Raw genomic sequence first — 71710 nt, forward strand, 5'->3', positions numbered from 1 at the left:
CTCTGCATCTTCAATGGAGTACCATGTGCTGCCTCCAGACTCGCTGTCACGGGGTGACTCGAAGGCCGCTGCCATAGAGATGAACGACGATAACAACCAAGGGTAATTTGCCTCTCTTCCTTCTCACAGATACTCATCATTGTTTTTTATTTGTTCTATGTTCTTTTGGGTGTAATCCCACGCTGGTTTGTAGTAATTTCATATCTTTCGGAGGTTTAGACGCCCTTAAGTAATGGTTGTTGATAGCTTTGTTTTGCTGAAAATTCATATGTAAGCAGTCTTTTGATTGAATTCTCGCTGGTTTATTTTAAGTAATCAGTGTACAAATGACAAATCTTTATGTTTATGTCTGGAGATTTTCTTTCCGAAGTAAAAGTAGGAACTGAACTTGTACTATTTCCCTTCAGTTTGAATATGCTAAACTATCTTTTTTCTGCCAAGCCTGTACAATTAGCAACAAAGCTGCCTTTTTTAGATATGGCAATCAGATTTTAGAACCAAGGAGTTCCAGATAGTTGATTAAAACAGTTGAAAAATGCTAAGTAGAAAGAACCCCTATAGATACGAAGATGTAAAGTCATATTTCTATGGACGGTTTCATTAGTATGGTCTATAAAAATTATGTTTTGCGGTGAAAAGCAAATCTTACTTGTGTTTTACTAGAGGATGGTGCATAATTAAGTACGGAGCACTTATGCATTGAGTTTCACTATACCATTGGTTTCGAGTTTATAATTGCGATTGATCTATTAACAGCGAAAGCAGAGAAGCAGAAGGATGAACTTATGTTGGACAGTTTAGAATGGGTGGATTTCTGAATCTGAAATTAAAGAAATGGATGACCACGCTGATAACAAGAGGTTGTGCAATCGGCTATAGTCGTGTCTTCATTCTTTGATTCACTAGAGGCACTGGATGTTGTAAACGAGTGGTTCAATGTGCTTCAACCCATCCATATCCCTTTTGCACTGATTCCACTGATAACTCTGGTGTCCATGGCGCAAGTCATGGGAGTCTTTAAAATTGACTGTAACATGCAAGTAAGTCACCATCCATTTCTTTTTCCATAATTTTGGCCGCGTATGGCAGTCATATATTGCGGTGGATATTCTCATCAAGTGGGTTCGTTGCAAGCACTAATCTAACTTCGTATATACTTCTAGATGACATTGTTCTTATCGAGTTATGGCATTTCTCCGTAGGCTGTAACATGGACAATTAGCTGCAGTACTGAATACAATCATGGGCTACCTCCTGTTGGATTTCTTCTCATCCGAGATATAAGGTCCATTTTATGGATCAATTTTCTGCGTGGAAGTACTTCCAAGGCCTAATATGTTGTATCATGTTACTTCAATGCATGGTAAATATTCCCTTTTGCCTTTTTCCTGTTTGTGCATTCAGAGAAAGCTTCATACATTTTATTCTGCATTGGTAAATTCCTCTTTGGTGAAAATAAAATGCTATTTTTTTCATGTATATAGTTAGGGTACCAGTCGTTTTAAGCAGGGTTTTTCTTGAAGATGCCTTGATTCTTCAAAGTGGGTTCTCATTTGGTGGTCTCGTGCTGAATAAAGTCATTGAAATGGTATGCTTTCAAATTTGTATTCGACCTTTATGATAGTTATCCATGTTCTGGTTTTACCTGCAAATTGCAATTCTTCCTTGATGTTTTGCTAGCTACAGCTGAAGTTGATAGTTAGTCTTAATACCTGTTCTGGTTTTAAAGTTATGTTATATAACAGAGGCAGAGCGCTACAGTGCCGAAACTTACTGACAAGAATAGTGCCATATTCAGGAACCTTCTTGCAACAAAAGAATGTTGTTGTGTAGAAGCCTGAAGTAGCGCATTTTTGTTATGTCTTCTGCGAGTCAAGTTTACTGGGAATTCGGGATTCCTCAGCCGACAACTTTTTGAACGAAAATAAGTATGCATCTATTCAACATGCGTTTGAAGCTTATGAATTTTCTTTCCTTGATTTGCACAAATGGATAATTTGCTATACTAAATTAATCATTCTTTGCTGTAATTCAAACAGAAAGACAACATTGGTCATTCACGGTCTTATCATGTGCATAAGACTTACTAGATTGGCATGCAGGTGACAGATTTCTTCATGCGTTACAGAGTTGTTGCTAGCTGACATTGGTTTTGCTACCCTCCTGCATAAATAGGTGAGTTGTGCTTCCCATGCAGGATTTAGCTTACTGTTGCTGCTTGCCTCTATATAAGGATGATTAACTTTTGCCTCTGTCCTTTGTCTCCAGGTTGGAAGACAAGATCCTTGTGATTTATTTTGGCTGCTTTGTCTTCCTAGCTCTCAGCTATGTTTCTTTCGTTTCTACTTGGCTCATTTTATCTGTTCTTCCATTAGACCAATCATTGAGTGGGCTATGAACTTAAAATCAGTCATTTTGGATTTCAAGCGTTCGCGCTGAATGTTTTACTGTTGAGCAGAGGGATTACTATAAACTTTGGAAATACAGTGGTATCAGCCTTATGCCGATTTCTCCATTATTACTATATCGGGCTTAAGTTGGTTTCTCCATCACAAATATATTTGGGAATGACTGATGGTTATATTTTTCCTCTCTGCTTTGAATACATCGAGATAATGGAACATCACAATGTGTTTCAAGTTTACAACCTTTATTCTCAGGTTGACCATGCTTTCTGTCAATGAAATTTCCAGAGATTGCTTCCTTTCATGGATGATGTCCTCGATAAAATTTATTATTGCAGTATGTTCCCTGATTCTTAGTATGTACACAAATAAGATTAGTCTACGAGTTTTTCATACACAAATTTATCTATTTGTAGCAGGGTAAAACAATTAAACCACCTCATGCATCTTGCATGTGTAGAAATGGATTATTTGAAGGAGCTTTTAAAAATGGTATATTGTTGTTAATGCATTTTTTACAGGAATATTATTCTAATTTAGTACCATTTATGGAGGGTACAGTAAAAAAGGAGTAGGACGGGAAGGAATCTCCTCAATTCAAATGAATTACCATTTGTTAGTAAACAACCCCATGCGCCCATTGTTCTCGAATCTCATACCTGATTGTTTGAACTGCAATTGAAAAGTTGATGTATTGTAATGTCAGATCAAATTGCCGCCATCAACATATATGTTCCAATGCATTTGGTGATTCAGTTTTTTAGTCTTCAACTGCAGACTCTTTTTAATATTGATGTTTTAGATTTGAATTTGTTTGTGATTTTCAGCCGCACACGTTGAAGAGTTACCTGTCCAGGTCCCGCTTGCTGGCATCTCCGGCTACCGACGGAGCTATGGAGGTCTCATCACCACCTATTAATATTTTCTCCAGAGGAACTTGCAGAACTCCGCTCTCTCTTTTTTAGTAGCTTGCAACATCAATAATCTGAATTTTCAGCCATACTGTTTTATCTCATGATGATGCTTGTTTCAGATTCAGGAAAACAGGTTGAGTTTTAGTTTTTTGAGAGAAAGATCAAAATGTTAGGGTGTATATCAGGTGAGGCAAGTTTATTAGGCAATATGTACATTGCACAGAGCTTTTGAGAGAGAGATCAAAACTTTAGTGCATATACCAGGTGAAGTCTATTATTGAGCAGGTATTAGGTGAATTATATCTGTACATATGTAAAAGACATCATCAGTTGTACTTATTGTGTATTAAGCTTTTTCTTCATGGCTGTAAGATTTTTTTATTTTGCCCATGGTGTTGTTTGGGACTTTGGGTGCCCAGAGCGCCCGTTCACTCGAGGCTTGCAAAATAATGTGTGTACTAGGTCAAATGCTAACTAAGTAAATGTGCTAACATATTTTTTGAAAAAGTAAATGTGCTGTCATAGCTTGTGGTGTCTATATATTTTTTGGGTTTGCAATTTATGAAGTTCCATGGGTTACACATTACTTGGTAATAGAACACCAAATGCCCAGGTTCACATGCAACTTTATTTCGGCAAAAGGCTGATTCATTTACTCCTCTCTTGGTTTATATGATTCTTTCTATTGTTTTTTGATCTGTACGGAAGCATAAGGCATAGATCTTATGCTTTTTACTATACTGTGGTTGCACATCGCCACTAACCTCCTCATCTGTTTGGATCTAATTATATATTTATATGTTTGTTTTACGGTACAACCTCTCGAACTACGCAATGGTTTTACCTATGTACATGTTAATGTTATTGCTCACATATTCTGTAGTTTCGTGTAACTTATCCTAATTTCAATCTAGAGACATCGTTTTGTTAAACTAAGAAATGTATTATCATGTTGTCAGTTAATTTTTATCGCTATTATGTAAAAAATGTACATCGATACAGAGTTTCACAGGGTCGTGCGCCATACTTGGTTTGGAGAAAAAGACTTTGTATTGAAATGGATTATCATATTGGCAGCTTTTTTTATCACACTTATACGTCTATTTCATCTATTTTTGTACCACATTTAATCTTTATAATCAGTCCATTTAGTACACAGTCATCATCTCTATGTATTTGGTCTTCTGTTTTGTCTTATTAGTTGTACAACGTATTCTACGGGGAGAGCAGAACTGAGTATACTACAATTGAAAAGTACATTTGAGGCGAGTATGCTATGCTTTCTAATGATATAATTTATTATATTCATTAAATTAACGATTTTAAGAGGGTATTATATACAAAATAAATTTTCACATGAGATCTACGGGGTCGTGCGCCAGGGCGCACATCTAAATCTAGCACCCATTGATCCAAGTCTGCTCTCAGCCTCTATTGCTATCGCACGACTCTCCTATTCCCCTTCCTCTTCTCTGTTCCGCAGAAAAGTCTCCTCTGATTCAGCTTACCTCCGCCACCTCCGGCGTTGCTGCACACCGGCGCGAGTTCGTCTCCCTCCTAGAGTTCCCCGCTGATTACCCGCCGCGGATGCGTTTTGCCATCGCACGAACCCCGTGGCAAACCCTAGACGTCCGCGTCGGTGATATGGCGCGGGCTACCCATGGGCAGCGGCTGGGCCCGCCTGCGCTGCACCACGACGACCTGCTCCTATGGACACCCGCGCTATCTCAGTATCACTCTCTCGGCTGGCCTCTAGCATCGCTGCTGGATTTATCCAATGATGTTGCACAGCAACATCTTCATTGACTCCAGCGTCGATGGGACAGCGGTGTTGTGGCCTCAATTGACAGTTATAGCGAAAACTCCGTCCACCTCCGCGGCTCTGTTTTTTACTGTTGAGGCGCCTATGGCGCCGCCATCGAGAGATTCGTTGGAAAAGGTTGGAACAGCTCCGGCCTCTTCCCACCCTTGCAGCAAGACTCCCATCCAGGTTCGTATCTGTCAGACTTCCTTCTGTTTTTACTGCGATAACTCCAGTTCTTGATTCCTGGGTGATGCTGGGCTGGGTGATGCTGGGCGATAACTCCCCCATGAGGATGTCCTCTGAAGTCTGTAATCAGCAAAGTGGGTTGGATGGGGTGGTTGAGTCCACCAAATTTTTATCGCCCAGTCGTTGTTCAACATTAGTGCGGGCTGGGTGATTTAAGTTTTTGCAGTACAACCTATAAGGAGCGGGATCAGATTTTTTTTTAAAAAAAATGTGTATAGCACCCAACAAGGTAGCAAGAACTAATATCATTCATTTTCATTGGGAAGTAGCAGTCGTTACACTAACGAAGCCAATTAAAGTACATCAGGAAAAAATCCTAGCTGTTCTAGAAGTTGCAAAGAATTTAGAGTATGCCTATTAAGCATGTCCAACCATGCCATGTAGCAACATGAACAATGCAACAAATGTGTCCTTCAAAGATGAAAAAGAAGTTAAACACCGAAAGGTTCTTTCCTACAAAATCGAGTAAAACAGAGCATTACTCACTTTGTGCACATAACGATTCCCCTGCGACTAACTATTCCTGGTTACTTTGGTTCCTTAACACTTCTTGCCAGCTGAAAGTGTAATTCAACAAATCAGCCCCAACGGTAAAAAAAAAGAAATACATGCAAGAGGACAACCGTGCAAATTAGGTACATCGTGATTTTGGTAAAACAAAACGTGCAGTTCATATGATCACTATTATACTATACTAATATAATATACATTCTGCAATCTTAAAGGCACCCTGATTCTGTCATATTTTTCGAGAATTGCAAACAAACACATGTTGTCCATGGTTCGGTAATGTCAGATCAAGATTCCGTGAGAGAACTTGAGCAGCTGGGACGTTAAACATCCTAATCTTGTTCTCCTGACTGATTACTGCTTAGTAGGAGTCGGAAGAATCTCCATCTATGAGTACATGGAGAACATCAATTTACATAACCTGCTGTGTGTTTTGTCGCTAAGCGTTCAGGCCAATGAAGATTGGAGCACCGACACATGCGAGGAAAATAATGTTGGTTAGGCCACTGAGACATCACATCAGAGGGCACTGTGACATTGAGGTTCTGGCAGAATTTGCATTTGGCCCTGCAAGGGCACTGGCATTCCGCCACCATGGTTGCATTCCGCAGATCGTCCACCGGGATCTGAAGGCAAGCAACATCTACTTCAACTTTTACATGGAGCCTAGATTGTCTGATTTTGGGTCATCAAAGATCGATGGGACTAGCACAAACGAGGATCTGCTGCACCATTCTCCTGGCTATGCTCCGGCAGAATTCTCAAATTCAAAGAACGCTAAGTCTGACGGCATCATGCTGTTTGAGCTGATCACCGCCAACGAGCCACTGGGTGATGAGTCCCCTTACCGGAAGGAGGCGAACCTGGTAAACTGGGTGGGGCCAATGGTTAAGGAAAACCAAGGTCGAGCATCATCGATGTGAAGCTGTGTGACATGGGGCTCACCGGAGGCCTCGGACGCGACCGGACAAGAGTCGTCGGACGAGAACTTAACACTTCACGACATTCGGGCTCGCGCAAGGGTGCGCCGCCCCCGGTTAACGGTGCGCAAGGGGCGCGGGGCGACGAGGGGCGCTCGCTCATGAGAGCCCTCATATATAATATTAGGGGGTTTGGGGAGCCAGGGAGGCGCGGACAACTCAAATCCTACCTTAGACAGCACCGGGTTGACATTGTGGCCCTCCAAGAAACGATTAAGGCGGATTTCTCCGCTTCCGAGCTTCGTAGCTTGGAGATGGGGGGCCAATTCGGGTGGAGCTGGGTCCCCGCACGGGGGCACTCGGGGGCATGCTCTTGGGCTTTCGGGACGATTGCTTCGAGGTCGGGCAATGGCAGAAGGGGAACTTCTTCATCAGTGCATCGATATACCAACGTAGTAACAAACTCAAATGGTGCTTCTTCTTGGTCTATGGGCCGGCTGATCACCGTCGCTCTGATGAGTTCTTGGGGGAACTCACCGGTGCCGTGGCGGCGGCCCCATACCCGGTGGTGGTTGGGGGCGACTTCAACTTGATACGCGCTGCTAGTGACAAGAGTAACGCAAATATCTCTTGGTCCGGGGTTAGACGGTTCAATGAGGCTATCGCTACTATGGCTCTCCGTGAGGTGGAACGGGCGAGGGCCCGCTACACCGGACGAATAAACGACTTCGACCAACTCGGTGTGTACTAGATCGGGTTCTAGTTTCGCCGGTTTGGGAGGCAGCGTTTCCGCTTTGCTCGCTCACTACGATCACAAGGGTGGGGTCCGACCACTCCCTCTCTTGTTTAGCGATGGCGAGGACGCACCTATTTGCCGGTCGAGGTTCTTCTTCCGGACTCGGTGGCTCGGGGTGCCGGGGTTTGGGGACCTTCTTAGGGAGAAAATTCGCGGTTTCATCTTTGACCATGGGCCGCACCGTTGCTCGGTTGAGGCATGGCAATATGTCTCGCGGAACTCCAGGCAATTCCTCAAAGGGTGGGGGGCCAACTTGGGTAAAGAGAAGAGGGACTTCCGTACCAACCTTCTGCGCCAGGTGGAAGAGCTAGATCGGGTGGCGGATGCCAACGGTTTAGATGAGGAGGGGTGGGGCCTCCGGTACTTCCTTGAGGACCAACTCGTTGCACTAGACGGGGTGGACGAGGAATACGGCGTCGGCGAGTAGGACTCGGTGGACCCCGAAGGGTGACTCGTGCACCGCTTACTTCCACGCGATTGCAAATGGCCGCAAACGTAAGTGTTCTATTCCACGGCTCATCACCGAGGCGGGCGAGGTGGAGGAGCCGCGAGCCCTCATGGATCACATCTACCAGTTCTACCAGGGCTTGATGGGGGCCAAAGGGGAAGAGCGGGTCTTTGCCCTTGGCCCTGATCTCTGGGATGCAGATCAGAAGATTTCGGACGAGGAAAATTGGGGCGTGGAGGTCGCGTTCACCGCTGAGGACCTCGACGAGGTCTCGGCTAGTATGAAACCGGACTCGCGCCGGGACCGGACGGGCTACCGGTTCGTTCTTTAAGCGATTACGGGGAATCCTGCGAGAACCCATCCTCCGGATCGTTGAATGATTTCGCCCTAGGGAGGGTGGACATCGTCCGGCTTAACTTTGGGATTATCTCTTTAATTCCCAAGGTTAAAGGGGCGGAGCGGATCACGCAGTTTAGACCTATCGCTCTGATCAATGTCATTTTCAAGTTCGTGGCTAAGGCGTACGCGATTAGATTAGCACCGCTAGCTCATAGGACGGTGGACCGGAGCCAATCTGCTTTCATCAAAGGGAGATGTCTGCATGAGGGCGCTCTGGCTCTCCACGAGATTGCACATGAACTCCGAGTGGGAAAGCAAGAGGGCTTGCTTCTTAAACTTGATTTCGAGAAGGCCTATGACGAGGTCGACTGGGACTTCCTGCAGGGAGATTCTCTTGCGGAAGGGTTTCTCGGCACGGCTAGTGCATCGCCTCATGCGGTTGGTCAAGGGGGCCAAACGGCGATAAATGTGAACGGGGAAGTTGGTCCGTACTTCCGGAATGCGAGGGCGTCCGACAAGGGGACCCGCTCTCCCCGATCTTATTCGACTTCATTGTAGATGGGCTAGCGGCCATCCTGGCTAAGGCTAACCGGGCGGGACACATCGAGGGAGTGGTCCCGCATCTCATCCCTGGGGGGGTGACACATCTACAATACGCTGATGATACTTTGGTTCCGATCAAACCAACAGGCGCGGGGATTGCGAACCTCAAAGTTATCCTGTTGTGTTTCGAGAATATGTCGGGGCTGAAGATCAATTTTGATAAGAGTGAAGTGGTGGTGACCGGGGTACCACTCGGAACTTCAACATCGGGTGGCCCACATGCTTAATCGCAAGCGGGGGAATTCCCCATCAAATATTTGGGCCTACCTATCGGTGATAAGGCGCTAAGGGTAGCGGACTGGAACTTCCGCCGGAGAAGATTGGGCACGGGGTGGACCCATGGCAGGGGTTATTCTTGGCCTCGGCGAGCGGGCTAGAGTTGACAAACTCGTGCTTGTCCAGCCTCCCGCAGTTTGCCATGAGCTTGTACATGCTTTTCGACAGCACCCATAAAGTCATGGACAGACCTAGGGCTCGCTTCTTTTGGGAAGGAGTGGGCAACAAACGCAAGTACCACATGGTGGATTGGGCTACGGTTTGTAAACCCAAAGCGTTTGGAGGATTGGGAATCCTCAACACCAAACTCATGAACATCGCTTTGATGCTCAAATGGATTTGGAAGTTGTACCAAGACGCGGATGGTCTATGGGCGGACATCATCCGTGCTAAGTATCTAGGGGGAAGGGATCTCTTCGACGAAACGGTCCCTACCGAGAGGCTCCCAATTTTGGAATTCCATTCGGAAGATTAAATGGTATTTCAAACTTGGAGCCAAGCACGTGGCGAGCAATAGGAGGCGCACCGGAGTTCGGGCTGGATCGGTGGATCGGGAGGGGCCCTTTTATGGCCGGGTTCCCCCACCTATTCGGTTCTGTCGCACGGATCCGTCCATCTCGGTGTTTGATGCCAAGCCACCGGATGGGCACCCTGGGGAGTGGGGTGTTGCATTTTGGCGGCAATTTGGGATGGTTGAATTGGTTGAATGGGACAACCTTCGTCGGGAGGTCATGGGTTGGCAACCGGGTCTTGAGGATGACAAGGTGTCCTGGTCCCTTGACGCTTCAGGGGCATACACCACCAGTTCGGTCTATCTTGCATCGACGCGAGGGAGCGACGGTCACTTGTTTCAAAGAAGCTTGGCGCACCGGGGTTCCCCCTAAGATTCGGGTGTTTCTTTGGCAACTCATCCGTGGTAGGTTACCTTCTGCCGAGCAAGTTGCCAAGCGCCACGGACCCTCGGACGGGAGGTGCGCTCTCGTGCCGAGGAGATTGAAGATTGCAATCACATCTTCTTCTCCTGCCCCATCGCCAAACTCATGTGGGCTGGGGTTAGGGAACTCCTCCACTGCGGCCGGAACCCCACGGGACCGGGGGAGTTCATTGCAATCGCCCAGGGGCTTTACGGCCCCCTTCGTAGGCTAGTTTGGTTCACGTTTGCTGCCATGTGTTGGACTCTTTGGAACACGCGCAACAAACTAGTCTTTGAAGGAAAGATGATAGGGAACCCAGCTGATGTTTTCTATCATATGCTCATTCATATGCAGTCCTGGAGGGTTCTGGTCAGACAGAGGGACCGGGCGATGCTGGACGCGGCGGTGGACGACGTCAGGAGGCTCTACGCGCGACTACGGGCTGAGTAGCGGAGGACCCAGGCGGCGACTTGACCAAGATCTTGCTTCAGCTTCTACCTAGTTTGGTTGAGCCCGCTGAGTTGTGCCGTTCGGCTCGTATCGTTTGGGTTGTATGTCTTCTGGACCTGGGAGGGTCGTACTTGTGACGCCTTGGGCGTGTGTGCGTGTGTGGTCTGTATAACTATAACTTGCATGTACCGTTGCCAGGAGGGCTTTATTTATAAAGTCGGGCCTTGAGGCCTTCTGTTTAAAAAACATGGGGCTGGAGATAAGTGAAGGATTGCCTACCTCTGCACCGCTGGGCTGCCATCCAAGAGGCCACTTAGCAGATCGTTGGCCTGCTGAAGGACACTGGACCTAAAGTAGTAGAGCAGAACTGAGATGATTTATTAGTACTAAATTTTGTGTGTAAGCAGTGAGCTCCTAGCTGTTTCGCCTTTTGGAGCTCACCATGCCATGTCCTGCTCTTCTTCCGAGACAGTGTATTTCTTCTTCTTGATTAATCGTTCCTCTTGTTAAGATGTTGCAATATAGCTTGCCACAATGTTACCATGAGTTATTATATATGAAAGCTATCATCAATGTGCATGTTTGGCTATAGAAAGACCATCCTGGATTTTTTGCTCACTGCCAGTGGACAGCAAAAACCTCAGACTCCATTCACCTGCAATCATTTCGTGTGAGAGCCTTAATTTTTGTGCAAAGGTTTACTTTAAGTATTTTTAGTTGATGCTTCTGTATCAAGCATGCAACGATGCATTGTATGACTAGAGGATTCAGCCCTTAGGAAGTTAGTGGCTACACTCTGGGTAAGTAGTTTCATTGGCACCCAATTTTGTCACTCTGTAATGTAATAGTATACTAAATGAATCTTACACTGAGTTTGTTGTTAAGGAATTCAGGGGAATATTATTACTAGAGCAAGCTAGGTTACCTCAGACACAGGGTAGGTGCAATCTTTATTTTTTCAATAATTGATTTTATGCTAGGCGAATGCGGAGAGAGATTTACCTGGTTTTCAAAATCATTGTAAACAGCTTATAACTTCTATAGTATGCATTCTTCACTTGTTCCGTCATAATTTGTGGCAGGTGTACCAGAATTCGTTTTGGTCATGTTGTTGGCCATATAGGTGGTCCTGTGCGATGTGCTCACCAACGAAGCTATGGATATGAACAAATCTTCAATTCTCGGCTTGATGCTGTAACAAACCAACGAGTAATACAATTATTTCTTCTTTTTCCTGCTATGATATCTGAATTAATGTGCACTGTCGATATAGAATTATGCAACCTCGATTCATCTTATTTTCAGTACTCCCTCAATCCCTTTAGTCTTTCTACTTTGCTAATATCTGATGCTAAACCATGGTTTATTGCATATGGAATTATGGATCAGGTATCCCTTATGCATGTCTTCTTAGAGTTTTTTCATTCTGTAGGTTCTAGGAAAATAAGTTGACCTGCTAATGACTTGAGATAAACAAGTGCAGCTGATACGAAAACAAGCCTAATTTGTTCTCCACAATTTTCAAGTTTCCTGATTGTTTGTATGCTACAAGTCTCATAGTTCCCCTGTTTTTTGTACCAATATTCAGGTGGTGTGCTTAATTTTGTGTGTCCACATAAAGTTGGAACCACTCCTAACTTTCCCATCTAATCATGTTTGATCGTAGATATAAGGAGGTTAGGTACAGTCAGATATTATGCTCATGCTCTTATGTCTTCTATATTTAAAGGTCCAGTTATTACAGATCTTTGCATATCAATCTTATATTTATAATTTTGCATAGTAAGCATAGAAACTACAGATCTGTGGATACAAATCTTGTGTTTGTAATTTTGCAAAATAGGTTAGAAGCTTCGTCATATGTTTTGGCTATTATATTTATTTTCTCTTCAAATATGGGAATCCAATTACTGATTTTGCATCTCCTGTCTTTATAACTTAGCAAACAACATCATACTAATATATAAAGAACAACCACAAGATCTACAAAAATGGGAAGGTCATAGGTAAGAGGATCCAAGAGACGATGACATCAGTAACCAAATTCAAGCAATGATGAATATGATAAGCTGATGTTTCTACATCCATATTGATGTCACTTTCACAATTGTTACCCCCTAATTTTGCTATTATGTCATGCATTGTGTCAGTTATTTGTTCAGCGGGTTCTGCCTATTTTCAGCTTATTACAGAAAACTGATGCAGTATTGCAGTCTATACATACTTCGAAGTAATGTCAAGCCAAAAAACATGCATAATGCATCTTCTTGGTGTGTGGCCTGCATAGTTTTGGCTATGAAGTTCTGTTACTTGGCTTACCCTCGGTCTAGTGTGTTTCCATACCTTGCCATTTTATTGCTTCAGCCATAAGGATTGACCTTTCTTACCACAATTTATTATTGGAGCCCCTAGAAGTATGATTTTGTATCCAATACATCATGGAGTATTCGTTCGAATATTTGTAGATAAATTATTGTTTTCTTTCATCTGTGCATGGATCAATCCCACAAAGAGAAATATATGTGTACTCATTATCATTTTTTCTGCCATTTGTTTTTCTCAGGATATTTGCAAGAGAAGTCGACCTACCCCGCTTGTGAATGATGCTATCATGAAAAGTAAAACTAAAATTTAGTGTTACTATAAACTTTTGAATTTGAACATGATCGATAAGTTTTTGTTGATTCCTTCCAACAAATGAACGTGGCACCTAATCATACATAAAATGTGGTTATTTATTTTAACTAGAGGCAAAGGTGTGAGGTCTCTGCAGCATTTGGTAACAAGTTCAGTATCAAGCTGGGGTACCACAAACGCAAACAAAAAAAAAATGCAGCTATAGCGCAGCAACGCGCGCAGGGTCCATCTAGTAGATCACTAAGACTCAAATGGTTTCCTAAGTAAGATTAAACAATACATATTTGGGATTAAGGGTAGGATGATGGTTGAAATTAAACGATACCGATATCCCTTCGGGGTTTACACTGCTTTAAGATTTAGGGATTTATGAAAGCACAAGTCCTTTCTCTAATGTGTTTTAGGAATCTATGAAAGAACAAGCCCTTTCTCTAATGTGTATTCGATTTTTAGAAACTTAAATGTAACTATCTTAATTTGATCAAGTTTTTAGAAGAAAAATCCATTAGCAATTCCAGACCACAATATCATTAGATTCGCCATGGAATATATGTCCTACTTTTTTATGTTCAATATTACTGATGTTGATAGTTTTTTCAAAAAAAAATTGGTCAAAGATAGTCAAGTTAACACTTTTCAAAAAACTAATAGATCTTATAAGAGGCACATAGGGAGTAGTACTAAATATGTAATAACGATAGAGTTGAGAATCTTGATATCAATATAAATATCTTTTTTTTCGAAATGAGGAAAATATCGCCCCAGCTTCTGCATCCAAGGGATGCACACGACTTTTTTTATTAGATTATTCGCAACACCTTACAAGAACAATACAAAAGATTAAACTCGAAGCAACATCGCTAAACCTGCAGAGGGATGAAAGGGATGACAATTCACCAACTCACATCAACCAAAAACCAAATGCCTTCTCAGGCCGCCCAATAGCAGATGAGAAGCACATCCAGTCAAGCAGACTCTCAGCATACACCAACGCACACGCCATAGAAGTTGCTACGCCGTATTCCTTGACTCCATCTTCAAGAGAGATCATCGCATTGACCATGCCAGGCCTGCCATCGATGCCGCCACGGCGCCAGACGACTCCACACCATCCTGCGCGAGTCCATCATACTGCATCCGTCCCGAGACACCACTGCACCATGCCGTGGCGACTCGACGACGCCGACACAGCAAAAGCACACCGCTCCACCTCACCACCACCATCCGTTGTCTGCTTCAAAAACGGTGCCCCCAACAAGGAGAACGGCGTTGCGCGCCGCCATCGTTCGATCCAGGAGACCCGGGTCTAGGGTTTCCCCTGGAGCAGCCCAGGCGAAGAACGCAGGCTGCAGAGACAATGCCTTCAACAAGGTAACGACGAAAGCACACCGCCATCATCCGCCATCACCGAAGTCCAGGCCGGCTTTCACCGGCAGCTGCGCCTCGCCATCGGGAGCTAGGCGACGGCTCGCGAGATCTGCCACGGCTAGCCACAGAACTAGTCGATCCCCTCTGGCGAGAGAGAAGACCACCACCGCGGTGCCACGGTCAATGGCACCAGACGCCCACCACCTGCCACCAGGTCGACGCCGTCACCGCCATCCAGGGCCGCCGCCCTTGGTGCCGTGGTCCCAGACCTTGAGGAGGAGTTGTACGAGATCCGTCTCCATCACCGCTGGCCCGGCGATGCCGAGGCTAGGACGAAAGGAGAGGACCGCGCCGCCTTGTTCCGGGTCCGCGCCACCACCCCCATCACCGCCCACCCGATGAGGCCGCGGTGAGGAAGAGGAGAGGCCGTGCCACCAGATCATGGTCACGCCGCCGCCATCACCGCCCGTCCGGCGAGAGGCCGCGCCGCCAACATCCTCCACGGGTCGGCGCCATCCCCCCGTGCGGAGGCTAGCCTCCATCCGCCACACCGGGGGATCACACAATGATCCCCACCGCCCCCATCACCGGCCGCGCCAGGCTTCGCCGGCGACGGCCTCCAGGGACGAGGAGGAGGGAGGGAGGGGGAGGGGAAGATGGCGACGACAGATAGGTTTTCCGCCCCGAATCGCCCTGGAGGGGACGACCCGAGCGGTGTGGAGGTGTGGGGAACGTTTCTCAATATAAATATCTATTGTTTCATTTTTTTTATTTGATGGAAAAATGACTCTATACTCCTAAGGTATACGCACTCTCATGTCTAAATATACCACATAGATGAATAAATTATACCCCCTCCATTCCTAGATATAAGGTGTTTATTTTTTTAAGAAAAGTCTCGAAAATATAAGGTATATTGTGATGGATAACCTATGTGGATTTTTTAAAGGAATTTTATTGTGTTTCTTTATCTTTTGAAAACTCCTCTATTTTATCATGTTTGTCGAGACATGCAATTTGATCGAAGTCAAATTTTATTTTGCAATCATTGACCAGGTTTATCATAAAAAGAAGGAACATACCTACAACCAAATAAGCGCTCCTTGGGTCATAATGAATTACATGCCACCGTCTTCATCCATCTTCTACGTCGTCTCCATCCCTCTTCATCTTCTACATCGTCTTCATCCCTCTTCGACACCGTCTTCATCCGTCTTCTTTATTTGTACTCGATCTTCTTCATCTTGCAATCTTGAGATCAACATATGGCTCAAGCATTGCCTATGGACACGATCTAAGAGAGAACCTCAATACAACCATTAGTCCATAAGAATTTTCATCTACCAAAACCGCACATGGGGACTCCATGTCCTTTCAACGATGCTAGAGCATCTAGGGGAACGTGAGCGGCGGGCAGCAGACGGTGGCCATGGCGGAACTCCAGGCGAAGCTCGCCGAGGCGCGGGAGGAGATGGCGGCGGCAAGTGCCACCCTTGCGGCGGCTCCTCCATTGCCGGCGGCCCCACCCGTAGACGCCGTCATCCACAACATCGCTGACGATGATGAGGACGACCACATCCAGTACGGCGGCGAGCAGCAGGCTCTGGCAGAGGAGGTGGAAGCTCGTAGCCATGCGCTCGCCATGAGTCGGGCATACCTGTGCTCCAACCTGGATTCGGTCGCATGGAGGGGACTAAAGCACGCGCAGGTCGACCGGGAGAACCGCGAGCTGGAGGACGCCATCGCCACCAGGGACGAAGGGGCGGCAGCAACGGCTAGGGACAGGGCCCGCTATCACACCGACATGGTGGCAGCAGAGGCGGCAGCGGCGAAGAGATTCAATGGGACTCCTCTCTGGCCGAGGCCCTCGAACGCCGCAGGCGGCAGGACGAGGAGTCCGATCGGCGGCGTGCGCGATACAAGGAGTGCGTCAGGTGGACGCGCTTCGACGACGCCGCCGTCCCCTCAGGCGGCCAGTTGTAGCATGCGCGACTGCGAGTAACCCCGGCCGTGGTAGGCCGCGCGACCGTGAGTAGGTACGGCCGTTGTAGTTTTAGGTTAACTCGACTAACCATCTCTTTAAAGATGATCCTTTTAGCTAATCAATAGTAATGAGGAACTATTTTACTTACCTAGTCACTTCCTTGCGAATCCGGATACAACCAACGCGGTCACTTGATATAGCCGCATAGCATCCGTGAAGACTAAAATGTGCCTCATATTTAGACCACGTTTGCATCTCTACGAACACCCCGGTTACTAGAAAGTCACCCCGCTGGACCCGTCCCCTCCTTGGAGATGCCCTCAGCCCGGAGCCTGACCGCCCCATCATGCCGTTGGCCGAGCGTTTGCCGTAGACGGTCGGCCGTGCGCGTACCCGGACTGTACTGTCGCCACGAGCTCCACAAAATGCCATGGCTCTAACATTTTCTTCTGATGACGTCCAAGAAGAAAGAGCTCCGTTTCCGAACATGAGCTCCCTTTCCACGACATGGGATCGCCGCCACACCGCTGATGAGGGGCAGGTCGCCGTTCCGTACCGCTGCGCCGCTGTGACACAATCGAAATGTCATGTAAAAAAAGATATCTAATCTCACAAATATGGGTTCTGTTCAATCTTCTTTCCTTTTATGTGGCACGAATATATATATTAGTATAATTTTTTGCATTGTTGATTGGTAGTTTCCAAATGCACGGTTCCTCTTATGCTCAATTTCCAAATATATAAGCTTACTTCCTACTCGAAGGAAATGGAAGATCCAAAAATTTTTTTTTGAGGGAAACAGCATGACTCTGTTGTGAGTTTGGAGGTGGCGTTTTGGCTCATAGGAGCAAATGCTCCCATTATATAAAATAATTAAAAATTAATTTTAAAAATATTAAAAAAATTTGACATAATTTTTTTGGTGTACATCGTGACATTCTATGTTCGTACACAAGTTTTCGTGGAAAAACAATATTTTGTGTGGTGTGTACAAAAAAGACAAAAAAATGTGCTATATGTAGTCGTGTTACAACATCAAAATTTGTCTTTTTTACAGGAGCCACAGGAATTTTTTTCTTTTTTAAAAAAATTGTGTACCAACATAAAATGTTTAGATGTACATGTAAAAATTTAGTTTAAATTTTTTTGACACTTTAAAATGTGGATTCACATAATGAGAGCAAATGCTCCTATGAGCCAAAGTGCATTTCCCGCTTTATTAATCATATGATAGTTACGTCGTCAATTAACAAAGTAGTAATAAAAACCAGCGGTTCATCAACCCAAACAGTAGGTAATGATCCAAATTAGTTCGGAGCATCTTACAAAAGTTCAGATGGTTTATAGTATAGGAATCGTCTCTTGTTTTTATAGATGAGCTAAAATTTGATAGGACAATGAAAATCATAATCATAAGGAGCAATACATTTATTAATTAAATCTCTCGATCCAGGTTTACATGAATGAACACACGAAACTAATCAACCGTCATAGATTAACATTGCTCTCGATGGGTGATGGATGGACGGACGGGTGGAGGTGCAGCAAGCTTAGCTAGAGCAGCCGGCCATGGTGGATGCGTCAAACGTGGCAGCAGCAGGACAAGTAGTCGTAGTGCTCTCCTGGCTTGCAGTACGCCTGGAAGTTCTTGAAGTTATTCTTGGAGCAGAAATTCGGGCAGGTCGTCTCGTTGCACGGTACGATCTCATGGCAGTAGTCGTCTGCAAATCCATAGCAACATGCTATCATTACCGTACGCGAAAATTAAAGAATTAAGAAACGAAACATGACGCAAAATAATAGTATGTCAAGTATTCAAGACAATGGCGTCAAGCTAAGGAGATTATATTATAGAATTAATGGATATATACCTTGTGCATTGCATGAGGACAAAACCATCATAGCCACGGCCATAACAGCAAAAACCGCTAGGAGCAGTGCCCTCGTATCCTTGCTGAGAAGAAGGGCCATGATAGAGGATCTAGATGATGAAACTTAATACTCCTTTATTATGTTTCTGTGTTGCTAAAAACTCTTCTTCTGGTGTTCTTGATTCTTGAAAAGTACATGCGTGGTTGTTGTTATATAGGGGAAAGGGTACATACGAACCTGGTAAACAATCCATGTCCGCATTAATTTTCAGCCTCGTAGCCACAATTGAAATGAGCCAAATCTTGCCATTAAGACTATGTAAAATCCTATTTTCAATTGTTGTTTGGAATTCTTTAAAACCAATATCTTATCTTTGGATTTAAATTATTATCTGTGATATATATATATATTTATAATTGAGATTCTGACGTGTTGACTTTCTTAGCCTGGATTTCCTCATTTCCATGCCATCGCCTGTGCATCTAACTGTATTGCCGTTCAAAGGAAACAAATTTTCCCTTGGTTGGTGCAATCAGCCAAATATCTCCCTTTATATTTTAAATAAGCCAAATCTTGTTCCAGATTTTACTTGTGAGGGGGGAATCTTGTTCCAGATAGCTGCAGCTGCTAATTTAATTTCAAAATAAAATATTGGGACAGCCCTTAGTTGTTTGGGCCTTTGTGGTAGGCTCTCCAGCTCTGAGAGGATGCATAATTAAGCCCATATGGCCTTATAAGACCTTTATCCCTAAAGCTCTTGAATTCACTGAAGCCACTCGGACCCATGCTCAATTCACTTTTTTTTAGTGTTAATTGGTCATTTTCTATTTACTCAGATCATTGGTCGTTTAACGGGATGCACTGAACTGTAGGGGTTTGTTCTAGAGAACATGGAGATGTATTCGAAAATATGCGTGTCCCTCGGTGACAGTAGGCGGACAGGGGGTTCAGGGTCTTCGTCAACTACTCCCTTAGATTAGCTTTTTTGGGTTGATTTATATGGCGTGGTGTTAGTCCTTTTTTAATTTGTACATATAACCATTTTTTCTATCAATGCATTGAAAGACAAGGGGCTTTTGCCTTTTCGCGAAAAATGCTGTTCGAAAATATTAGCATGCACTGAACTGTAGCGGTTTGTTCTCCGTTAGGTGTCGGCTGACAGCGGAGATGCTTGCTGAGTAGGGGAATGGCTTGGGTTGTGTCGCCTTTTGTAAGCCTGCAGAATCTCGTATGTATCAGAGAATGTTTTGTCAGTTTCAGGCAAATGAAATTGGGGGCCGATGCCTATTTGATCCAAGAAGATGCATTTGGTACTCCGTCGTGCGAGTACGAATGAACCGCTTCAGATAACTGGAACCTGATATATATATATTACTTATAGATGCGGCTGAAAAGTTTAGCATAACTGGTTTCGTGGTGTAGTTGGTTATCACGTCAGTCTAACACACTGAAGGTCTCCGGTTCAAACCCTGGCGAAGCCATTTAATTTTTTCCGCTGATTTATTTTTGAACCGTTTTAAAATAAATATATCAGCGAGCTATTCGTATACATCGTATTCGATTATCCACTCGCTAGTGACGTACAGCTCGTTCTCAGGATTAGCTTTTGCATCTTACAACGGGGGAAATGGAAAATGAGCGTGAGCCAGATTTAACCATTTGATAATTCAGATTCATATGTTTCTACGATCGCATCGTGTGGTCCAACGAGCGACGAAATTGTGCCGTCAGCAAACCAGTGTAATTTGATTCATTTATGCTAGAAATCTTTTAAGAGCTCTAGGCTCTTAAGATGTTCCGGGCAAGATTAAAGTCCACGGCTCGAGGCTGATGAAGAACGGGCTGGCACTGGGAGCTGAGGTACACCAACATAAAATTAGAGGAGCAGTAACATGGGTTTGGCACCGCTCGCACTCCTACGACGCCCATGGACAGTACGTGCGACTCTTCCAGCCTCTGCAGACCCTGCAAGCTGCGGACGCTTGATGGATTTTTTTAGCTATAAATTTTTTTAATAATGGTTGCTGAAATATGCCTAATATCATTTAGTAGTATACACCAGGTTCTTATTTGGAGTCGAGCTACTGATTTTTTTTCCCATCTAGCTAAATCTTTTTGTCATCCTGAAATAAACATTGAACTCAAAGGTAATGCAGCGTTTGCAACAAGATTACTTGTTGTAAGTAATAGTAGTACTCAACATTGTTGCCTCCAAGTTACGCTTACAGGGCATATTTTGTAAAACAAAGTGAATATAAGTATATAAGAGAGGGAAACCATGATAAGAACAAAAGCGATACACTTCGTTGCCTTCAACTCAGTGAAGTTGATTCGAAATACCGCTAACTGAACAAATCAATCAGCAAAGTTCTCTCTCGCGACACCCAAACAACAATTCGATGAGAATTCTACCACAGCAAGTAGAATATTCTTCGCAGATCTTACACTACATAAAGGTTACCCTAAGACCAGCAGGACTAGCATCTCGCAAGTAAATGCATCACAATTCACATTGCCACGAAAAGAAAGATACAGAGCTGAGAAGGTATCTAAGCTTCAGCAACACACAAGAACATTCATGGATAGAATACAGGACTGGATTGATGATGATTCTATGGAGCACAGCTATCCAACAACAACCCTTAAATGTAGTATCTGCGCTGCATGTGCACTCCTGCACTTGGAGAGACCAGCGGCCGATAATTGTCAGCACCACCGAGGTTCCACTGGATGTCAGGTGCAGCATGACGATATCTTACCGGCTCCACGAAGTGGTACTCTGAGTGTCTGCCTCTTCCCCTTTGACTGTCACCATCTGTGTCACGGCCGCTCCCCTGGTACCAGCCATGGCCCCTACCGCCCTGTTGCTGGCCAAGGCGATGTGGTGCTGGGATGGGCTGCTGATATTCCCACTCTTTTTCATTCCATATCATCAGGTTTTCATCTACGAAACTAAAGCTTACATTGTCTTCTCCACCCTGCAGATCCACTCCACCATCTCCTTCAGCTATTTGGTGAGAATCATGCAACCATTCGGAAACGCCATTGTCTTGTGCATCGCTCGGAGGATGGAAGGTGTATTTAGGCATCCAGCGAAGCCTAGACGGAGCTGGTGATTCATGGAAGAAGTGTCCCCTTCTTGCCCTCTCCTCGTAGCCAGAGCGCCTCACCGCATTTCTTTGGCCCTCAACATGGTAGCGCCTTGGATTGTCAGTTGCACGATGCTTTACCCAAGTATTGTCAGGCCAGGGGACCATTTGGGTTTGTTTTGAATGGTCCACAGTACCATCATCGGTCTTGGACTCAAATTGCTCCGCTCCTTGCTGCCACTGATCAGAAGACTGCTGTACAACATTTGCCACATCGAAGTAGTCAGCCGGTTCAGCAACATTTTGCACCCTTGAAACCAGTCCATCACTCTTTTGTTTCCAAGGACCACCAGGCCTCCCTTGATAATCCAAGGTAGTTTTCCTATCCAGCCAGTCGTTGAGCTCAGTTACAACTTTGACTTCAGTAGAACTAGCAGGTGCTTCTTTATCATGATACTTAGTCTCCAAATTGGAGTTTGCCCTATTACCATAAGATGTTTGGTTCTCTCCTGGTAATATTGGCACCCCATTCTGCTGTTGCAGCTCTTCATGTAAAGGCTCCTGGGCATACCATCCTACTTCACACTTTTTCGTTGGCGCCACATTCTCCAAAACCATACTGTGACTTTCAGATGGTTCTGTGGCAGCAGCAACAGCCATACCATTTGGACATCCTTCTGCGTGCACTTCTTTCCTGCCTGTCTGTTTAATCGTCTTGCACATGGCACTATCATTCGAAACTGAATCCTCAGCAAGCTGTAGACCATGCTGATTCTTTTCTGATTTCTTGACCTGCTGCAGCCTTGAGAGGCTAGTGGCTGTATCATGTACAGCAGCTGCTGCCCACTCTGGGTTTACCGATGCAAGTGAGACATCCTCAATCATTATACTACCCACAATAAGACCTGTAACAGAGGTAACCTTGGCAGGAATTGTAGAACCATTGATCGCAGTTTTATGAACACTCGAGACTTTTGTAGAACTCTTCTGATTACCAAACACAAGCGTAGCTGCAGGCCTAATTGCTTCAGAATCCCTCCTGATGTTCTTGTTCCTGGTCAAGAGGTCCTCATGAGGTTTAGCTTCAGCACCCTTTGTGTCTGCAAGAGTCTTGCTATCGGTCATATTTCTCTCACGTGAATCAAAATGCCTTCGCCTATTCTCCATCCATAAATGCTCTGGAGTACTGTTATCATGTGAAAGTGGGGTACTTTCGTTGGCAATGTATTCTATCATGTTAACCTCTGTTTTCTTGGCTGAAGACATGACATTATAAATCCACGGACCTTTAATAACACCTGAAGTATTTGACGCTGGGCTGGAACCAATAGAAACTTCCGTTACCTTGACTCCATTTACTGGTTGAGGCACACTAAGACCATCAGCAGAGACAATACAATGTGTACCTGCTGTTGAACTAGTAGTCCCATCACCTTGTGTTTTCTGTTTGCAGTACATATTATCTGCATCTGGGGGTGCATCATTGGACTTGCGACTCTGTATTGACTGATACCTCCTCAATTCTTCCAGTTTTGTAATAGCATTTGCTTTTTGTTGACTAATCCAGTTCTCTGCATCATGTAGTTGTTTGGCAGCCTGAGAAGACAAATCTCTCATTCTGGAATGCTGAATGCACCAAGAGAAACACTAGTTAAGTAACAAACATGGAAAACAACACTCTTAGTAACATTTTCGTAGTATTTGCTTGCCCAATTTTCTGTGTTTGTCTGTGTGTGCGTGTGTGGCACTCTATTAACGGATTGCAGGTAACAGAAGCTGAGTAACATTATAAGAAAAAGGATGTGTCTAAAGAAATTATGTGGAACTTAACAACTATAAATGGAACAAACACACTGTACATTAGCAAGGTGTAACAAAGATAAATGAATTTACCAGGTAAAAAGCAATACTGGAAGGAGTAACAAAAAAAACCTCTAATAGCAAGTTTTACAGAAGGAATCGGTTCTCGATTAAAAGTGAATAACCAGGAATTTTACGAAACAAATGCAACTTAATGGGATAAAGAAACACATCAACCGTTGTCAGGTAGATGCAGTAGAAGGGACATACACACTGAATAATTCATCTCGTACAAATCTCCCCGGATGCTCACTTGTCTACCCCTAACCCTAGTATGACCATCTCAATCAAAATTTACAGAAGTACAGAAGAAAAACATGTTTAGCCACGTTTTATCTTTCTATACATCTCATTACTCACGAGGTACAAAGGAGATAACAGCCACATACCTGAAATTCACAATCGAGCCAATTTGACACCTTATCAGCAGCTGTCACATGTGCCTGCTGTGAGGCGTTCCCAGAAAAAAGTTGGTCCTGTTGAGCATCTGCCGTAACAACTCCGTGTGAAGAGTCAACCATCGAGTACTCCTCCCATCCATGTCCATTAGAAGGTATGTCCTGAGCAGAACAGTCAAGCCCATATCCTGAGATATCACCTCTTCCATATGGATGGCAATTAGCAGATTTACCAGCTTTTCCTGGTTCACTATATTCAGTAACTTGTTCTTCTGACAAACCAACAACAACTACACCCTTAGCAGGCACATTTGATGGTTTAGTTGGCACAGAACTGCTCCTTTCAGAAACAGAATTAAGCTTGTCAAATGCAGTACCAACCTCACTGGTGACAGCACTGAAGGGAACATATTCTGCTGCGTGATCTGCCTCGACATTAATGCTTTTTGGGTGTTCAACCTTGGATTCCTTGGGTAGAGATGAACGTGTATTGGCCAAGTTAAGAGCACGAAGATTTCTAGCTTTGATGTTTAGACACTTTATTTTCTCTAAGAGGGCCAGATCCTTCTTGATGATAGGTTGCTTCTCAATCTCAAGTACATCTGCACAACCATTCTTGACCTTCAGAAGAACGTGGCAAGGTTGATTTATGGCACAACAATCAGCAGGCATGTGAGGATGAGATGGATCCCAGTTATCTGAAAAGTGCCCACCATGTCCACTATGCTGCCTTGCTGCCGCCTTCTTGTTGAGTGTGGACTGACCAAAATGAGCAAGCGATTCAGCAGGGAAGCCAATAGGGTCTGCATTCTTGTATGGACCATACTGTGCCTCTCCTCTGTGCAATATTCCATCTTCATCAGGAGGTTGATCAGGAGGAGGATGCCAGTAATCCACCCACGGAGGAGGCATACATATATTAGGACCTTTTGGACCATGCAGTTGAGCCTGCTCAGCACCCCTTGTCAACTTTGCAGCAGGAATAGGATCACCACCTTTGAACATGTAGTTCATTCCTGAGCTACTTTCATGCTCATAACTCCAAGACGAAATTACCTCACCAGTTCCTGTCAAACACGAATATCTTCGTTATTAAGCCGTATAAGAAAGAAACACATCGCATCATATGGAAAGGAAATTACAGTTATTGAACACAGATTGATATGAACCTATGTCAGACTTGTGAGTTATGAAGTGTGAAAGAGTGGCACAGCTCATAGCATTCATGAATCAAGTGTATACCAGTTATCAGGTTCTTTCCTTGCTCATCTTGTGTCACCACCATACCAGAACCAACAGTTGGCCACCTTCCTGAATTTTGTCCTGTAACTCATAAGACAATGAGTAAGCAGAAAAAAATTTGGAGACTGATTAACTGTATGGAACTGTTAAAGCTTTTAGCAAGAAAACATCAGTTTAACAGAACATATAGAGATGTCCAAACAAGTAAAAAACCAGCAGTGTATCTATTTTGTTCCAAATAACTTGTTGCCAAACAACAGTATGTTCTTAGAGGTGATACAGTGTACCCTCCAAAAAAATAAAAGATACAATACAGCGTAAGTAACTGAACTGCAAACAGACTTTTCTGCAAACCAAATGAAATGTCGCTGTTTTTTACCTTGTTGACTGTTTGACGCGGAATTTTTGGAGCCAAGTTCCGGGAAGTCATCCAGACTTAGGCTGAAACCTTTCCCCCGTGATGTAGGTGCCTACATTGGCAAAATGAAGTATTAGATACATCTCAGTTAGTTGCCAACTTGAGTTAGAGATGAGGTGCATACCCGTCTGCCAACGTTTCTGAATGGTGCTTTCAGAACATTGGTGTAAGAATCTGGAAAACCAGAAAGTTGCAAGCTCCCTGATCTTGCCTCTGTGCTTAGAGGACGACTTGCAGCAGTTGGCAAATGGTGTGATGGTAAGTCAAGGAAGTCACTTCCGATTGTTGATGATGACATCGAGCTTCCTCGTGAAGAAGGACGGTCATCCATGTGGCCAGGTTGGGCAGAAGCTCCATCATTCTTGTGATCCGGTAGCCAAGGTGAACCCCATGCATTTGATGATGGGAGCGCCGATTTGTTGCCCCATGCAGCAGTGCCCCTAACATCCATGAAGAACTTCCATCAGGCAGCAATAAGAATGAACAATGAAGCATCCTCTCAGCTTGCGTAAACAAAGTGGCTGGACAATATGTACCGAAGAAATCGACATGGCCTGCGTTCAATTCAGGCTACAGTTTCGCTGCCGAAGCAAAGCTACTGACTTAATCTAAACAAAAACATTTACAAACTTTAATATGTGATGCTTTTGGCATAATTTCCTTTCTGTATCTAATAAACCAGATAAGTCAAAGTCAAAGACATGCGCCCATAATTCTCCCCCCATTCTAAAAAGTTTTCGAAGGGATAATATCTTACTTTGGAACAATCTCCTCACTTCGGCTGAGGCCATGACTGTCCAACCTGGGTAAACAAAGACTCGCCATCACGGGACACGAAAGAAGATACCGATAAATATTAGACAGACGCAAGTGCCCCCAATCAGGAGTTTCGTCGAGCAGATGCCAAGTGCTAGGGTTAGAAATGCTACCTCTGGCCCGGAAAGTTGACGGGTTTAGGAGCCCCCGCGTCGGGCTTCCTCGTCGGAGGAACCCCCGCCCATCTGCACACAGTAACGCGATCATGAAACCCGTCAGGAATTAATCACCACCTAAACCTCCAAAGATTTTCTTGGACCGGAAGAAGGAGATGAGGGGGAAGTAGAAAGCGGATAGGACGACGTACGGAGCGACGGACCCCCTGCCGTCCGCGGCGGCGGCGACGAGCACCATCGTTTCCTCCGAAGGCGAGCCGGGGTGGCGGCGGGCAAGCACGCGCAGCCGAGGTGGAGGCCGCGCCGAGAGGGAACGGCGGCTTGGCGGCGGACGACTAGACTAGAGAGAGAAGGCAGGAAATGGAAGCGGAGTGGGGTGGGGTTTGGAGGAGGCGGGTGAGGGTGACAGGTGTGACCCACTGGTCCAGTGCCGAAGAAGGAAAGGGGTCTCTTTTAAACATTTGGGCACCTCCGACATCTTCAACGGGGCGATCCATCCCACGCCCGCGTGTTTGGATGGATTTAGCCGAATAAAAATCCGGCCCACGATCTATCCCAACAACAGATGGCTGCGGCGTTCGACATGACCCAAATCCAGTCCAAATCTGGAACGAGTTTGCGTGGCCGCGGATGCCTATTGCTGGCCGCTCGCGCCCGTCCCTTGTCCACCCCTGGCCCACGTGTCATAGGGAGATAGATTTTTTCTTCATTAAAGTTAGCCATTACATTTTTTCTTAAATCTACTACTACTAATCTAGCTACGTAAGGGGCCGGCGACTCGCCGCTGGGCCGTGGATTTCACTCAACGCGACGGCATGTACGCGTGAGGATTCCACTCCAGCTTACCAGCTGGGTGGCTCGGCGGCGTCCCTCTTGCAGCGTTCCTTCGCGGCCGTCCTCCTCCTTTTCGTCCTCACAAGTAAGACGTGCTCGCGCTCCGCCTAATATGTATAAATTTAGCCTAAATTTAGCCTAATTTGATTGTGTTTTTCTACATTTCGTTCGCAATTCGAAACATTGCGTCAGGTTGCCTTAGGCTCGTCATTGGGAAATTGAACCTTCCTAGACCAAAAGTTTCATAGGGTTGGATTTCTGCCCAGGGAGAGCCACCGAGTGGAAATGCTCTTACATCCTGTATTTATGGAGAGTTGCAGATACACGCAACTCCTCTTTGTTACTATTATTAGCTATTTACCTGCATGCCAATTTTTCAAGAAAAATTGTAAGGACTCCCATCAAATTTTCTAGCGGTGTCTCTGGTGAGCTTTACACGTGGCAGAAACCAGCAGACAGGAGAGAGAGAGGGAGGGAGACACTAAAATTAGAAGAAGAAAATTTCATCAGTGGAAAGGCGCAGGACGGTGGAAGACGTTGCCGCCTCCGCTTCTCTCCATTGACGACGAGACCGAGCACCTCCCAGGTCGACGAGATCGGGTGCCCGTCGGTGCGAACCCTCTGCTGCATTGGCATGGCGGCGGAGCCGGAGGACGGCGGCGAGGTGGCCCCGCCTGAGGCGGCGGCGGCGACCGACCCGTCTCCCCCGGCTAAGGAGGATCCGGCGGATCAGCCGAGCGTGGGCGAGGGAAAGGCCAAGGAGGCCGAGCCGCCGACGTCGTCGGGCGAGGGGCTCTCCCTCAACTATGAGGTCCGATATCTCTCAACTTCTTTTTTCTGAATATGTGCCTGGCAGCCGGGTGTGGTTGTCCTGGATAATGCTTTCATGGTGTGAATTTGGTTGAAAAGAAATGGCCATGCTCGAATTCAGTGTGGTGCATTTTTCTGAAACATTTGATTGCTTGAGAGGCCTTGTGTGAGAAATTATTGGGGATGTCATGCCAAGTTCCCAAGTATGATTTCATTCCAATCGTGGTACAATTTCATTGCTCCATTTGTCCATTTCTGAATTGTGGTTTTTTGTTGTTCTTGAAATATGATAATGCAATGGTAGCAAAGAACTGCTTTTGATTGGGTGAGTCAATTGTTAATAATCTCAATCTCAATATAAGTATCAAGACTTAATGAATATCCCGTAATTATATGGAGAATGGTACTTTTCTTGTCAAAATTGCGTAGAAGAACTGTTCCTATTTCTATTAGCAAGAAAAAAAAAAACAATGTGTTTCTGTGTACCACGTCCTGGCAAATGTCTCACTTACTACATGGAAGGAAAGTAGGAAAGACACCAGTTTCAATGATTATGATGAGTTGATTTATCGTTTCAAATATGTGATGTATACTGACAGTTGTTACTTTTTTTAAATGAAGTTGAAACTTAGCTTATCTCATGGAGAATTCCGGCTGCCACTTTTTTTCTGGTTTGTTACACCGCAATGCCAAGTTCATTCATATCTCTACTGATAATAGGAAGCGAGAGCTCTATTGGGAAGGCTGGAATTTCAAAAGGGCAATGTAGAAGCTGCACTTTGTGTGTTTGATGGAATAGACCTTCAAGGTGCCATTCAGCGCTTCCAACCATCCCCCGCGAAGAAAGGCCCAACAAAAGATTCTGACCCGCCAAATGCTGCTACTCTTGTTCTTGAAGCCATTTACTTGAAATCATTGTCCCTTCAGAAGCTAGGAAAATCAACAGGTAACAAATTGCTATATATCACGATTTTGTTCGACCAAGAAAAAAAATCGTTTGCAAAATGTTTTCATTTAAGCTCATGTTTGACTATGTAATGACTCGTGGAAATACTTGCCGAGCATGCAGAGGCCGCTCAACAGTGCAAAAGCGTCATTGATTCTGTTGAAAGCATGTTCCAGAATGGCACCCCTGATATCGAGCAAAAGCTACAGGAAACCATCAACAAATCTGTGGAACTTCTTCCAGAGGCATGGAAAAAAGCTGGAAATCTTCAGGAAGCATTAGCTTCATACCGACGCGCTCTTCTCAGCCCGTGGAACCTCGACGAGGAATGCGTCACAAGGATCCAGAAGAGATTTTCTGTTTTCCTGCTCTATGGCTGTGTGGAGGGGAGCCCGCCCAGCTGTGCTTCACAACCTGAAGGCATTTTTGTTCCAAAGAACAATATTGAGGAGGCTATTCTACTCCTCACGATACTGCTGAAGAAGTGGTATCAGGGAAAGACCCACTGGGACCCCTCAGTGATGGAACATTTGACTTACGCATTGTCGATTTGCAGCAAACCATCTCTTGTCGCAAATCATCTTGAGGAGGTTCTACCTGGGATATATCCTCGTACAGAGAGATGGAACACACTAGCATTTTGCTACTACGGTGTTGGTCAGAAAGAAGTCGCTCTGAATTTTCTGAGGAAGTCCTTGAATAAGCATGAGAATCCGAAAGATACAATGGCATTGCTGTTAGCTGCTAAGATATGCAGTGAGGAACGCCATCTTGCTTCTGAGGGTGTCGAATATGCAAGAAGAGCAATTGCAAATACTGAATCATTAGATGTTCATCTGAAGAGCACCGGACTTCATTTCCTAGGGAGTTGCCAGGGTAAGAAGGCTAAGACTGTTTCTTCCGACCACCAAAGATCTCTGTTGCAGACAGAAACCATGAAGTCGCTAACGGAGTCCATGACTCTTGACCGCCAGAATCCGAACCTAATATTCGATATGGGAGTTGAATATGCTGAGCAGCGGAACATGAATGCAGCACTGAGATGTGCAAAGGAGTTTATTGACACAACTGGTGGATCGGTCTCGAAAGGTTGGAGGTTGCTAGCGCTGGTCCTCTCCGCGCAGCAGAGATACTCTGAAGCAGAAGTGGCGACCAATGCCGCATTAGACGAGACCGCAAAGTGGGATCAAGGTGCATTGCTCAGGATAAAGGCTAAGTTGAAGGTCGCTCAATCATCACCCATGGAGGCAGTGGAAGCATACCGGGTCCTTCTTGCTCTTGTTCAGGCTCAAAAGAATTCCCTAAAAAAGTGGAGGTTTGTTTCCTTGATCAACTGCAGAAAACCATTCATATACTATTTTTCTGCTGTTAATTTCTTCATTAGTTCTCCTACTGTGCTTCAGGGAGAGGCTGATGGAGTTACAGAGTTTGAAATCTGGCAAGGTCTTGCAAATCTGTACTCCAGCCTCTCACACAGAGACGCCGAAATATGTTTGCAGAAAGCCAGAGCCCTGAAATCATACTCTGCTGCGACACTCCAAGCCGAAGGTGAGACAAACTCGTAAACCACATCCATGCCACAAAAAGAGAAGGTTCATGTCACCAAATTCTTACAAATTTTCTCTTCGTTGTATGATTTAATGCAATGCAGGTTACATGCACGAGGCGCGCAGTCAGAGCAGCGACGCGCTGGCTTCTTACGTGAACGCCTCGTCAACCGAGCTGGAGCATGTGCCGGCCAAGGTGGCCATCGGCGCGCTGTGCTCCAAGCAGGGGCCCAAGTACCTCCCGGCGGCGAGGTCCTTCCTCTCCGACGCTCTGAGGGTCGAGCCGACAAACCGGATGGCGTGGCTCCACCTTGGGAAGGTGCACAAGCTCGATGGGAGAATCGCTGATGCTGCCGACTGCTTCCAGGCAGCGGTGATGCTTGAAGAGTCGGATCCTGTAGAAAGTTTCAGGACACTCCCATGAGATGTTCGCAACATCATAAACTCATTGACTGGATATCTAGGGGTGAAGCACTGCCTCAGTACGGGCTGCACGACCGCTACCAAATTGGGGTAAACTTTGAATAGTAGATGACCCAGAAATACTTTTACTCTCCGCATTGCTCTCAACTCTTATTCTTCATTATTTGCCTAGCACCTAGCTGAGATTATTTATCAGCTGTGGGGGCAGATTCCTTTGAAGTAAATCGATGTGTATAGGAACAATTTCTTAGTATGCTGTTTTCGCAACAGGAAGGGAGGATCCTTTTATGTATATTTTACCTTGGTCTGATGCTTGTTATAATCCATACTCCATATGAAATTAGCCGTCATATACTTCATTGTGCTGTTTGGAGGGCTCGCAAAAATAAAATTGAATGGCTTCGGGATGATAATGGGGTATTTAAAACGGCCCCAACGGATATGCAACTAATGGCAGTGTCATATTTCAAATCATTATACACTCGTGATCCTTCTGTGGACTGTGAAAGATTGATTGAGTTAACTCATACTCAATTATGCAAGGAGTTCTCCAATGAGGAAATAAGTGATGCTTTGTTTGAGATTGGTTCAATTAAAGCTCCCGGTCCGGACGGTTTTCCTGCTCGGTTCTACCAGAGGAACTGTGAGCTTATGCGTGGCGATGTGATTCATGCGGTTAAACGCTTCTTCGACCCGGGGTTTATGCCAGAAGGTATTAACGACACTTCAGTTGTTTTAATTCCAAAAATTGACAACCGTATGGAGTTGAAGGATTTCCGTCCTATTGGTTTATACAATGTTTTGTACAAGATAGTTTCTTAATGTCTTGTCTACAGACTTCGTCCTATTCTCGGGGGAAAATCAGAGTGCCTTTATCCCTCCGATGATTACTGATAACGCACTACTTGCGTTTGAGTGCATGCACTATATGGACCATGGTTCTTCCCCTGACTCCTCCTTTTGTTCATAAAAGTTGGATCTATCTAAAGCTTATGACAGGGTCGACTGTGTTAGAGTACGTCATGGGCCTGGGCCCGTTAATTTTATGGTTTGCTTAGGGGTCAAGTAAGCCTTGCTTGGGAGTCAAGTAAACCTCTATATATATGGAGAGGAGACGTATCAATCTAATCAAGCAAGAATTAAGAAGGAAATCCCTTCCTTCTTGCCCGGCCGTGGGCAAAAGGCCCCCGGCCGGCCTTCTCGCGCCCTCGCAGCCCCCTCTCTCCCTCCCAAACCCTAGCAGCCACATAAACACTTGGACATCTTACCACCGGCCGTGGGCAAGGCCCCCGGCCGGCCCTCTCGCGCCATCCCTCTAGCAGCACCATAACACTTGGTATCAGCTTCCGGGGTTCGATCATGTCCAGCCCTCCACCGAGTTCTTCCCACCCGCCGCCGCCGCACTCCGCCGTCCCCGCCGTTCTCTCCTCGGCGGAGATCACTGCAGCCCTCCGCGATCTCACCACTGCTGTCCAGGAGATCTGCCTCTTCCAGGCCGGTCCCTATGGGCTGCCGCCGGCGGTGGTGCTGCTGCCGTGGCAGCCGACGCACCAGGCGGCCTCCGCCGCGATCGTCGGGCCGCTGCAGCCAACGCTGCTGCTGTCATCGCCGCCACCCGACGCCGGGCTACTGCAGTCCCCGCTGCCGCTGTCCACCATCTCTGGGCCGGGCCCTACCTCGGCGTCGGGGGTCCCTCTTCTCCAGCAGTCGGCCACCTTCTTCCCCACCGGGACGCTGCAGCAGCAACAGGAGCAGCTGCCGCCGCCACCAATGCCGCCGATGCAGCTGTTGTCCTCACCGATGCTGTCCCTGCCGTTCGGTGGGCAGCTGCAACAGCAGCTGCGTCGCCACCAACACCGCAGCAGCGGCTGCTGCCGCCACCGACGCCGTCCCTGCCTTTCGGTGGTGTGGGAGCGACCTTGGCCCCGGGCTCTACATCGACACCGCCCGGGATGCCCTTCCACCAGGTCTGTTTCCCTCCGTCGCCGTCACCGCTTCCGACTTGGATCGCTATCCACCACGTGTCGGCGGCGGTGAGATTGCAGGCTGCTGCGCGCGGCCTCCTAGTGCATCAGCATGTGCGGGAGATGCGTGATCTGTAGCTGTAGCTCCTCCAAGTTGCGCTTCGTTGCGCAACGGATCTCGATCCCGTCCGCTGCGTCGGGGATATTGGGCGTGCGATTTCCCCCACGGGCGGCGGACATGCTGTTTTTCCCGCGGGCAGCGACCTCAAAGTCTGCGCCATCGACAGTCATCCGGCAGGGAGAAGGCATGGTGTCACCGACAGGAGCGCACCGGGTAGCACCACTGCATTCCGCCGTCGGCCGCCGCGCATGCTCCTTTTGTCCCGCTGGTTTCCATGGGATCTAGGTGGTTGTACAGGTGCACGTCCGACGGGTGGATGGTGTCCACTTTATGTTCAGGGGTCAACAATAAAGCGTCCCAATCTATTTCAGGTTGAGAGTAATAAAACAAGTCGAGATGTAAAAGGCTCGTTTTTAGGTGTTAGGGTTGTGTTGCGTCGAGTCATGGTTTGTTTAGGTTGCAGCTCGAGGACGAGCTGCATGTCCAGGTGGGGTGTAGTGTTAGAATACGTCATGGGCATGGGCCCGCTAATCTTATGGTTTGCTTAGGGGTCAAGTAAGCCTTGCTTGGGAGTCAAGTAAACCTCTCTATATATGGAGAGGAGATGTATCAATCTAATCAAGCAAGAATTAAGAAGGAAATCCCTTCCCTCTTGCCCGGCCGTGGGCAAAAGGCCCCCGGCCGGCCTTCTCGCGCCCTCGCAGCCCTCTCTCTCCCTCCCAAACCCTAGCAGCCACATAACAGATTGTCATTTCTTGGAGAGTACAATGTATAAAATGAGGTTATGTGTGCTACCACGGTGAGATATCCAATCAAGTTTAACGGAACTCTTCTGGAAGCATTCTCTCCAAATCGCGGTCTTTGGCAAGGGGATCGCCTTTCCCCTTCTGTTTTCTTGTTTGTGGCAGATGGTTTATCTACACTCCTCAGACATGAAGTGGATGCACTAGTTGTGAAAAGTACCTTGGATACTTATGCAGCGAGTACGGGTTAACTCATAAATCCCGAAAAGTGCTCAATCTTGTTTAGTAACTCTTACCTGCCAGGTGTTCAAGTGGGGATCAGAAACATCCTTCATGTTGAGAAACAAGTTTTGGAAGCTAAATATCTTGGTCTACCCACTCCTGATGGCGGTATGAACAAGGGTAAATTTATTAATTTACAATCACGGCTAAGTAAGTTAATCATAGAATGGGAAGAGGGTCTTATGTCCCAAAGTGCAAGAGAAGTTCTTATCAAAGCAATCAAGTGATTAATATGTCATGGGTGTATTCAAACTCCCCTTTGATCTTTGTGATGATCTTACTAAACCCATCCGGGATTATTGGTGGGGTGTAGAGGATGGGAAGCGCAAGATGCATTAGCTGAGTTGGGCCAAGCTACATGTTACAAAACAACAAGGTGGTTGGGGGTTTAGAGACATGAGGGTTTTTAATCAAGCATTACTAGCACTTGGCGGCTGCTAGCATTTCCAGATAGCCTCGTCGTCCGTGTTTAGAAAGCAAGATACTACCCAGATGGTGAGCTCATTGACACTGTTTTTAATGGGACCCCCTCGTCTCCCCATCGTAATCGTCGCCTACGACGTGTTTCTGAACTGATAGATGAGGCTGGGCGGTGGAAAAATAATATGGTTCGATCAAATTTTCTGTCGATAGATGTTGATGCCATATTGCGGATGAAACCGTCGCAACGTTTAGACGAAGATGTACTGCCTTAGCAACCTGAAAAATCCGGGATGTTTACTATATGCAGTGCGTACAAGCTTGGGCTGATCAACAAAATTTTGCTGCCTCTAGCGGATGTCCGTATGGTGATGATTCATGGTGGATTTTTTTTAGCAGTCTTTGGTACCCCCAAAGTTAAAATCTTTGCGTGGAAGGCGGCTTCTAATTGCCTAACTACTGAGCAGAACAAACTGAGACGCAATATGCGTGTTACCGGCCAGTGTAACATCTGTCATGCGGCCATGCACTAGTAGAAAATGGGGCATCCATCTAAGCCTTTGGTACCGGTTCTCTTACGAACCGGTACCAAAGGGGTCATTTGCACCGGTTTGGGACCTCTGGCGAGCGAGGAGCTTTGGCACTGGTTCGTGAGGAGCTTTCGTACCGGTTCGTGTTACGAACCGGTACGAAAGGTCCAGCCCTGGCCCCACAGGAGCCTGTACCTCTGGCCGAAGACCTTTCGTACCGGTTCGTAACACGATCCGGTACCAAAGGGTGCCACCTATATCTCACATCGCTAGCCCTTCCCTGGATCTTCATCTCATTTTTCTCTTTTTCTCCTCTCACACTATTTTGCATCTCTCACACTCCAATAAATCTCTATTTTTTCTCCACCATTTTAACAAGATTAAGGGCATACATCTATCCAAGGGTTAGCAATATCATCCTCTCTTCCGGCGTTCCTAATTTAGCACATTTCTTTGGTAGTTTTAACTCGTACTATTTTTCTAGTGCTAGTAAGGTGTTCGATGAAATGACTAAGTTAGGGATTTTACTTTTTTTATAATCAATTTGAGCTGAAATTATGGTATATTTTGTAGGTTTTAATTAGTATCATCCCCATCCTCACCGCCGTCGATTGCCAGCGTCGTCCCCTAGCCGGCACCGTACAACCTCGGTGAGCCTCTTCTTTTTTATAAAAAAAACTTAGTTTTATGTGATGAACTTGAATATTAATTAAGTTGGTCACTCATATATCCATGATGTTGTGTAATTAATGATATGTAATATACTTATAAAATGCAGATGAGTCGACAATGGATGTACGGTGACCGGTGCCATCCCGACTTTATTAATGGCATGCATTATTTTCTCAACATGGCTGAGGCAAACAGGCAGTCGAATGGTTTCATCTATTGTCCATGTAGTTCCTGTAAGAATATGATGAATTACTCTACCTCAAAGACCATTCACGTCCACCTGCTGGAGAACGGTTTCATGCCCAGCTATAATTGTTGGACCAAGCATGGAGAAAGAGGGGTTATATTGGAAGACAACGAAGAAGAAGAGGATAGTGACAACTATCCTATGTTCACTGAAGACGGTGATAGTAGAATGGGGGAAGACGAAGGCTGAAGAAGAGCCCATTTTTGATGAGCCGATTTTTGATGACCCCGATGACGATTTGGGTCGGGCCATTCTTGATGCGAAGATAAGCTCCGGAAGTGAAAAGGAGAGGTTGAAGTTGGAGAAAATGTTAGAGGATCACAAGACACTGTTGTACCCAAATTGCGAAGATGGCCAGAAAAAGCTGGATACCATGCTGGAATTGCTGCAATGGAAGGCATAGAATGGTACTTCTGACAAGGGGTTTGAAAAGTTGCTGAAAATAATAAAGAAGATGCTTCCAGGGGAGAACGTATTGCCCTCTAGTACGTATGAAGCAAAGAAGGTTGTCTGCCCTCTAGGATTAGAGGTGCAGAGGATACATGCATGCATCAATGACTGCATCCTCTACCGCGGGGAGTACGAGAATTTGAATGCATGCCCGGTATGTAGTGCATTGAGGTATAAGATCAGGCGAGATGACCCTGGCGATGTTGAGGGCGAGTCCAACCCCAGGAAGAGTGTTCCTGCGAAGGTGATGTGGTATGCTCCTATAATACCACGGTTGAAACGTTTGTTCCAAAACAAAGAGCATGCCAAGTTGTTGCGATGGCACAAAGAGGACCGTAAGAAATATGTGATGCTGAGACACCCCGCTGACGGGTCGTAGTGGAGAAAAATCGACAGAGAGTTCAAGTCATTTTCAGATGACGCAAGGAACTTAAGATTTGGTCTAAGTACAGATGACTTTAATCCTTTCGGTGAGCAGAGCTCCAGTCATAGCACCTGGCCAGTGACTCTATGTATCTATAACCTTCCTCCTTGGTTGTGCATGAAGTGGAAGTTTATTATGATGCCAGTGCTCATCTAGGGCCCAAGGCAACCCGGCAACGACATTGATGTGTACCTGAGGCCATTGGTTGAAGAACTTTTACAGTTGTGGCGTGACGAAGGTGTACCTATGTGGGATGATCACGAACAAAAGGAATTTAACCTACGGGCGTTGTTGTTTGTAACCATCAATGATTGGCCTGCTCTTAGTAACATTTCAGGGCAGTCAAACAAGGGATACAATGCATGCACACACTGTTTAGGTGAGACTGACAGTATATATTTGAGAAACAAGAATGTGTACCTGGGGCATCGTCAATTTCTCCCAAAACAACATCACGTAAGAAAGAGAGGAAAGCATTTCAGAGGTGAGGCAGATAACCGAACGAAGCCTACCCGCCCTACTGGGGAAGTTATATATGATATGGTCAAGGATTTAAAAGTGATCTTTGGAAAGGGTCCCGGCGGACAATCTGTTCCGCTTGATGTTGACGGACACGTACCCATGTGGAAGAAGAAGTCGATATTTTGGGAGCTACCCTACTGGAAATTCTTAGAGGTTCACTGCGCAATCGACGTGATGCACGTGACGAAAAATCTTTGCGTGAACCTGCTAAATTTCTTGGGCGTGTATGGGAAGACAAAAGATACACCGGATGCACGGCAGGACCAGCAAAGTATCCACGAAGGAAACAACCTGAATCCAGAGAAGTATCAAGGTCCTGCCAGCTACGCTCTTACGAAAGAGGAGAAGGAGATCTTTTTGAAGTCCTGAGTAGCATCAAGGTCCCGTCTGGCTTCTCGTCGAATATAAAGGGAATAATAAACATGTCGGAGAAAAAGTTTCAAAACCTAAAGTCTCATGACCGCCACGTGATTATGACACAATTACTTCCGGTTGCATTGAGGGGCTTCGCCGGAAAATATTCGAGTACCCATTGTGAAGCTATGTGCGTTCCTCAATGCAATTTCTCAGAAGGTGATCAATCCACTTACTCTACAAAATTTACAGAAGGATGTGGTCCAATGTCTAGTCAGCTTCGAGTTGGTGTTCCCACCATACTTCTTCAATATTATGACACATCTCCTAGTTCACCTGGTCGAAGAGATTGGCGTTCTCGGTCCTGTATTTCTACACAACATGTTCCCCTTTGAGAGATTCATGGGAGTCTTAAAGAAGTACGTTCATAACCGTGCTAGGCCAGAAGGAAGCATCTCCAAGGGCTATGGAACGAGAGGAGGTCATTGAGTTTTGTGTTGACTTTATTCCCGACCTTAAGCCGATCGGTGTTCCTGAATCGCGCTATGAGGGGAGACTGCGTGGAAAAGGCATGCTAGGAAAGAAAGCAACAACGTGTATGGACGGACATTCTTTCACTCAAGCACACTACACAGTTCTACATAATTCTATCTTAGTGGCTTCGTACAAAGAGGAACACAAGGATATCTTACGCTCTAAATACCCGGAGCAACGTGAAGATTGGATTGATGGAGAACACATGAAGACTTTCGGCGGTTGGTTGCAAACACGTCTCATGAATGTCAACGATGACGAGCAGCTGTACTTGTTGGCCAAGCAACCATCTTCTACTATATCGACTTTTCAAGGGTACGAGATTAATGGAAACACATTTTACACTTTCGCCCAAGACAAAAAGAGCACCAACCAAAACGAGTGGTGTCCGCTTTGATGCGAGAAGATGGCAATGGGAACAAGGTCACATATTATGGGTACATAGTGGAGATATGGGAACTTGACTATGGACCTAATTTCAAGGTCCCTTTGTTCCGGTGCAAATGGTTCAACCTGAAAGACGGGGTACAGGTAGACCCGCGATACGGAATGACTACAGTGGATTTCAAGAATCTAGGGTACGACACCGAACCATTCGTCCTAGCCAGTGAAGTGGCTCAGGTTTTTTATGTGAAGGACATGTCTAGCAAACCGAAAAAAGAAAAGAAAGGCAAGATGACACATCATACAATGAGCCAAAGCGGCACATAGTTCTTTCAGGAAAAAGAAACGTCGTGGGAGTAGAGGACAAGACAGACATGTCAGAAGATTATAATAAGTTTGATGATATTCCACCCTTCAAGGTAAAAAATGACCCAAGCATCATCTTAAACAATGAAGATTGTCCATGGTTGCGTCGCGGTCGGAAGAAAGGGAAACGGACGAAGAAAACTCCAGAAGACTAGCTAGATAGGGATCATAACTTGTGTATCTCAATATGGAAATCACTTTTGTGTAATGATGTTACTGTATGTAAGATATTAACAATGGAGATGGTTGGCTTGTTTTACTAGTTAAGTAGCTTTCACGGGCTTGCATGGAAATTTTTCCGAGGCGGAACTTCCGAATATGCCATATATAGGGCATGTGCACCAAGGGCATATTCGAGAAGTTCCGCCACGGGAGATTTCCCAACCCTTTTCCTAACATTGTTAGAGGAGATGGAGTCTTTCACGGGCTTGCAGGGAAATTTTTCCGAGACGAAACTTCCGAAGATGCCATAGGGCATGTGCACCAAGGGCATCTTCGACAAGTTCCGCCACGGGAGATTTCCCAACCCTTTCCTCCATCCATGGTGATGAAACTCTCCATCCATGTTGGCTTGTTGAGCTGCTTGCCATGGCGTATCGATGCTCCTTTTATAGGCACGGCGCCGCTTCTACATTGTCTTCTTCCTCCGACAGGGCGTCGTGCGCTACATGCTTTATCTCATCGAGCAGGGCGTCCTTATCCTGCCGACAGCTTTAGTACCGGTTGCACCCACCAGCCGGTACTAAAGGTTACCCACGCGTCCTTATCCCACCGACAGTTTTGTTACATGACAGAAAAACCACCTTTAGTACCGGTTGCACCCACCAGCCGGTACTAAAGGTTACCCACGGGTCCTTATCCCACCGACAGTTTTGTTACATGACAGAAAAACCACCTTTAGTACCGGTTGCACCCACCAGCCGGTACTAAAGGTTTCCCGCCTATTTTCTTCCCGCGCTTTCCACCGGTTCCCGCCTCCGTCATCCCGCCATTTTTTCACTATATATATATATGTAGGCTTGGCCTCCATTTACATATCACATCTAGACTCATATCTGCAAACCTCATCATTCACTCCCATGGCTTCCATCGTATCTCTAACCCCCGGGAGGCGGAGGCGCTTTGCGCCTCGAACTACCCCTGCCCGCCGGGCTACCGCGTCCCGACCGGCTGGTTGCTAAGCGTCGGAGGCGTACCGGTCCCTCCAGTCCCTCTAGGTGTGGCGCGCGAGATGGCCATCATGAACCACTACTACTTCGAGCTCACGCGAGCAGCGGAGGAATCCCCAGTGGCATCCCGACTACAGCCCGACTTGGGAAAGCTTCTTCATCAATCGGCGTGAGAGAGCGCTTGCCAGGCACGAGGAGGGCGGCTCGCCTCCTTCGAACTTCAACGAGGCCGACCGTCGGCTGTGGTGGCGCGGCCGGACTCTCCAGGGCATCATGGCCTACCGTGGCCCCCGCCTGCGCTACCCTCAGTCCCAGCCCACGCGTGCTCTCCCGCCGAGGTTCGACTACCACGACCCCGATGCCAGCGACGATGATGACGGCAACTACAACGACTACAGTGGCGACTACTATAGGGCTAGGCACGAGTATGACTGAATGACTCCAACAATCAAATCTGCCCATGTATCTTAATTTTCAGTTGAGCTATGTACTTTTAATTCGAGTTGTTTTATTCCCGTCCTTTCTTTCTCGCCTTTTTTCTCCCACGCGCGGCGTCATGGCGGGAAAGTTTCCCGTGCGGCGTCGTGGCGGGAAAGTTTCCCGCGCGACGTCGGGGCGGGAAACTTTCCCGTGCGGACGGCGTCGTGGCAGGAGTAAAGAAAAGAAATAGAAAAGAAAAGAAATAGAAAAGAAAAAGAAAAGCAATAGAAAAAATAAATAGAAAAGAAATAGAAAAGAAAAGAAAAAGAAAAGCAATAGAAAAAATAAATAGAAAATAAAAGAAAAAGAAACAGGAAAAGAAAAGAAAAGAAACAGAAAAGAAAAAGAAAAAGAAAAGCAATAGAAAAAAGAAATAGAAAAGAAAAGAAATAGAAAAGAAAAGAAATAGAAAAGCAATAGAAAAAATAAATAGAAAAGAAATAGAAAATAAAAGAAAAAGAAACAGGAAAAGAAAAGAAAAGAAAAGAAACAGAAAAGAAAAAGAAAAGAAAAAGAAACAGCAAAAGAAACAGCAAAAGAAAAGAAAACAGAAAAAACAAAAAGAAAAACAAAAAAAACCCTTTGGCACCGGTTGGTACCACCAACTGGTGCGAAAGGTCTTTCGTACCGGTTGGTGGTACCAACCGGTGCCAAAGGGGGTTCGCCTCCATTTTCACTTGGCCGCGCGGGCAAATTCCCCCAAATTCCCCCAAATCCTTCACACACAGACGCACAGACCCCGCGCGTGCCCACCGTCGCCGTCGTCCACGCCGTCGCGCACCACGCCGTCGCCGTTGCCGTCGTCCACGCGCAGCACCTGCAGGCCGGCCTTTCCTCCCTCCGCGCGCCGGCAGGTACGTGCTCCACGTCGCACCATGGCGCTGTCGGCGTCCCTCTCCCCTTGTCCTGCCCCTCGCCCGCGCGCTCCACGCGGCCGCCTAGGTCCCCTGCATCACAGAAAAGGCCGTCGTCTCGCTGGTGCGCTCCCTCCGCCTCGGCGCCGGCCAGGTCACGCCCGCAGGGTGTTTGACCCAATGCCGAGGCGCGCGTGCACGGCGTGGAGGCCGTCCCGGCTGCCCCCGAGCCCCTCGGTGGTGGTGACCGCGCGGTGGTGGAGGCCGTGCGCCAGGGAGGTCGAGGAAGGAGAGCCTGGTGAGCCTCCGGAGCACGCCGCCGACGCGGCCGGAGAGCCTGTTGGCCGCGAGGCTGAGGTAGACGACCGTCTCCGGGAGCGCCGGCACGCCGCCGGACAGGCGGTTGTTCCTGAGGTCGAGGTGGACGAGCGGCACGCTGACGTACGGTCCTCGGGATCTCGCTGGAGAGGGAGTTGTGGGAGAGGACGAGCGTGCGCAGGCTCCTGATTTGGTGACGGCCGGCGAGAAGCTAGCAGAGCAGAGGGGAGTTGTGTTGTTGTAGCGCGGAGATGGCGACCGGGATCTGGCCGGAGAGGCGGTTGGAGGGGAGCGAGAGCGTGGCGAGCTCAGAGAAGTGGGCGGGGGCGCCATGCATGAGCCTGTGAGGGGGTGTGAGCTGTGAAGTGGGGCGGTGATGCTGTGCCGGAGTGGAGCGGAGCTGGCCCAGCTGGTGTTTGTGTTTGTGTGTTGTCAGTGGTGCCTCACGGTTCCTGGCGCCGGTGTTTGTGTGTGGTGTGGTGTGGAACGTACGTCGGGGGAGAGGAGGCTTCCGGGTGGGTCGAGAAAAAGAGAGAAGAGCGAGAGGAGGAGCACCGAGTGTTAGGGTTAGGGTCCGTAGCGGTGCCGAGTCCATGGCGGTGTCGCCGCGACATAGAGAGAAGAGCGAGAGGAGGAGCGCTGAGTGTTAGGGTTTTTGTTTTCTTCATTTGAATTGTTATCCATCTAGCAATCTGTTATATGATCATGACATGATGAATGAAATATAATTGCTTTCTTCATTTTGTAGTGACATTGAGGTATGGCGGACGGCACCTTCGTCCGAGATGAGGATCAAGAAGAAGCGGTGCAGAAACTGATATTTGAGAGTGCCCGTGGGCCTGATGGAGATGACTATGAGTTCCCCAACTTTCTGAACGATTTCGGCGAGGGACTTGAGTCCGAAGAAATTAGAAGAGACAACGAAGTGTCCATAACAAACTCCGCCGAGGTGTATATTTATGTATGAAGTCTATGTTCATCACTAGATGCATTCATTTATTTGTATTGCACTTATTAACGAATCATTTTTCTTTTAGCCTTCTGGATCATCGAGCAAGTCTGTTAAAACAAAATGAGGCCCGACGCGAATTCTAAAGGGCGAGGGTAGGTTAGCCCTCACGGCATTTAAGGATAATGGTGAACCGGTGCATCCCAAAGAGCACTGCACCAAGTTAACAAATCAAGCTGGAGTTCTTGTTAGGGACCGTGTACCGATCAGCATTCGAGAGTGGCATAAGCCGAAGAAAGCGGAGAATGAAGCTAGTTATGTCAACGACGCGTTGAAAAAGTTTCTTTGGGAAACTCTACTGACACGCTTCAGCCTACCGGAAGACATGATGGAAGGCCAGAAGAAAAAAGTCAAGGAATGGACTCTCAAGAAGATGGCCATACAATTCCAGACTTGGAAGAAAAATTTATGGGACAAATATAAGAATGAAGATCCAGTATTCGATGATAATCTAGTGAAGATAAAGGATCACTGGCAAGAATTTAAGAGGTATAAGCAATCGTCTTTTTGTGTCCCGATCGGTCAAAAATAAGAAAAATGCTTCAAAGAAGACACTTTGGCATCATTTGGGGTCAGGTGGCTACAAGACTGCCATTCCGAAGTGGACAGCGTATGAAAATGAACTGATGGCTGCAGGAATCACTCCACACACATGGGACTGGCCCGAACGGTCCAAGTTCTGGTTGTTCGCGCATGGGGTAGGGTTGGACCCAAAGATAGGGCTGATCGTTGCGCAGGGAAAATGGAAGGAAAAAATTGAGGTAATCGTACCGAAGCTTGTAGCTGCAATTGAACAGGTTCGAAAGGGAGAGTACATTCCCGATAGAGAGAATGACGAGCTGACACTCGTTCTGGGGAATCCTGAACACGTTGGACGGGTACGAGCTCGCCCAGGTCTCACCATGAAGGAAGCGTTCCCGGAGTCCGCTGACACTTATAGAAGCCGTTCGCGGAAGAAGAAGAAGGATGCCGACACGTTAACGGAATTGTTAAATAGGGTGTCGGCGCTTGAGAAAAATCAGAGGCCACCTGATCAGCCGCTGTTCCTACAGGATCCTCAAGCCGATGCCGCCCCATCTCAGCGAAGAAGCGGTGTGGGTTCCACGCATCTTGACGGATGTGGAGGAAGCTACCCCGTGGATTATGTCACGGAGAAGACAAATTGCGAGCTCTATATGTTATTCAGGAACGCGTCCGTTAAGGTGGCGGTCGGTTATGTTTACCCAAGTGAAGATGGAGCAACGCACCACCATATGCCCATTCCACCTGGCTGTGTTCGTGTCGGGGTGGATGAAGTTGTTCCGGCTTTTGAAACAGTGGAGCTTGATTTTCCTAGAGGTGACGATGAGAAGACACTTGCCGATGTCAAGCACGGTTTTGCCCTATGGTCCAAGAAATACATCGTCCTTCTGCAAAGGCCACCGACTCCTCGTAGCAGTCGACATGAGCATCAAAGGCCTTCGACTCCTCCTCCTAGCAGTCCACATGAGCAGCAAAGTCCACACCTACCTGAGAGGGACCCCAGTGTGAGTCCACCACCTCGAGATCCTCCGCGTAAGACAACGCTCGTTAAGCGGAACGGTACGCCGCCTAGGAAGAAAGCTAGAAAGGAGAAACCACTGCCGCCTATTGAGAAGTTACCTTGGGAAAAAACTCCCGAGGAAAACCAGGAAGCCGTTGAGTCCCAGCTGAGTGCCTTTTTTGCTAAGAAAGAGCCAGAGATACCTTTTGAGAAGACACTAGATCCGGTGAAAGTTTATCGTACAGTCGAGAATCTATATAACCCTGAACCATCGCCGCCCTCTGACTATAGGCGTTCTATTGAAAGGTCGTATGACGATATGATGGAGGTGAAAAAACCCACTACCAGCTCGGGTATCAAGGAGATAAAAGGGATACAACAAGTCTACCAGCTCGGACAATAACCCGTTCAATCGCCCCCCTCTCAAGGTGTTTGACGAGAAGGCCGTTCAAAGTTCTCGACAAATCTCAACCGATTACGCCATGGCTAAGGTAGTATATAAATATGTTCAAGGGAAAGATTTGGTCAAGAATCTCAGCAAGCTACCAACAAGTATGCGTAACTTGCATACGTGGTACGGTGTTGCCACAAAGGGAGGGATCGAGACTATCATGGTGCGAGTTAAGGAAGAGCACTACTTCCAAGAATACTCTGTGAACGTTGACTTCGCCGAACTCTTCCAGTTATACAAACTCCGGGCCCTCGACAAATCTATCATCAGTTGCTATTGTCTGTAAATGATTTATTTATATAATTTGAGAAGTCTTTAGCTCAGCTCCTTCATTATCTGCAAATTATAATCTTTCGTGCGCTATGTTATGCAGATCGAAGATGCTCGAATGCAAAAGGGATGAAATCACGGACATTGGGTTCATTGACCCGAACACAATGCATGTCAAGACCATAGAAGAACCCCTCTATAACAGGGATACACCGGAGACTTTGCTAAGGTTTTTGAAGCGACAACGTGACAAAAAGACAATACTTTGGCCTTACAACTTCCGAGTGAGTGTTACTCTCTTATAACACATTCTATTTTGCTCACCATATGTTAAAATATTAACTGATGACTTATATATATGACACTACATATTTAAACGTGCGCAGGTTTCACTTTATTCTTATCGTCATTAAAAGGTACGAAGGAGAAGTTGAAGTCTTTGACTCACTAACCAAAGAGCCTATACTATACAAGTCTTGTTTTCTTATGCTCAAAAGGTAATTCAAATTCTTATCGGTTTTTTTGTTAATTTCCTGATATCAACTGATTGATAACTCTTTTGTGCATTTTCTTTTGTCAGGCACCGTATGGGAAACTTTCATCAAGGAAGATCAGTCCTTTCAATGGGCACCGAAGCTGATATGGCGTGCGAACAAAGTAAGTAGTACTACCTAGGTCCACACACCTTTATCATACTTCATTATTGTTTGACTGAATTATATTCTTGTACAGAAATGCGCGAAACAAACAGAGGGGAGTGATCTATGTGGATACTACGTTTGCGAGTACATCCACAGAATTGTCAGCGAGAGAGCGAATAATGAAAGAAATAAAGAGGTACAAAAACAATATTCACAAATTTATTTTCTTACCATAAGTTGTGCTGAGTTTCAGTAATAATTGTTTGATTTGTGATTTGATATATACATATATATACACACACACATAGCTCATGTATTCATTTGTATCTTATTCTTTTACAGTTGAGAAGAAAGCGGGAGAAGATGCTTCAAAGCAATTGGCGAGGAATTGGCGGGATTTTTCCTTCGGGAAGTCATACCACCATCCGGAGAGTACCACTATGCATAAAGATCTTCTCCAGCTCCTCGATTCCTTTGTGTGTATATATAGTTTGACTCGGAGTGTACCACTATGGTACATGTAATAGTTCTATCTTCATGCATGTACTACTTAATTCTGGTGCATCGACTTGATATGCATCGGAGAGTACTACTTATGCAATTACATGTGTGTTATATTATATGCACCAACTTGATATGCATCACCTTGATCTTCATGTACTACGTAAACCCAAACGCGTTTACGATGCATCGACGCGATATGAAACGCTCCGATACCCCTAAACTTCAGCAAAAACCCTAAACCCTAAATTCTCTGCCGCGGCAGAGATTCATGCATATTTCCTGCCGCGGTAGCCAACCTTTGGTACCAGTTTGTAATACAAACCGGTAGCAAAGCTCCCTCGCCGTGCGCTCTCCTGGCCGCCCACGTGGAGGTCCCATTAACACCGGTTCGTAAGGAACCGGTACGAAAGGGTGGGGGCCTTTTGTACCGGATGTTTTATACCGGTTACGAAACCGGTGCAAATGGCCCTCTAGAACCGGTATAGATGCCCGTTTTTCTACTAGTGATGGGAGACGTCTCCCATGCTCTCTATGCCTGTCCGCATGCACATAATTTATGAATGGCCATGAGGCAGTCCTGGTCGCTCCCTGGAGAGGACATACTCAAAGTCTCATAGTACCATTGGTTCAAGTGTGTGCTTCAACAAGTTTCTGCAGACTTGATCGATTCTACCCTTCTTGTGGCGTGGAGAGCACGCAACGAAGTTACGCATGACAAAGCTCTGCCATCTATTGAGGGATCAAAACGTTTTCTGGAAGGTTATCGACACCTAGTCCAGGAGGTACAACATCATACGGGGGAAGATCTAGTCAAAGGGAAACAACTAATGATCGCCAACAAATGTGTTCATCCACAACAGGAGTTGGTGAAGTCCCTAGATAAACCGTGGTGCAGACCACCAGTTGGGTGGGAAAAACCATGATGGTTCTTTCCGCGATGAAGACCAATCTGCCGGGCTAGGCATGATTTTACGTGATTCTAACGGCCATACGGTCTTCTCCTCATGTCGTTTCCTCGATGACTGTGAGATTCCAAGCTCGTGCGTGCACCGAGGGACTTGATCGTGCTTTATCCCACACTCGGATCCCACTAATAATTGAGGCAGATTGTGTTCAGTTGGTTGCCATGGCAACATCGTCTGGTCTGGATCGATCTCCTCTTCTACATCTAGTTTCGGTTATTAGGAGTTTATCCAAAGATTTTAGAGTGTGTTCCTTTGTAAAAGTGGAACCAAGTCAGGTTAGGGTTAGTCACCATCTAGCTAATCTTGCTAGGTTGGAACATTCTGAGTCTTGGTTCTTTTCAGGACCTGAAGCTATTCTTTCAGATGCTTTGAGTCCGACCGTTGTGTAACTCGTCTTGAGTAATGAAGTTCATGTGTTACCCGCAAAAAAGAATATATATACGTCATTGTCCATTTTAGGGTAGTTTGATGTCATAGTGCTGCCACTGATGGGGTTTCCCCTCGATCAATCAATGTTGGTCGTTGCAAACCTAGGTCATCGATGTGTTTTAGCTTGTAGCTCCAATTAGTCGACTATGCTTAGTACTGAGAAGCCATGGACTGCCGCACCCGGCGGCTTCAATATCTTACAAAGTTGATTGAAAGTTGCCTAAAATTTAAACCTAAATTAAACCTAATCTACTCGTCGGAGGGGCCTGCTTCGTCGTTGTTGGCACTGCTGCTTGGCCCGCACACGCCTCTCGGCCTTGTCTTCAGACGACATGACCCTCCTCTCCTGTTCCGGGTGGTCAGCGAGGTAGGTCCTCTCCGTCGTGCGTTGCAACGATGGGCCATGGAAGTCTGAGGTGCGTTGTTGTAGCAATACGAGAGGTTGGACGGTGGTGAGAGACCCCCATTTGGCATTCAAGATAAGCGATGTTGTTTCGGCTCTTTTGCTCCTTATTTTATATTTGAGGCATAGGAAACACCACACGCTTATGTCATACACACATCCTACCACCTGTTTGATCCATCACACTTTCCTGGTAAGTTTAGTTTTTGAAGAAATCATCATTTGGAAATTGTCCGGCGATTCGGGCGCAGAAACCGGCGGCGACGGCCGTGCCGTTGGAAAAATTCGGGTTTGTGCCGAAAGTCCTTACAGAACAGGGTCCCGGCGAAATCGGAAAAATTTCCAACGGGCCAGATTTTTCCACTGAGGCGTCCGACAGGTCGGTCTGAGTTTGGCTCAGGCTGCCGACATCTTGCTCTTCCTCCCAGGGTCACCGGAACGTTCAGGCTAGCTGGTGTGTGCACCAAAACGTTCCGGCTGGGAAACCAGCTCTGACGATTTGCCTCCCGGTTCTGCTCGCATGATTTTTTCCAAACGCTATATTTCACTTTGGACTATATAAATACTCATTCTTCCATGAGAGGTTAGGTCAACCATTCATATCATATCTTTGTGATCTCTCTCGCACCATTGTTGAAACACCAAAAAGTTTGGATCTCTCTTTTTATCCAACCAAAGCCAAATCCCTTTGGTAGAAAGCAAGAGGAGATCCCAATCTAACTGAATTTATTTTCTGCAGATATTCCGAGGATAACGACATGGAAACTCTTCAAGAGAAGTTGAACGTTCTGGAGGATAAAGATCCTGAATCTAAGGAACAAGCTTTGGAGTCGATATGGTCAAAGGTGAATCAAGTCTATCAAAGCTTCGACAACTGTAAATCCAAAAGAACTTGCCTGATCTGCATTCTAGGGCCCGACATCTTTGCCCTCTAATCATGTAAGTATTTCTTGTTTGTGACATCCACTCCCGAATTGGTTAGTACATACCACCTCACACAATATACATGCCTTGTCATCAATGTTCATCAAGTCCTAGCTACTTCAAAATATACAACCAACATGTGAAGGAAGCACTACACGTAGAAGTGCATGGTGAGGTATGTCCTCAACCAGAGCAGCCTATGGTCCCCAACCATCTGAACAAAGCCATTCCTCTGTGCCCTGTTGTTGAAGAGGTAGCTCAGAGCCACCATCTTCGCCTATGTGCTGAACCCAGTGGCATCCATGACGGCGGAGTAGAGTCACGGGTTAATGTTGGGAGGGGTGGCATTGGTGATTGCCTGCGCCACCGCCTTGATGGCCTCGGTCATGATGGTCATGCTGCCGACGTCCTCCTCTCCCAACACTGACATCTCCTTCTTCCTCCCAGGGTTAGCATATGGCTTACCAAGAAAAGCAGAACCACCAGCGGCAACACTGGCATCGGCTGTAGGAGAAGGAGGCTGCGTTTAGTCGTCATCAACAGGGATGGTGCCCGAGTCCTGGGTGCCGGTGCAGTCAGGGCAATGCTGGCCAAGAGGCTCGCTGGAGCCCCTGGACAACCTGCCAGTGGCTAGGCCGAAGGAAAATGTCTGCTGCACCTAGGAGTAGTTGTTAATAGGCTTGTTCATGTACTCGGCGTCCTTGGGGTGTTCCTAAGACAAGTAAGTGTTGGTTAGTCCTCGCAGGGTATACAAGGTTAGGTAGATCAGTGAGAAAATTACGAAAAGGTGACAAATGTTAGTCCCGAGACATGGCCTTTGTAGTGCTCGTCCTCGAGGATAATGGCCTGGTTGTCCTAATCCCAACTTGCACCGCTAAGGTCTCCAAGCTTGGAGACCTTCATCCACCTTGCTCTCCACTTGTAGAGGTGGTTGTACACCTGCCGTGGGGACACCTACGACCCAAAGTACTCATGAATCTTCTTGGCTACATTATTTAAATGCACCTCTTTGAACTTTTTTTTAGTCCTCACTCTAGTCTTGATGATCTCGCACATTTTTTAAGCACAAAGGTGGACAGGAAGGGAGGCCACTTCAGAGTGCCCTTTTGGCCCTTCAAGCCCCTTGTGCCGTGAGCTTTGGCGGCCGTGGACGCCTTCTGCTTGTACAAGGCACGAGCTTGGCTTTTCCCCTTTTTGTCATCGCCGAGCTTGGCTCGCTAGAAACGTTGAAATCGAGCGTGCCTCGCGAACCAACATTTAGGCTGCTTTAAAAGTCGTGCTGTGTAGAGAAACGGTGCGAGTAGGCTAAGCAAATGGCCCGAATTCTTCTCCACGCATCGAGAAACCTCTTCGCTAGCAACCAAACATGCCTTTAGTCTCTTTAAGAGGCAAGTCTAGCTCTTGTGGAAAAGAAGAAACCGCAAGAGCCAGGTTTTCCTCCATAGAGACTGTTTGTCGGACTACGATTAGGTGTTGTGTGCAGGAGACAAAAAAACATTAGAATCATGAAGAACACCTTTATCGGAGGAGGGATTAAGAATCACATATTTTTGCCGTCTATAGGCTTAGAATTAAAACTTAAAACTCGCCACTCGACTCGGCTAGATTCGAACTCGTCATAAACGAGCCAAGCCATGTTTTAATTTTTTGTTCGTTAGCGAGTTAGAGCTAAATAGGCTGAGTTACTTAGTACTCGTTTATCTCATTTAACCATGTAAAAATAGAGGCAACACTAATTTATTATTTATGTGAATAGTTGTTCCTAAATATTATTGTTTATCGACTATAAATTACTCCTCCGTTCCTTAGAGTACGTTGCTCCCTTCTTCAAGGCGTCCGCTTTTGAAGATTGTGGATTTCGAGTGTTGTGTTTGGAGGTGGTTTTCCTTCCAGCTGCGAGGAAACCATCATTGCGGTGGTGCCTTTTTTTCTTTTCTTCTTTATTTTATTTTTGGATGTATATCCGTAATATTTTTAGAAATTTTGTTGGTGCAGAGATTAAATGTGATTGATATCTTCACGACATTATTATATTCCATTTATTAAAAAAAACTCAGCGCTATGACACGGTTGACTAGTTAATGAAGCTTGGTCGGTGGATTAGTTGTTGTTGCCCTCTTCTGTTCAAGCCATTCATGTTCGATCGAGATGCCGTCCTTTTGGCACCTATAATCGGGATGTTCGACTGGAGTTTCCCCGCGTCAGACGTGCCTGCGGCGAAAAAAATCTGTACGCGATCTATCTTTTGTTCTCGACCCATCAATGAGGAGGAGGAGATCTGCTCCACCGCTGGAATCCGCAGATACGGTCCTCCAGATCCTTGTCAAGCTGCCGACCAGGGACGTCGCCCGCTGCCGTTGCGTCTCCAGGCTATGGCGCAATGTCGTCGCCGACCCCTCTTTCAGCAGCCTACACGCCAAGGCCGAGGCCGAGGTCAGCCATGTCTCGACCTCGTCGGAGGCGTTGATCGTCACGATAACCCGCGAGTGTGGGAGGACCGCCGAGGCCAGCTTCTTCAGCGTCTCCTCGTCGAGGCCCATGCCCTACCGCGTCACAATCCCCAGCGACTACAACCTCTCGAACGTCTGCAACGGCTTCCTCTGCTTCGCGGCCAGACATGCCAACACACAGGTCTTCGTCTGCAATCCTGTCACCGGCGAGACGGCAACGCTTCCCAAGGCGCCTCCGCCCGTGGGGCTGGGGATTCCGGGCAATTGCAACCATCAGTTCGCCTTAGAGCATGTCTAACAGATCCCTTAAATTTCTGCCCCGTATAACACGAGTAGAGGGCCCTGTATTCGATTTCGATCGGCCGAAAACTTGTCCGAGCTAGCAGACCCCGTATTCCTAAACTGTAAAAGGGTATATTCCGAGAATATGCCAAATCAATTTTTTTCCCCTTCTTCCTCCTCTTCTTCTTCCTCCTCCAGCCACTGCCCCTGCCCCTGCCCGCAGCCACCAACCGTCGGCCGGCCGCCCCCGCTCGCCACAGCCCCCGTCGTGCGACGCCGCCCCGGCCCCTGCCCCGCCTTGGCCGGCCGCCACCCGTGCGTGCTGCCCCGCCGGCGAGGTCGACGCAGGCAACAGCTGAGCAAAGTTCGTGTACGCACAGTTCGCGTACGCAGGCAACCATGCGAGTCCACCAGCTGAGCAAAGTTCACGTACGCAGGCAACCATGCGAGTCCACTAGCTCCACCATTTCCTCTCTCGTTTGGCGCGTACGCACAGAGGTCAGGGAAAGCTTCGCGTCGGCTGCTCGCTGCGGGCGTGGCTGCTCTCCGGCCGCCCGACGCGCGAGCACGAGCGAAGGCCTAGCTCGCCCAGACGAACGCGGACGCGGAGGGGGCCAAGTCGGCGGCGTCGCGCGCGCTGGTGGAGCGGGAGCTTGATCCGGCTAGTCTGGTACAAGTTGTGATTTTCTGAAAGTTCAGCGCGCCACGACTGGGGGGTTGGACCTGTATTCAGCCTCCCGCCCCGTAGAAGTAAGGGGCGAAAAGCCACCCCTTAGCCGAAACTGTAAAAAATCGACGCGGGGGCCTATTTTACGGGGTCTGCTAGACGGCCGGGTAGAGCCCAACCCCGTATATCGGCGGTTATTATAAGGGTTTGGCCCTTTTAAGGGGTCTGTTAGACCTGCTCTTAGGGTTCAGCCCCTCCACCAAGGAGCACAAGCTGTTCAGATTCTCCTTCACGTCCTACAGTGGCATCGGCATGAACAACGTCAACCAGAGCGTATACACCTTAGACGGAACGACGGGCGGTGTGTGGCGCCAGCGCTCGTACCGTACCGAGTGTCCCCTGTTGCGCACCTTGCCACCTGTGCTCGTCGGTGGCAAGCTGTACATGGTGACCACCGGCGCCCGTGCTGGCCTGGACACGGAACCGGAACAGCTCCGAAACCCTGACGGGTTGTTGGAGGTCGATGTGGCGACCGAGGCGCACCGCACGTTCCGTCTCCCACTCCCGTCCGGGGACGGCGAGTACTGCTCGTCATGGGATCCTCTTGTAACCACCTTCGGGATGGGAGGGCAGCTGTGCCTCGCCGTTGAAATCCTCAGTCTCAGCGCCGAGGGCACAGAGATCCGGAAACTCCAATTCTGGGTCCTGTCTTCGCCGCCTCCACAGCAGCAGCTCGACGATCACGACAGCAAGCTCTGTTGGGACCTGCGCTACAGCTTCTACGTCGGCGACAGCTACCGCTTCGACCAGCCGAGGAGCGCCTGGTTCGACGACCGCGAGATGACACTGTGCTACAAGGATACCCATGCCGTGTTCAAGCACCGAACTAGAGGACGCGGGCCGGAGCCGTCTACTGTGGCTGACTCTCTGCAATTTGACAGCCGACACCAGCTCCCACCTACGCCGTCCAATTGCCGATGGCATATTTACGGGGGTTATCGCCCCAGCCTCCTCTCGCCTCTCACCTTGGCTAAGCCACCGTCGTCTTGGGACGGCGAGGAAGAAAGACAAGAATTCGAGCAGGCCTTGTTACTTACGCTACGATGACACTAACGAAAACATCAACTCCTCGTTCAGGGCAGGATGGAAATTCTCTACAAGGTTCATGCTTGTATTACTTACTTTTACTAGATTTAGGCGCATGACCCCGTAGATCTCGTGCGAATATTTATTTTATATAACAACGATAAAATTAACCGCTAATATAATACTCTCCCAAAATCGTTAATTTAACCAATATAATATAAAATTTAGACTATAAAAATTATATCATTAGAAAGCATAACATCTAAACTTTGTAATGATATATTTTTTATAGTGCATATCCCGTGTAACATTGGTTAATACATTTCTTAGATTTTATAAAAATATTGTAGGTAGAAGGGTTGCCAATTTGTGTCAGGTTGCCTGCTGACTGCAGTCAAGTAGATGCCACACTTGCAAACATCTCATGTCCTCCAGTACACAGTGCCAAGCGTAAGCCCTACCAGACTTTGATGTTGTGGTGTTGATGGAAGAAACATTCACGACCGGGAGAGATGACACCAACACGTAAAGTATCAGGAGATGCAAGCAATCTGCATTCCAGTGTTGAGATCTACTCCCTCTGATCAGATTAAATCGATGAAGTAGTAACGATCGCATCAACTACTCTGGAGCGGGCGCGACCTCTCGTCTTCTGTGACATTGATTCCCAAGCAACAAATAAAGTATAAACAACTACCCACTCATTTTACTGGATACACATAAGAATTATCAGCTAATAAAGACGCCAAGTATAACAGCCTGTGTATCGAAGTCATTAAGTCAAAACAAACGACAAAATAGAGAAACACACCACACATTTGTGCCTAAAGAAGGAAAAATACATTACATATAGGTACAAATACATGGTTCTAAGATAGGAGTATGCCATGTGAGTTCATAGCAGAGCTAGCTGCTCCATTATTTACATATATACAGTGTAAGACGAAACATCAAACTTTAGTGACATGATTATCACACAGATCACTACACATAACGAAACATCAGAAGTCGTAGACCTCAGTCTCAACGGATCAATTCATCTTCATCTAACCCATAGTACCCAAGGAACTGCTTAGCTTCGTTGAATTCATATCTACTCTCGCATGGATATGTCTCGTAAAGATACATCCCCAACTCTTTCTGGATGAAAAAATGACAAGTGAGGCGCTACCATAGAGATTGTTTCCTGACTTATTTCGGAGAGTAGAATAAGCACAATCCTATCAACAGAAATGAAGACTTCCAAAGAAAATATTGATGTAGGGATGGTGCAAAAGACTGAAGAAAGAAGGACTACATGGGACAACAGGCAGGTTGAGATTTGAGAACAACACAACCATGACACTAAGGGCTGTAGGAGACGATAACAGCTGGTAAAAAACAGCAACTCACTGAAAGTTCATTTTTCAGTCCAGCAGAGTAAACATCAAGAAACAGATTCATGGTAGATAGGCTTAAGTTCTAAGTACCACGTAGACCAGCCAAATGATAAAGTAAACTCAAATGTCTAGAGAAATAAGCAGTGAACATATCCACTTTCTAGTCAACGGTTCTGAAAAGAAATAAGAAAATATATAGGCATACGTAATATATACTTTCTCTTATTCTCTGTAACCATTTTGACGGAAATAACCCTAGTAGATATTTCCTTTTCTAATGTACTCGCCAAGTTTGAAAAGGCACACGCACATCAAAGCTTAGATAGAGAAGGACCATTCGGTAACATTATATACTAATACCACCCAATAAAAAGTGTTACCTTTCTAAGCATAAATTAGCAGTGGCGCACCCCAACGACCGGAGTTCGATTCCTGTCAGGAACGAATTTTGGAATTGTCACGCCAAGTCCCACTTCTACTATATCAAAAAGTGTCTAGTTCCTCCTAGACACGGTTTCATTTTTTTTTAAAGGTAAGTGCAACTCTGCGAATGGTCTTTCTCTATCTCAATCTAAGAGTAGATGGGAGATAAAGGCCTAATTTTTAGGCCGATGCTCTGCGTAAAAAAAAATAGCAACAGCAATATAATTATGAAGTTGTAAACAGTACTGGAAATAAAAAAAGCAAATAATTTTCTAATTAATTCTTTAAAAGAAAATCATTGTAAAAAAATATATATCTGAACTTGCAATAAAAACACTGAAATCATCTCAAGGTCAACGGCCCGTCCTTTGGAACACAGGAGTTTAACATCACTATGACCGTAGTGTAAATTAAAATATATAATGGCCTCGTTATTTGATGAACTTAAGTTCAGCTACAAAGTAAATCCCTGGCTTTGGCTAGGGAAAAAGCACCGAAGTAGCAAATAGGAACGAAGCAGCGAAATAGAAGATGCAGCAGCTCACTAAGAGAAAAATGGCGTGAGGCCCGAACACATATTTTCATAGCACATAGCAGGGGAATGAAAATAGGATCGACATGGCCTAAGAGCAAAAAGAAAAAAACCAAAAACACAACAAATAGCGCCCCAAGAGTATGATGACCTCTGAAGGAACATTTCGTTGACCATATGCATAAGGAAGTGTCCTAAGTGAAGATAACATAAATTGCAGGAAGAAAATATAATAGAAATTATGATGACAATACAGAGGAAAAAGGTCATGTTAAATCATTAGAAAATATATAAAGAAACAACGTGAGTAAAACAAAACCATTTTAATTGGTAGAGGGTAATGACAATTATCTTGTGGTGCTACTTAAGGCTCAATATACTACTTGGACAACCAAACAGAAATATCTAGTACAAACTATGTAGCATGAAATGAGTGCATTGCTTTCTTAAAAAGTTTAGCTCCAGAGAGGAGACTGAGCAAAAAACATGGCAGAACTGGTGAAAAGCGCAGCCTGGCACCCTCTCCTGCGATTATAATCTCAATGTAAAAAAGCGTGGAAGAAGGCTAATCCAAACTTTCGATTTTAAAACTCTGAAATCATGAATAAATGTATAAAATACATGATACCAAAATTGTAGGTCAGGCTAACAAATTCATCGCATCAACCCATAATTACAAAATAGAATATTCTAAAAAAAGGAAGTATTAATAAGCATGCAGGTTTTAAGAGGCAGGTTGTTCAAACCATAGAAATAACATATCATACAATCATAGCTTGTAATTATATAATCCAAACTTGTAAAATTGAGGGGGGGGGGGAATGATAATCCAAGTACTAACCTGGACAAAATCAGTTTGAATTGCAATGCAATCACCTCCTGTTCAGGTCTTGAAGCAAAGCATTCAAAATATTAGAAATTGATATGCTTCGAGGAGAAAGAGAGGAAGCAAAGGAACCTGCAAAGGGACATGAGTACGGGCATCAGTAACCATGCATGAGGCATATGGCCAGAATCACCAAATTGAATTATCTTTGCATGACTCACCTGCATAGGCTATAGTTGTCTACGTGTATAGGTTGCGTGCGAGTCGAGCCACATAACCAACATTCGTACCTGCCTAACAGGCTGCCAACATCACGAGATAGGTGCACACCATGGATTTTTTGGACTCAATACTGCACAATAAACCACACCAAGTAAGCATAAGCATATATACACAATTTCTGGCCCGGACATAAGACACATATCAACAAAGCAATATTTAATGATATGTAACATTTAACAATACCAACGGAAGGATCTTGTATGAAGAAAAAAAAAGTAACATCGATTAGCCTTCCTGTGAACAGACAGGAGAAGAAAAGGCATGAGAGCCGATTATCACCAACATTAAAAACTGTGAAGAAAAATACAGAGATACCATTTTTTTATTAGAACCTGATTTCACATAATACGGATGCATGGAAAAGCCTACTCTCAGGCTCAGACATGTCATGGATAATGGAACACCAAGTTCACAATCTCATTCATAGAATCCAAGAATGTAAGAAAAGCAATGCTAATTTTGTAAAACAGCTTGCTTATGACATACAGTTAAGTTACCATCATAGCAGATTATCTCTCTTGCTATATTGATTTGAGAAATAGCCGCCTTATGAGCGAATAGAAAACCATCTAATCTAATATAATCAGAGAATGCAATCCGTAAAACTTATGAATCCAAGGTTGTGGGCATTGATCCTAAGCCATATAAGAAAAATTGAAGTCAAATTACCAACAGAGGTTACAGTATGTGGGTGTATCTTTACACCACAAGTACAAAACAGAAAAGGTGTAGCTGGGGAGAGATTTGCGGTTAGGAGGCAAGTTAAGGATTTCGTATACCTAGTATACCTAGGGCTGCACGAGAGCCTCCTTATGAGCGCCAGAGAGTAGAGAGTAGCAGAACGAGTGCCTCTCAAGATCCTCCCTGCAGCCCGCACTCCACCTGCTGTGAGGACGATGGTGATGGTCTGCTCCTCCTCCGCCTCCATACCCTCTGTATGCCGCCTCCTTCTCTAGTGCATGATGAAGACAAGGAATGTAAAATAAAATCACATAGTAATTCTAAAACACCATTGCTGGCCAAGTAAAGTGCATGACTGAGTTCCCTCTTTCTTGAACGAAAAACTATATACAAAAAGCGGGTCTGATTACCATGCACAAATTTAACAAAATAAATGTGTCTTCCCATTGAAATACAAACATCGACATAGTACCACTGCCAAATAAAATATGGATATTTTTGTGCCCTAGCAAGCAGTATTACAATAATTAGGTCTGCATAAAGCCATGAACTAATCTAACTGGATCCCACGCTGCAAAGGAAGTACATACAAAATGTTCCTATAAATGCTTTCAAAACTAAAAGTATGATATAACTGCAGTTTGTATTTCTCAAAGTATATGATTTGATAATATCCAAATATGGGTTGCAAATTGCTAATAACAACGACTGACTGACCTACACAAACACATATTGGAAAGTGGAAGGTTTAGCAAAAAAATCTTCCAAAAAAGTAATTATAAGAATTGGAATAAACCTAGCAAACTTAAATCTAGTAAACGATAAAGTCAAACAATACACCTGTAATATATTAGCAGAAATGACATCTAGGTAAATTGTAAACTGTAAATTGTAAGTGAGATTGTGAGAAAGTGAGGGAGAAACCTGGGATCTTTGTAGTGCTGCTTCTCCATCTCCTTACTACTTGGAATTTTGAGAATGGCCTGCTTGAAATTTTGTCAAACAACTTGTAGGCACAATACATAGAATTTGCATAAACATATAAGATTTGGGGGATTAAATAGACAGAGAGAGGAGGAACACCACCGACCTAGCCCAGAACATACCATCAAATCCAAAGAGGTTGGAGGTCTGAAGGTCGACGTAGAGGTCGAGAGCGTCGAAGAGGAGCAGTGCTCGACGTGGGGACTCGTGACTCGACGCAGCCTGAAGGTCGGCGTGGAAACGGGTCACTGGAGGGCTCCTCCCAGCAACTTGTGGCGGCGGTGGGCGGGGCAAACGGGGCGTACGCCCAAGCATGACGCCCAGCTCGCGCCTTACGCGGTTCCCGCGCCCAAGAACGGCGCCCTGCTCGTGCTGACACGACGCTCGTGCGCAGGTCGACAAAGGGCCGTCAGAGAGAGACGAAGGAGGGGGGAGGGAACGAGAGGAGAGAGGTGGGAAGCGGAGGTGCAGCAAAGAGGAGGAGGAATGACGTGGAGGTGCAGCCGCCGCCTCCCACGAGGAAGATGAGGAATGGAGGGGCAGGCGCGGGTGCGGTTAGGGTTTTCACCATGAGTTGAACCTTTTATACTAGTCCGGTTAAAATGCGTGGACGGTTGAGATTCGCTGGATGGGCCATCGGACGGCCACGAATCCAAACGAACCAGGAGGCTCCGTGGGGGGCATTATATATACCCCTGGACGAGAGAGGAGGGGATTGGGGGAGACGACCGGGAGGAGACTCCCTACGTTTTTTTTCCCTCCTTCTAAGCAAAGCATATCTTGACGCATGGTCCAATTGGTGAGACGCAAACCAGCCATCGGCCAGCCCCGGCGCGCGACGTGCTCAACGTGGATAGCCTCTCCATGCCTCATGAGGGTGCAGCAATTATACCTTTAGATTACTAGAACGCGCACGTTGCAGTGCCTGTCAGTACTGAGCAAAGAACAGCGGCCAGCGGGTAAACTGTAGCTGAAGAGAGGCTGCAATTAGCTATCACACGCAGGTTTCATACTATATATTGATTTAATCGTGGTGTTCGTGGAAACTAAGTTTAATCTTCACGGCCCAATAAAAATCCGTATAGAACTATAGAGTACACATCACAAGGACATACAGCATTTGGTAAATAAATGATCGTATATGACAACCAGTTGTTCAACTTGTTCCTCAGATTTGTTTGTTAGAGATAAAGCTAGTATTATATGATTAGAAATAGCATGGTATCACACTAGTCGGTCGTGTGTTCCGCTGCATAGGCCGCCACGCCGGGGTCCTCCATCAACGCTGCATCGGCCGCCGCTGCTTTTCCCTTCATGGAATCGGCCCCACTTAGTTGAGCATACTCTTTGGCCTTTGTGCCGGTGGCATATGTGGCATCTGCTGTTGATCCCGCGTTGCCCGCTGCCGCCCTAGCCAATCCGGTGCTCCATCCGTCATCGACCCCTGCTCCTGTGACCTACACGTTTCCGGCCCCTCTCAGCTGCACCTATGGTGGCACATCGGCTACGGTGATTACCCATCCTCGTACGGTGCTCACGACGCTCCTCCACCAAGCTATGGCGCGATGCTGCCGCCAACCTACGACGCCACCCCAGCTTTTCCTACGGTTCCCGTGGGGGGGGGATGGGTGTTGCAGGGCACTTCCTTGGTAGGCCATCTGCAGCCTCATCCGCCTAACCTCCCGTGGGCCTGGCCGTTGGGCCGCATGAGCTGGCTCCTACTGGGTCTCCCCCGGTTCCGTATGCCTATATATAGGCTTTGTTCGCCGCCTCGCCATTGCTGCCTTCTGTTGGTTTGTACTATCAATACGTGAAGGCTCATGCTCTTGATATTACTCCATAGAAGTGGTTCTACTTTGTGCATCTCCTGTTGATCAAGATCAAGCCCGAGATTATTCCTCCTCTCTGCAGTCACTATTTGGAGGTTTTGTTGATGGCACCTCGCCTTGCCCACCGCAGTTTCATCCATCACATTGTCCATGTATGGCGCAAGACCAAGTGATCCTCTCGGGAGTCCTCACGCATCGAGGGTGTCGGTGGTCTCGTGTTATTTTCTACCAGTGCTCATGAGGCTTGGGCTGCACTAGAGACGAGTTTCACCTCACCGTCTACGGCACAGTCTATGGCGCTTCATACACAGCTTGGCGAGATAAAAAAATAATATGACCTCGCGGTTAGGCACTTCTTCAACAAGGTCAAGAATTTGGCGGACACACTCATCTCGATTGGACAGCCACTACGAGATGCGGAGTTCACCTCGTACATTCTCAATGGGCTAGACACTTACTATGACTCTCAGGTGGAGGTCGTCAATGTGAGCATTCTCCCCGGGACCCGTATGTGGGCCTCCTTGGTATGGAGCAGCGCGTCTCCGCTCATCGCTCCTCCGATGTCTACTCCTAGGTGGTGCGTCTGCCAATGATACGTACCACTGTAGAGGAAAACCTACCCCCACACCCCCTTCCCTACTGTTGCACCACCTTAGGGTGCACCGCAAGGAGGGGGCAAGCACCGACGGCTCGCATCAATCGATCAGGAAAACGGATGGCTAACAGCGTGCCAACGTCATTCGATCGGATGGTCAGGATGCAAAGCGTGCAGATGGAGCTTCTATGGTGGAAGAATGTTATCTTTAGATAAACCCAGAACAAGTCTAGTTATTTTCCTTGTCATCATTGGCGATGGTTGCTGCTCTGGTGCGCTAGTCCTTTGGGAGCTTAGCACGATGCACTGGTGGAAAAAGGGGCTTTGGTCGCGGTTGGCAACTGCCATTAGTCGCGGTGGCGCAACCGCGACCAAAGTAGCGCGACTAAAGGCCCCCCCTTTAGTCGCGGTTCCTTACGAACCGCGACTAAAGGCCCGTCCACGTGGGCCGCGGGCGAGCGCCAGGGCGGAGGACCTTTAGTCGCGGTTCTTCTGGCCAACCGCGACTAAAGGCCTCCGCAGGGTTTAGGGTTTAGCCCCCCTCCCCCTAAATCTGGTTTCTTTTTAATTTGTATTATTTTATTTCTTTTGGGTTTTAATTTTGAAGGAGTTTCACATATTCTACGGTACTGTATACATACATGCATATGAATGTACAATTTCAAACAAATTTGAAATTAGAACCAAAAAGAATTCAAGAGGAATATACAATATATATTCAATATCGGATGACCATATACAATATATATTCAATATCGGATGACCATATACAATTTTGAACAAGTTAGTTACAAATTCTGGTGCATATAAAGTTCTAAGTCATCGTAATAGTGTTCTCCTCTAGGATCGATGACTTCCCTCGCCAACCATCCAGCTAGTTCCTCTTGAAGTGGTCGGAAGCGAGCTTCTGGACTAAGCGTCTTCCGGAGGTTATTCCTCATGATGTTGTTCTCACACTTCTGGCCCGCTCATTGCGTATCTCCGGATCCTCTCACAAACATAGTATCCACATAGATTGGTCCCCGGTGGCTGAATATCCCCGATCGTCCGCACTGCCATTTTAAAATGTAGCTCTTTTTTGAATTCACCGACCTTGGTATCTACGAACCGTCTCCAAACCCTACGAGGCAAAGAAAATTAAATAAACAAGAGAGTTATTAATTAGTTACTTGATATTAGGAAATGATGAACGAAATAGGCCGATCGATATAGAGCGCAAATGAATGAAAATAATTACTTTTGCATCATTTTTCTCATGTCGCCCCAAAGCGCCGGATCCATATTCGGAGAGTCGTGGACGAGAACCGAGGAGGTCTGAACTTTAATTACCATAAGAATCCAGTGGAACCTGCGGACACGATACATGCACAATCATGCATAACTCATCGATTAGCCACATACCATGCATGTAGTAAACAAAATAGAATGTGCTCAAGACAGAAACACTCACCCAAAATGGTAAGGAAATAGAATATCACTTTTCTGTTGCTGTTTTCTAATAAACCGCCACAGGTCATCCTCCACGTCGGCGGGGTGGTGTTCTAACACATATGAATTAACGATGTGTGGGTCAATGAACCCAACATCATGGATGTTCCTTATTCGCATTTCCCGCTTCTTCATTCTGCATAATAGCGTACACAACAAGATAGTTAGGACAATATATATATATATATATAGGGATTTCTATTTTCGTGCCCTCGGTTCCTTAGTTGTGCTCAGTTTTCCCCAGCCCCTTAGTTTTTCCTCAGTTTTACCCTAGCCTTTGTCTGAAGACCCGCAGAAGGAGCTCAGACGGAAGGAATCCGTTTATTTGGACGTTCGTGGCTGACGTGTTGCGCCGCGTCGTCTGTGGGGCCGCATCGTGTGGGGCCGCGTCGCGTGGGGCTGGTAGAAAGGGACCGCGTGGGACAGGACGAGAAGCGTTTGGTTGCACGTGAGCAGGAGCTGGGTTTTGTCTCTCTCGGCCCAAATTGGCATTTTTAAGAGCACCTTTTCCCCTCTTTCTCTCTCTGTCTTTTTCACCAAATTAGTATCAAATCTAGAGAAGCTTCTATTTCTGTCTTTCTTCAATATGGCAGCAAATCTAGTAGCAAATCTCTGGGGTTATTTATGCCTTTTGGCCCTCGTTTTTTGCCCAATATGGCAGCAAATCTAGTAGCAAATCTAGAAGCTATTATATGATAAATTCACAGCAGCATAATCAGAAAACTAAGTATAATACATAGGTAAACTGCATACAGCAGCCAAAAGCAGCCAATAACATTGTTAATGTTCACGACAAACTAAGCTGCAAAAATATACAAGATCACGCACGCAATGTATGGACAACAAGAAGATTAGGATGAATGAATTTGTTCTTCATTCCTCCTCATATATTTCTCCGTCGCTCCATTCGTGCAATTCCCCAAGGAAATATTCATTGAACTCCTTCCGTATGCAGTGTGAGGCCAATACATCCTCCAAACGGTATGGCCTGTGTTCATTTCTCAAACCGTAGAATCCTATTCTATCCACACGTAGTGGCCACTCATCCCAGGCATTTGTATCATGAGAGTACGCTCCGATATAACCCAAATCCGTGTAGTAGATGCTGCCATGTTGAAGTGTCGGGTACACTGCGGTGTCGACGGAGATACACCGGATATAATTCACGAAGAAGGCATTACTGCCAATGTTAGTGACCGGATGGAGAGAGCGGCTCCGAGTGTCCACACGGTACACCAATGGTTTGCCCGCCAAAGCCGCGCCGACCAACAACACAAGCAGCAGCTCACCATCCGACTCCACAAGGTAGAACTTCGACGTCCAAGTTCTGGAAATGAAATTAGTGTCTCCATCTTGACGAGTGCTCGCGGCTGCTGCAAGCTGTATATTGGTGCACACTATTCTTCCGATCTCAAAATTGTCACGCAGCTACGCATACGGTTCACCATTGAACGGGGTAATGCAACGGAAACCATGGTTCTTGATCGAAAATCTTCCTTCTCCCCAATCCCCATCTTCATTTATATCCTTAGTTGGAGTGCTCTCATCGACCCAACCAATTTCCGGCGGGTAATGTGTGGCAACGAAGACCATAGTCGGGGATTTGATAACGAGCGATCGATTTCGGAAAAACGAGATGGCATCTGCGCCTCAAACATCGTGTTCGATTTCTTTGTGAGTGGGTTCAGCAGCCGTATCTTGTGCGGTGGGTTCTTACGGGCAAGCACGATGACGCCACGGGAAAAGCCGAGGAAGTAGAATCTAAAATATATTGAAAAGATAACATTCAGCACTAAGATTGAAAATAAGATCTATGGTGACGCCACGGGAAAAGCCGAGGAATTTGAACCTTGCACGAACTGCAGATAGATCTATGGTGACGTAGCGGGATGTGCCGAGATGGAGGAAGGTTAACTCAGCGGCGCGTGGAAGGGCGTGGTGTAGCATGATCCATTCGTGCAGGTGCACGTCGGGATCGAGTAAACCTGAGCGCCAATTTCTACGAGACTTGCCTCATAGCGGAGTAGCTGTCCACGTACTCCTCTTTGGCCAATAAGCATTCGCCGATCTTGTGAAGTGGTCCGTCAGCCGTGAGACCGGCCCAGTTCACGGAGGCGCCGCGCTTGGATGCGCCGCCCTCGGATGCGCCGCCCTCGGAGGCGACGGGCTCGGCGGCGACGGGCTCGGCGGCGACGGGCTCGGAGGCGACGGGCTCGGAGGCGACGGGCTCGGGGCGATGGCCGCCGGCGCATTCTTCTTCTCCATCGCCGGCAGGGGAGGGCTCGTACGGCGGTTGGGGTTTTTGGAGAAGTTGATGGGACGTGAGAGGGGTGGTTTCGTGCGTGAGCGATAATGAGACGTACTGTGTGCCAGAGGGAGGGAGAGAGGGGCTTACGCGTCCTAAATGCGACCCGAGTCAACAATGGCACGTCTTCCACGTCTGCACCGCGACACGCGTCAACAATGGCACTTCTTCCACTTCTGCACCGCAACACGCGTCCTCGAGTCTAACCCTGGAAATTTAGATATACTCATGTATACCCTCGAGTCATATACTAGCATTTTTTGTATGCTCGGTTTTCACCTTGAGTGCTAATACTGGCTAGTGCAATATACTCAGTTTTACCCTCAAGTGGCTGGTCAACAGAGAGTCAACAAATGGGATTAACTAGTTAAATGAGTTATTTAATGTGCAAAAAATTCCGAAAAGGAGTGGCACTTACTCATGGAGTCTTTACCACAAATTTCCACTTCTCAAATCATAGATAAATCGTAGATAAATCAAGTTTCACCACAAATTGCCACTTCTCAAATCACCTAGTAGCTATGAAGGTGCATGGTTTTCCATAATAAGCCCTACCCAAAACAGCTTTCCCCAAAACATACTTTGTCCGAATGAGACCATAATTTTCACACTCATGTAGATTTGTATTGCAAATAGTTTGAGGTAGGCCAAGATGGGTTTCATTGTACAAAACACGCATTTTCCATTTTTTAAATCTCATATTTGAATCCCTTAGTCTGTTTACTACTCACTTGCCCTTGGTTTCTTGATACTACTCAGTTTTGCCCTCTCCCTTCACAAACTCTCACGGACGCCCAACATTGCCCCGATTGGTCTAGCCCATGTCACGCGGATCGTGCCCGACGACCGTTGATCGTATGATCTAACGGGCAGGATAACCCCTATCTCTCTCTCGGTCGGGGCCACCACCCTCTCTCTCTCTCTGTCGTCGGTTAGCTTCACGCAAAGTTTGGTTTTCTGCATTATTTTTCACGAGCTAAATTATAAACTCTTTTTAGGCATTACTTTTCACGCAAAAAATGATAAACCATCACCGATTTGTTGTAGCCATTACTTTTCACGCACAAAAATGATACACCATCACCCATTTCGTGTACCCATTACTTTTCACGCAAAAAATGATAAACCATCACCGATTTTGTTGTAGCCATTACTTTTCACGCACAAAAATGATAAACCATCACCGATTTGTTGTAGCCATTACTTTTCACGCACAAAAATGATACACCATCACCCATTTCGTGTAGCCATTACTTTTCACGCAAAAAAAGATACACCATCACCCATTTCGTGTAGCCATTACTTTTCACGCAAAAAATGATACACCATCACCCATTTCTTGTACCCATTACTTTTCACGCAAAAAACGATAAACCATCACCGATTTCTTGTAGCCATTACTTTTCACGCACAAAAATGATACACCATCACCCATTTCGTGTACCCATTACTTTTCACGCAAAAAATGATAAACCATCACCGATTTTGTTGTAGCCATTACTTTTCACGCACAAAAATGATAAACCATCACCGATTTGTTGTAGCCATTACTTTTCACGCACAAAAATGATACACCATCACCCATTTCGTGTAGCCATTACTTTTCACGCAAAAAATGATACACCATCACCCATTTCTTGTACCCATTACTTTTCACGCAAAAAACGATAAACCATCACCGATTTCTTGTAGCCATTACTTTCCTTTTAGGCATTACTTTTCACGGTAAAATGATAAACTATACCCCCACAACGGTCGTCTCCTCCTTAATTTATTGTGTATAAACCCCCACAACGGTCATCTCCTCCTTATTTTATTGTTTAAACCCTACAACGGTCATCTCTCCCTTATAAACACCCACACGGCCATCCCTTGTGTCAATAGGTTCTGCCTCTCTCTTCTTTTCGTTCACATACACTTTATCCATTGCCATGGCTTCCACGTCTCGGACGCGGACCGGAAGGGAAGGGGAAGGGGAAGGGGAAGGGGAAGTGGATCATCATCATTGCCACCACCACCGTCAACACCGCCATTGATCATAGAGGAGTTCTTCATCGTCGTCTATGAAGACCCTTTGGTCAAGAAGGTACGTACGCGTTCCCACATATATGATGCATGTGATTAATTATGGGCATGTTCTAAAAAACCTTTAATTTCAAGGGTTCCCTAATTTCAAACGATCGGCGCTCGATCTCTTTGCAGGAACTCCCAAAAAAATTTGCGGACTATCTTGACGGCAAGGAGCCAGCTAAGGTGTATCCATGAGCGATTGATACGTCTCCAACGTATCGATAATTTCTTGTGTTCCATGCCACATTATTGATGTTATCTACATGTTTTATGCACACTTTATGTCATATTCGTGCATTTTCTGGAACTAACCTATTAACAAGATGCCGAAGTGCCGGTTCCGTTTTCTCGCTGTTTTTGGTTTCGAAATCCTAGTAACGAAATATTCTCGGAATCGGACGAAATCAACGCCAAAGTTCCTATTTTCATCGGAAGCATCCAGAACACCCGGGAAGGACCGGAGGGGGCCACGGGGCCACCAAACCCTAGGGCCGGCGCGGCCGAGAGGGGGCCGCGCCGCCCTATGGTGTGGCCCCCCGTCAGCCCTCCTGCGCCGCCTCTTCGCCTATAAGAAGCCCCCGTGATCGTAAAACCTCGATACCAATTGACGAAACCCACGGAAAGCCTCGCGGCAGCCGCCGCCATCGCGAAGCCAAGATCCGGGGGACAGGATCTCTGTTCCGGCACGCCTGCCGGAGCGGGGAAGTGCCCCGTGAAGCGCTTCTCCATCGACACCGCTGCCATCTCCACCGCCATCTTCATCACCGCTGCTGCTCCCATGAGGAGGGAGTAGTTCTCCATCGAGGCTCGGGGCTGTACCGGTAGCTATGTGGTTCATCTCTCTCCTATGTAGTGTCAATACAATAATCTCATGAGCTGCCTTACATGATTGAGATTCATATGATGATGCTTGTAATCTAGATGTCATTATGCTAGTCATGTGAGTTTTACTTATGTGATCTCCGGAGACTCCTCGTCCCACGTGTGTAAAGGTGACAGTGTGTGCACCGTGTGGGTCTCTTAGGCTAGATTTCACAGAATACTTACTCATTGAATGGTATAGTGAGGTGCTTATTTATATCTCTTTAAGATTGCAGCATGTTGTATCACAATTTATCCATGTGCTACTCTAGTGATTTGTTATTAAAGTAGTTTATTCCTCCTGCATGTGTGCAAAGGTGACAGTGCGTGCACCGTGTTAGTACTTGGTTTATGCTATGATCATGATCTCTTGTAGATTATGGAGTTAACTATTGCTATGATAATATTGATGTGATCTATTCCTCCTACATATGCATGAAGGTGACGAGTGTGCATGCTATGCTAGTACTTGGTTTAGTAGCTGTTGATCTATCTTACACTAAAGGTTACTTAAACATGAGCATTATTGTGGAGCTTGTTAACTCCGGCATTGAGGGTTCGTGTAATCCTACGCAATGTGTTCATCATCCAACAAAAGTGTAGAGTATGCATTTATCTATTCTGTTATGTGATCAATGTTGAGAGTGTCCACTAGTGAAAGTCTATTCCCTAGGCCTTGTTCCTAAATACTGCTTGTTTACTACTGCTGCGTTACTACGCTGCGTTACTACGCTTGTTCATTGTTTTATCTGCGTTACTACTGCTGCAATACCACCACCATCAACTACACGCCAAGCACTTTTCCGGCACCGTTGCTACTGCTCATACTTATTCATACCACCTGTATTTCACTATCTCTTCGCCGAACTAGTGCACCTATTAGGTGTGTTGGGGACACAAGAGACTTCTTGCTTTGTGGTTGCAGTGGTTGCATGAGAGGGATATCTTTGACCTCTTCCTCCCCGAGTTCGATAAACCTTGGGTATCCACTTAAGGGAAACTTGCTGCTGTTCTACAAACCTCTGCTCTTGGAGGCCCAACACTGTCTACAGGAAAGGAGGGGAACGTAGACATCAAGCACTTTTCTGGCGCCGTTGCCGGGGAGGAAAGGTAAAAGGCTCTCATACTACGGTCCCAGGTAAAGTATTTTTCTGGCGCCGTCGTGTGTGTGCTCAAAGCTATTTCCTTTAGATCCTGCAATTGCATCTTGTTGTTTCTTGTTTACACTAGTTTGGCATAATGTACAAGAGTGAGCTTCTTATTCTATTTCCTGATTTAAAACATGGATTGTTTGATGCGAAAATTAAAAAACCTATGAAATCTTCTTTGCATGCTTGGTAGTAATATTAGTATGAACGCTTTGAACACCATTGTTGACAATAATATAGAAAGTTCTAAGCTTGGGGAAGCTGGTTTTCATGATATTTTTAGTCCCCCAAGCATTGAGGAGAAAATTTTCTTTGATGATACTTTGCCTCCTATTTATGATGATTATAATGATAGTGGTCTTTTGGTGCCACCTACTATGGAGAGTGAATTTGATTATGATTACAATATGCCTCCTACACTTGATGAGAATAATAATGATAGCTACTTTGTTGAATTTGCTCCCACTACAACTAATAAAACTGATTATGCTTATGTTGGGAGTAGTAATAATTTTATGCATGAGACTCATGATAAGAATGTTTTATGTGATAGTTATATTGTTGAGTTTGCTCATGTTGCTACTGAAAGTTATTATGAGAGAGGAAAATATGGTTGTAGAAATTTTCATGTTACTAAAACACCTCTCTATGTGCTGAAATTTTTGATGCTACACTTGTTTTATCTTCCTATGCTTGTTACTTTGCTCTTCATGAACTTGTTTATTTACAAGATTCCTATGCATAGGAAGCATGTTAGACTTAAATGTGTTTTGAATTTGCCTCTTGATGCTCTCTTTTGCTTCAAATACTATTTCTTGCGAGTGCATCATTAAAACTGCTGAGCCCATCTTAATGGCTAAAAAGAAAGAACTTCTTGGGAGATAACCCATGTGTTATTTTGCTACAGTACTTTGTTTTATATTTGTGTCTTGGAAGTTGTTTACTACTGTAGCAACCTCTCCTTATCTTAGTTTTGATGTTTTGTTGTGCCAAGTTAAGTCGTTGATAGAAAAGTAAGTACTAGATTTGGATTACTGCGCAGTTCCAGATTTCTTTGCTGTCACGAATCTGAGCCCACTGCCCTGCAGGAAGCTCAGAAAATTATGCCAATTTACGTGCATGATCCTCAGATATGTACGCAACTTTCATTCAATTTGAGCATTTTCATTTGAGCAAGTCTGGTGGCCTAATAAAATCCATCTTTACGGACTGTTCTGTTTTGACAGATTCTGCCTTTTATTTCGCATTGCCTCTTTTGCTATGTTGGATGAATTTCTTTGATCCATTAATGTCCAGTAGCTTTATGCAATGTCCAGAAGTGTTAAGAATGATTGTGTCACCTCTGAACATGTTAATTTTTATTGTCCACTAACCCTCTAATGAGTTGTTTCGAGTTTGGTGTGGAGGAAGTTTTCAAGGGTCAAGAGAGGAGGATGATATACTACGATCAAGGAGAGTGAAAGCTCTAAGCTTGGGGATGCACCCGGTGGTTCACCCCTGCATATATCAAGAAGACTCAAGCGTCTAAGCTTGGGGATGCCCAAGGCATCCCCTTCTTCATCGACAACATTATCGAGTTCCTCCCCGAAACTATATTTTTATTCCATCACATCTTATGTGCTTTTTCTTGGAGCGTCTGTTTGTTTGCTTTTGTTTTTGTTTGTGTTTGAATAAATTGGATTACATCATGCTTGTGTGGGAGAGAGACACGCTCCGCTGGTTCATATGAACACATGTGTTCTTAGCTCATAATATTCATGGCGAAGTTTCCTCTTCGTTAAATTGTTATATGGTTGGAATTGGAAAATGATACATGTAGTAATTGCTATAAATGTCTTGGGTAATGTGATACTTGGCAATTGTTGTGCTCATGTTTAAGCTCTTGCATCATATGCTTTGCACCTATTAGTGAAGAAATACATAGAGCATGCTAAAATTTGGTTTGCATAATTGGTCTCTCTAAGGTCTAGATAATTTCTAGTATGGTGTTTGAACAACAAGGAAGACGGTGTAGAGTCTTATAATGCTTGTAATATGTCTTTTATGTGAGTTTTGCTGTACTAGTTCATCCTTGTGTTTGCCTCAAACAACCTTGCTAGCCTAAACCTTGTATCGAGAGGGAATACTTCTCATGCATCCAAATACTTGAGCCAACACTATGCCATTTGTGTCCACCATACCTACCTACTACATGGTATTTCTCCGCCATTCCAAAGTAAATTGCTTGAGTGCTACCTTTAAACAATTCAAAATTTATTACCTCTTATTTGTGTCAATGTTTTATAGCTCATGAGGAAGTATGTGGTGTTTATCTTTCAATCTTGTTGGGCAACTTTCACCAATGGACTAGTGGCTTCATCCGCTTATCCAATAATTTTGCAAAAGAGCTGGCAATGGGATTCCCAGTCCCAAATTAATTAACAAAAATAGACACTCCTCCATGGTATGTGATTGTTGGACGGCACCCGAAGGATTCGGTTAGCCATGGCTTGTGTAAGCAAAGGTTGGGAGGAGTGTCATCATAATAAAACTAAAATAAAAAGGCACTCCTTCATGGTATGAGATTGTTGGCAGGCACCCGATGATTCGGTTAGCCATGGTTTGTGAAAGAAAGGTTGGAAGGAGTGCCATCCAAAAATAAAATAAAATGGGAGCCGCTCTTTGAAGGTTTGTACGGCAAGGGGGTTAGAGTACCCGCTACCATTCGTTGACAACAACATACACCTCTCAAAACTTTATTTTTATGCTCTCTTTATGTTTTCAAAATCAAAGCTCTAGCACAAATATAGCAATCGATGCTTTTCCTCTATGAGGACCATTCTTTTACTTTCATTGTTGAGTCGAGTTCACCTATTTCTCTCCATCTCAAGAAGCAAACACTTGTG

The 71710-nt window shown here is 45.9% G+C and overlaps 3 protein-coding genes and 1 non-coding gene across 5 annotated transcripts; 3 read left to right on the plus strand and 1 right to left on the minus strand.

Moving 5' to 3' along the window:
• The first annotated feature begins 4768 nt into the window (after positions 1 to 4768).
• LOC124703126 lies at positions 4769 to 10690 on the plus strand. 2 transcript variants are annotated; one of them, XR_007002939.1, is made up of 2 exons: positions 4769 to 5309; positions 6331 to 6813. XR_007002939.1 is itself a non-coding variant. In XM_047235339.1 (2 exons), exons 1-2 carry the CDS (start codon positions 5097 to 5099, stop codon positions 10623 to 10625), a joined length of 309 nt encoding a protein of 102 aa, XP_047091295.1. In that variant the 5' UTR covers positions 4769 to 5096; the 3' UTR covers positions 10626 to 10690. The 2 variants fall into 2 exon arrangements, 1 of the variants encoding a protein (XP_047091295.1); XM_047235339.1 differs by lacking the exon at positions 6331 to 6813 and adding an exon at positions 10530 to 10690.
• Positions 10691 to 19893: 9203 nt separating this feature from the next.
• TRNAV-AAC lies at positions 19894 to 19967 on the plus strand. Its single transcript has one exon. It is a non-coding gene; the product is annotated as a tRNA-Val (tRNA).
• A 1161-nt stretch (positions 19968 to 21128) lies between these two features.
• On the minus strand, positions 21129 to 26663 carry LOC124696166. Its single transcript, XM_047228931.1, has 7 exons — positions 26617 to 26663; positions 26423 to 26494; positions 25618 to 25933; positions 25455 to 25545; positions 25076 to 25156; positions 23825 to 24900; positions 21129 to 23201 (listed from the first exon to the last, which is right to left on the minus strand). Exons 1-7 carry the CDS (start codon positions 26661 to 26663, stop codon positions 21129 to 21131), a joined length of 3756 nt encoding a protein of 1251 aa, XP_047084887.1.
• A 1230-nt stretch (positions 26664 to 27893) lies between these two features.
• On the plus strand, positions 27894 to 31251 carry LOC124696167 (protein NPG1-like). Its single transcript, XM_047228932.1, has 5 exons — positions 27894 to 28070; positions 28790 to 29015; positions 29139 to 30330; positions 30400 to 30563; positions 30667 to 31251. Exons 1-5 carry the CDS (start codon positions 27894 to 27896, stop codon positions 30984 to 30986), a joined length of 2079 nt encoding a protein of 692 aa, XP_047084888.1. The 3' UTR covers positions 30987 to 31251.
• The last annotated feature ends 40459 nt before the right edge of the window (positions 31252 to 71710 follow it).

Source organism: Lolium rigidum, chromosome 3 (genome assembly GCF_022539505.1).
Source record: "Lolium rigidum isolate FL_2022 chromosome 3, APGP_CSIRO_Lrig_0.1, whole genome shotgun sequence".
In the NCBI taxonomy this organism is placed as follows: domain Eukaryota; kingdom Viridiplantae; phylum Streptophyta; class Magnoliopsida; order Poales; family Poaceae; genus Lolium; species Lolium rigidum.

Coding starts and splice junctions, on each gene's coding strand:
- LOC124703126 (XM_047235339.1), top strand. CDS start 5,097: ATGATGTTGCACAGCAACATCTTCATTGACTCCAGCGTCGATGGGACA. Junction 5,310..10,529: donor GCAGCAAGACTCCCATCCAG/GTTCGTATCTGT, acceptor ATTCATATGCAG/TCCTGGAGGGTTCTGGTCAG.
- LOC124696166 (XM_047228931.1), bottom strand. CDS start 26,663: ATGGTGCTCGTCGCCGCCGCCGCGGACGGCAGGGGGTCCGTCGCTCC. Junction 25,546..25,617: donor TCAGAAACGTTGGCAGACGG/GTATGCACCTCA, acceptor TTGCCAATGTAG/GCACCTACATCACGGGGGAA. Junction 23,202..23,824: donor GGCTCGATTGTGAATTTCAG/GTATGTGGCTGT, acceptor TGGTGCATTCAG/CATTCCAGAATGAGAGATTT.
- LOC124696167 (XM_047228932.1), top strand. CDS start 27,894: ATGGCGGCGGAGCCGGAGGACGGCGGCGAGGTGGCCCCGCCTGAGGCG. Junction 29,016..29,138: donor GAAGCTAGGAAAATCAACAG/GTAACAAATTGC, acceptor CCGAGCATGCAG/AGGCCGCTCAACAGTGCAAA. Junction 30,331..30,399: donor AATTCCCTAAAAAAGTGGAG/GTTTGTTTCCTT, acceptor TTTCTTCATTAG/TTCTCCTACTGTGCTTCAGG.